This window comes from Chiloscyllium plagiosum, unplaced genomic scaffold, assembly GCF_037043375.1.
Source record: "Chiloscyllium plagiosum isolate Xiang-an unplaced genomic scaffold, Cpla_swu_hap1 HiC_scaffold_51, whole genome shotgun sequence".
In the NCBI taxonomy this organism is placed as follows: Eukaryota; Metazoa; Chordata; class Chondrichthyes; order Orectolobiformes; family Hemiscylliidae; genus Chiloscyllium; species Chiloscyllium plagiosum.
Genome location: NW_028270189.1, coordinates 9,990,666 through 10,062,754, shown reverse-complemented (window position 1 = coordinate 10,062,754; position 72,089 = coordinate 9,990,666). Strand labels below are relative to the sequence as shown.

At 43.8% G+C, this 72,089-nt stretch overlaps 1 long non-coding RNA gene across 2 annotated transcripts; it reads left to right on the top strand.

The window, feature by feature from the left end:
* Positions 1-33,632: 33,632 nt before the first annotated feature.
* Positions 33,633-54,805, top strand: LOC148134965 (uncharacterized). 2 transcript variants are annotated; one of them, XR_015755512.1, is made up of 5 exons: positions 33,633-33,819; positions 34,211-34,326; positions 34,529-34,568; positions 36,130-36,258; positions 54,091-54,805. It is a non-coding gene; the product is annotated as an uncharacterized LOC148134965 (long non-coding RNA). The 2 variants fall into 2 exon arrangements; XR_015755511.1 differs by lacking the exon at positions 54,091-54,805 and having other exon boundaries at positions 36,130-36,674.
* The last annotated feature ends 17,284 nt before the right edge of the window (positions 54,806-72,089 follow it).

Below are 72,089 nucleotides of genomic sequence, written 5' to 3'. Positions count from 1 at the left end.
TCTAATCAAAGGTTTTGGGGTGGTTTATATTTGGAATAACCGATAAACAAGTGTGAGTTACAGAATGGAATCGAATTGATGGATCAGGAGGTTTATTTATAAAAAGAACAGATACTCAACTGTGAGTTGCAAACTGGAATCTACTTGTGGGCTTTGAGGAGGGTTATATGTAGAATAACTGATACCCAGGAGTGACTTACAGGCTGGAATCTATTCCATTGGTTTGAGATGGTCTACATAAATTGCCACAGATACATGCAAGTGAGTTACATACTGGAATCCTATTGAGGAATTCAGGATGGTTTGTATATCGAACAACGGAAGGCCATGATTGTCACAGTTTGGAATCTAACTGAGGGTTTTGTGGTGATTTGTGCATAAAAAAAAACAGAGACCCGAGAGTGAGTTACAGACGGGAAGTAGTCAAAGTGGTCGGGCTGGTTTATACACAGAATACTAGAAACGCGAGAGTGTGTTATAGACTGGAATAGAATTGAGGGGAGTGGATTATTTATATACAGAACAACCGGATATGATAGGAGAGAAATCAAGGGAGAATGTACCCACCATAGACCAACTTAACAATGAGCTGAGCCAGACAGGATTCAACTCCTGTATGTGGAGGTTTCCATGTGTTCTGCAAGATGGGAGAGAAACAGGCAGACCCTCACACAGTGAGCACCAGGCAGGAAGGGACAGAAGGAGATTCGAATTTCCAAATGGCATCAGATCAGGACAGTGTTAGATTTAAACATTGACTCGGCAGAGATAACTTGGAAAGGGAATTGGAGAGAGGTTAAATCACAGGAAGTTAACCTGCTCGTTCCACCAACAAATGATGTGTTCCCTGTTATACCAGGAATCCGTGTGGGACAGTGAGGAAAAGGTATCAGATTATTGTTAGTCTGCACTGAGACATTTTAATTGATCTGTGATCAGTTTCCTTTTATAGTCATAGAGTCATAGAGATGTACAGCATGGAAACAGACCATTCAGTCCAACCCGTCCATGCCGACCATTACGTCTTGAAGTCATAAACTTCACTACTTCAGGTGACTCCCCATTTGCCTACTTTGAACACCGTTCCCCTCTGTTTTCCCCATTCACTGAAGATATTAATATCCTTTTTTTCTGGGGCGGAAGTGAGAACTGCAGATGCTGGAGATTGAATTCGAGGGATTCATGATGAAGGGCTTTTGCCCGAAACGTCGATTTTCCTGCTCCTCGGATACTGCCTGAGCTGCTGTGTTTTTCCAGCACCACAATCTCGACTCCTTTTATAATAGCACTATCCCCATGCTGGTTACAGTGTTGTCTATCTCGCACTGTCTTATTTATCTTCAATCCTGTATAACTACAATGACACCAACAAACACACAACGTTACATCCTACAGCTTTGTTTATTTGCAGATGCATTATTTTCTTTTATTTGTAGACAACACACAATTTGAACTCCCAGCACGTCAGAGTGGGATTTGATAAACACTTGATTTAGGGATGGGGTAGAACCACACAGGATTCAGACATGGAAATGGCTTTTGACACCCCCTCTCTCCCTTGCTGACAGAATTCCATAGCCAAATGTGTCAGGCAGACATGTTAGGTGTGTTCCCGGCAGCCAGTTTGTGTTAGCACAGCACTGACGTTGACTTTATAAGCCTGGAAAAGCAAGAGAGACTGACAATATCATTACAGTTTGAAAATATTGAACATTGGTCCCACACTAACATGTCAGATTCTCTGGGTTTTTAAAATTCATTTGTGGGACTTGGCCGTCTCTGGCTTGGCCAGCCTTGATAGCCCATCCATATTTGCTCTTGAGAAGGTGGTGCTGAGCTGCCTTCTTGAATCGCTGCAGCCCACTTGCTGTGAGTTCACCCATAGTGTCGATAGGGAGGGATTTCCAGGATTTTGACCCAACAATTGTAAAGGAATACCGGTATATTTCCAAGTGAGGGTGGTGAGTGTCTTGGAGGGCAACTTGAAGCTGGTGGTGTTCCTAAGTAGCTGCTGCCCTTGCCATAGAGTCATAGAGATGTACAGCACGAAAATAGACCCTTCGGTCCAACCTGTCCATGCTGACCATATATCCCAAAAATAACATAGAATACTTTGTGAGGAGCTAAAATGATCCGTCTGCGCCTGGTTTGGAACTAGATTATACCAGAACGGGATTGCATCAGCAACTGGGAAAAGTAAATCCATGCCACAGCAGGAGGGTGACAATGAGGGGACCTGAATTTCTCCAACACAGAGATTTGCATCCTGATGTAATATTAAGTGTTATACCGACTCCCGAGTTGAAATATCGTGCAGTTAAATTATACATTTTAAAACTTCTGATGTTTCATTGTTTTACATGATTACGCTGAGTCAAATGTTTCCAACTCCTGAATTGCATCTTAGACTGGAGGCTATCTTGAGGAAAGGAATGATGTGAAATGTCAGCAAGTATAGAACTGCAATGGATTGTGGTCAGTCAGTGCAGTGGATCTCATAAACCCAGTGTTCTCACATTCCTGCGTGTATCTGTGTTTGTGCAGTTGTATTGATAGCAGCGCATTTCCTCCTTCCTACTTTAGGGAGTAAAAGGGTTTTGAGCTGGTTAATCTCCTTTACACCGTGTGGGTTTCAGATTCTGTTAGCTCTGACTGTTGAATGTCCAGAATCCGCTGTTGGCTTGGGTAACTGTTGAGGAGCACGGATTGATTTTTCCAATTAGAGGAGTGATGAAGATTTGAGGAATATTTGTCTTCTTATGAAATCATGCAGCACAGAAACGGCACCTTTGTCAACTCCTCAATACTGACCAGATATATAAAATTAACCTTGTTCCATTTGCCAGCGTTTGGCCCATGTCCTTCTAAATCCTTCCTGTTTATATACCCATCCCTTTTAAACGTTTTAATCTTATCCACCATATCTCAGCTCGTTCCATCCATGTCTCGGTTCAAAGCTGTAATCTGCAGTGGGGTCTGCTGTTTGTGGATGGTGGGGGGGGAGGTGTCCCTATGAGGACAGACAAGTGCAACGGTCAGGTGTACATTCTCGGATTCCAAAGTAAAGGATCTATTTAGAATTAAAAATAAATACCAGTTCCTTCGGACATGGTAAACATTGGATTTGTTATTACATTCTTCATTCCGCTTTCTGTGTCCCACCTGCATGTAGTTTTTGATTTTTTCTGAATGAGTACAGAGCTACACACTGAGGATGACTTTCCTTTCTGACCGTGGTTATCAACTCGACTGCAAAATATACAACAAACCTGAGCATTCCTTAAACCCACAGGGACCATGACCCATTCTCACTGAGAGAGCACATCATTTTCTGTCAAATGACCCTCGAAGATTTCCAATAGCTTCCCCCCGAATGTTCAGGTTGGATAATATTTATTAAATTTCAGTTCTCCGCCATTCTGATTGGTATAGCTCCCCCACCCCATAATCTGTCTCTGATCCTGGGTGTTCCTGCTTTTCCTCTGATTCTGGAAAATTTGGCAGCTGTTGTAACCGCTTATTCTTCTGTTGTTTTCTGCTGGATAAACTGGAGGGTTTTTAAATCTCTCTTTCCTACAACACAGTTCATAGCTTCACCTGGCTAATCCCAAACTGTTCCTTTACCTTCCCCCACTTTGACAGTGATCCTGGATTTATTTTTCGGTAATGAAGATGGGCTGACCTCTCAGTGAGGTAGGTAGTAATCATAACTCAAGATTATCATGGAAACAGACAAGGATGAGGGGGAAATCAAAGTTCTAAACCGAGGGAATAAGATCAGGTGTGATTGGACAAAGAGCAGAAACTTTTAACTAAATCCATGTCAGAGCAGTGGGATGCATTGAAGGCGGAAACTGGGAAATTACAGGGTCACCATGTTCAATGAAAGATAAAACTTGATACTTGGAAATGCTGTGAACTCTGCATATCAGGGGATTTCCAGGATAAGTTCACTGGTCATGCAAAACTTGTTGGAAATTGGAATTCAATCCATGAATGAGAGCTGATGCACTTGGAGGGACACAAAACCCAAGGGTTACATTATGAATTGTAGAAACCTGGGAAACACTGAATCAGGGGGATCTTGGTGCACATGAAGACCTTAAAGTCGTAGGACAGGTCGATGAAATGGTTGAGAAGGTATTGGGATTTTTTGGCTTTTAAATGCAAGACATAGAGTTTAGGAGCAGCGACAATATGTATAAAATATTGGCTCGGCTACAGCTAGAATGTTGGAGTACTTTGATTGTCTTAAAGAAGGTGGAGACTTTCCAGGAAGACTCTAAGGTAGTAAAGTTTTGGGTATGAAGGGAGGTTGGATGGACTGGGATTGTTTTCCTTGGAGCAGGGAGATTGATAGGCGGCATCATTTAAACGTATATTGTTATAAGGAGCATAGACAGCACAGAAGCAATTATGTTTTCCCCTTTGTGATCAGTCAATGACCAGGGGCATAGATACAGAGAGGCAGGGGTTGAGTATTCCACCAATAGTATTGTGACAATGTGGAACTTACTTCCTGTAAGGGTAGGAGAAGCAGATCCCCGATAGCATAGAACTCTTTAAATGTGCACTTGTAATGCCCGGGTTATGGACTTAATGCTGGAAAACTGGATGAGAATTCTGAGGCATTTGTTTCATGGATTCTATCGGGCAAAGCGCATTTTTATTTTCTGTGCTGTAAGTCTCTATGTCTCTAAACCTTCTCCATCTCCCAGCTGGACCATTGTATTTTCAACCAGTACTTCCCCCAGAGCCATTGACTCCAACAATGATACTGACTGCCATTATCCCAAATTATGTTACTGTTCGGGATATCTTTCATTGTTGCAGCATCTCTGCCAGTTCAGCAACTTTCCCAGTGATGCAGCATTCCATGCTAGTCCCTTTGAAATTGCAGCAGCCCCTCCAACATTGAGTAAGCCATCCTCAGGCATTTCACACTGTTCAGCTATAGACACCATGTAATGTGTCTTGCCTCTCAAGGTATTCGACTGGCTCTGCTGATAGACAGGGTTCCTCTTCAATCATCTCTGTCATTTACCATTTTTTAATAAACCCTGATTTGATTTAATTTATTATTATATTGTCACGTTTACCTCTGTATTGTGGGAAAGAAACTTGTTTTGCTTGCAGTGCAGTGAATCTTCAGTGCAAAGACACAAATGCCACCGGGCGATTGAACAGAGTGAGGGATACAGAGGTACAGCTACAAGGAAGGTGCACAAGAAGCAAGATCAACATTAGGTTTAAAATTTGAGGTCCATTCAGAATTCAAATAGCAGTGGGGAAGAAGCTAGTCTTGAACATGTTGTTCTGTGTGTTTATGGTTTTGTATCTCCTGACTGACGGAAGAGGTTGGAGGAGAGTTTAACCGGGGTGGGAGGGTCTTTAATAGTGTTGGCTGACTTTCTGCGGCAACTAGAAATGTACATTCAGTCAATGGGTGGAAGGTTGGGCTTGTGTATGATTTGCCCTGTGTTCACAACTCACTGTAGTTTCTTACAGTCCTGGGCACAGCAGTAGCAGAGCACTTGGTACATTTCTGTTTGATCACGAGTTTCATTCCCTCTTATTTCCTTTCATCTACACTTATAGGACTACACAAACAAATGTAGGTGAGACTGAAACTAATGTTCACTTCTTTCAATGTAGGTACCTGTCCACAAGAAATCTTCTGTAACACTGAAGTTACAGTGTATGCCTGAACAGTTTATTTTGTTGAAGGTGCACTGGGGATCTGCCCGAGCATCTCCCTAACACCCAGTTTACCTCGACTTTCTGCCTTTGTATATGTCACCTACATCTTTACATTTTAAACGGAACGATGAACAGCATATTATTAATTTTCAAAAACTTGCAGGAATCCAATTGAAAGTAAATAATCCAGTATCAAATCACTGCAAATATCTTCTTGGATTTTATGTTTTGATAATTGAGGAGCATTAATGCAGCTTTGCTGGAGTTGGCAATTTTCTTTTACTGTCACCTCGACGTCCGTGTATCCACAATGTTGATTCAACCGACAGGATCTGCCCCTCATTCTCCATCATATTTACAGATGATTGGGGTAAGCACTTGACCAGATTTACAATGATCCCACCTCCCTCATCTTTAATTGTGCTTCGAGAGTAAGCATTTGTCACATTTTTACACCATGTATTATCACTGCCTCGGATCATTATCACTTTGCAGTTGAACTGCATCTGCTCTCAAACTGATCATTAAAAAAAACTTTCTCTACCTTTCTGCATCCCCTTTTTCTCTTTCATAACAATCGATTTATATATGCCCTTTTTTGATATTTAACAGCTGTGATGTCTTTTATTCCCCCTCATAAATTATTACTAGAATTCACTGTCGAGATTTACTTCGCTTTTCAGAAGTTAGGGAATGGCCTCAGGCACACACACACACACACGCACACAGACACACACACATACAGAGTCTCAGAGAGAGGGGCACACACACACAGATACACACGCATACAGACACACTCACACACACACATAGAGTCTCAGAGAGAGGGACACACACACACACACATAGGGAATACGAAATGAAAAAAAGAGTGGTTAAACTTTTAGTACTTCCCTATTGTGTGGAGCCATCCAATTCTCTCACCATATTATCCAGCTGTATTGATACTTCTTGGGGGAAGCATGGCTACGTGTGGTGTAAATTCATCCTGCTAAATGTTACATGTTTTGGTGGGTACCTTTATGACTAGTATCCTAGATTCCAACTGCTGTTCACCGGTTGCCTGTTTCTATTCAAGCTAGAAATTGGCAAGTTACACATTTAAAGTTTACATCACAATTCTTTTAATACTGGGTGATCGCATATCCCTGTCATAGCACGTATACAGATTGACTTTAAATTTATGCAGAAAAGAGTGTTCATTAACATGAAATCATTTTTCCATTATCCTTCTGACAGTGAATTTCGTGGCTATTATGATCCTCTCCCAGGGAAAGTGTGGCCTCGCTATCTACACAACACGCTATCTGGTGGCCATAGCAGCAGCAGATCTACTGGTCATTATCAGTGAGGTCAGACTGAAGCAAATACATTTTTATTATTTCCCGGTATGTTTCCTGGACATCATTCCTGTGTGCAGTGTTATCTATGTCCTGACCCATGCATCCATAGACTGTTCTGTCTGGTCCACTGTCGCATTTACCTTTGATCGGTTCGTCAGCTTTTGTTGCCACAAACTGAAAACTAAATATTGCGCTGTGTAAAACGCATCTGCAATTCTCTCAATAACCGGTATTCTGTTATGTTTAAAAAATGTTCCTTGGTACTTTAGATTTGAGGCCAGAAAGATAATCAGAAACATACCATTTTACTGCAGGAATAAGCGAAGCGACTTCACTGACTCTCGCTGGATTGGATTCCACTCATTTGCTGTGGCTCTAACCCCATTGGTGCCATTCTATTTCATTGTGTTCCTCAATGAACTTGCAGCGTGGGTTGGTACCTGGGACTTCGATGTTGTGGCTATTACGGAGACATGGCTAGAACAGGGACAGGATTGGCTGTTGCAGGTTCCAGGATTTAAATGTTTTAGTAGGGTCAGAGGTGGGGGTAAAAGAGGGGGAGGTGTGGCATTGCTTGTCAAAGATAGTATTACAGTGGTGGAAAGGACGATGGATGAGGACTTGCCATCTGAGGTAGTTTGGGCTGAGGTTCGGAATAGGAAAGGTGAGGTCACCCTGTTAGGAGTCTTTTACAGGCCTCCCAATAGTCCTAGAAACGTAGAAGAAAGGATAGGGAAGGTGATTCAGGAGATGAGTGACAGTAATAGGGTGGTGGTTATGGGGGACTTTAACTTTCCTGATATTGATTGGGAAAGCTATAGCTCAAGTTCGTAAGATGGGTCAGTGTTTGTTCAATGTGTGCAGGAGAGTTTCCTGACACAATATGTAGACAGACCAACAAGAGGCGAGGCCATACTGGATTTGGTTCTGGGTAACGAACCAGGCCAGGTGTTAGAATTAGAGGTAGGTGAGCACTTTGGGGATAGTGACCATAATTCGGTGATTTTTACTCTCGTGATGGAGAGGGATAAGTGTGCACTACAGGGCAAGAGTTATAGCTGGGGTCAGGGAAATTATGATGCGGTGAGGCATGACTTAGGATGTGTGGCCTGGAAAAGTAGGCTCCAAGGCAAGAGTGTAAATGATATGTGGAGCTTGTTCAAGGAGCAACTATTGAGTGTCCTTGATAATTATGTACCTGTCAGGCAGGGAGGAAAGGGTCGTGCGAGGGAGCCGTGGTTTAATAAGGAATTGGAATCCCTTGTTAAATGGAAGAGGGCGGCCTATCTCAAGATGAGACGTGAAGGATCAATTTGGGGCGATTGAGAGTTATAGGGTAGCCAGGAAGGACCTGAAGAGAGAGTTAAGAGCAGCAAGGAGGGGACATGACAGGTCCTTAGTCGGTAGGATTAGGGAAAACCCTAAGGCTTTCTATAGGTATGTTAGGAATAAAAGAATGACTAGGGTAGGAATAGGTCCAGTCAAGGATAGTAGTGGGAAGTTGCGTGTGGAGGCGGAAGAGATTGGGGAGACACTGAATGAATACTTTTCTTCAGTATTTACTCAGGAACAGGGCATTGTCGTCGATGTGAATACTGAGTCACAAATAAGTAGAATGGATGGCTTTGAGGTATGTAGAGAAGAGGTGTTGGAAATCCTGGAAAAGGTGAAAATAGTTAAGTCCCCTGGGCCTGATGGCATTTATCCTAGGATTCTCTGGGAAGCAAGGGAGGAGATTGCAGAGCCATTGGCCTTGATTTTTATGTCCTCTTTGTCTACAGGAGTAGTGCCAGAAGACTGGAGGATAGCAAATGTGGTTCCCTTGTTCAAAAAGGGGAGTAGGGATAACCCTAGTAACTATAGGCCGGTGAGTCTCACTTCTGTTGTGGGCAAAGTCTTAGAGAGAATTGTAAGGGATAGGATTTATGCACATCTGGATAGGAATAATGTGATCAAGGATAGTCAGCATGGTTTTGTGAAGGGCAGGTCGTGCCTCACAAACCTTATTGAATTCTTTGAAAAGGTGACGAAGGAGGTTGATGAGGGGAAAGCGGTAGATGTGGTATATATGGATTTTAGTAAGGCGTTTGATAAGGTTCCCCATGGTAGGCTACTGCAGAAAATACGGAGATATGGCATTGAGGGTGAGTTGGAGGTTTGGATTAGGAATTGGCTGGATGGAAGAAGACAGAGGGTAGTAGTTGATGGCAAAGTTTCTTCATGGAGTGCCGTCACTAGCGGTGGTCCGCAAGGATCTGTTTTGGGACCATTGCTGTTTGTCATTTTTATAAATGACCTGGAAGAGGGGTTAGAAGGTTGGGTGAGCAAGTTTGCAGATGATACGAAAGTCGGAGGAGTTGTTGACAGTGAGGAAGGATGTGGCAGGTTACAGCAGGATATAGAGAAGCTGCAGAGCTGGGCAGTAAGGTGGCAAATGGAATTCAATGTAGCTAAATGTGAGGTGATTCACTTTGGGAAGAATAACAAAAAGATGGGGTACTGGGCTAATGGTCGGATACTTGGTAGTGTGGATGAGCAGAGGGATCTTGGTGTCCATGTACACAGATCTCTGAAAGTTGCCACCCAGGTAAATAGTGCGGTGAGGAAGGCATATGGCGTACTGGCTTTTATTGGTAGAGGAATTGAGTTCCGGAGTCCTGAGGTCATGATGCAGTTGTATAAAACTCTGGTGCGGCCGCATCTGGAATATTGTGTGCAGTTTTGGTCGCCATACTATAGGAAGGATGTGGAGGCACTGGAACGGGTGCAGAGGAGGTTTACCAGGATGTTGCCTGGTATGGAAGGAAGATCGTATGAGGATAGACTGAGACACTTGGGGCTGTTTTCATTAGAGAAAAGAAGGTTTAGGGGTGACTTGATTGAGGTGTACAAGATGATTAGGGGGTTAGATAGGGTTGACAGTGTGAACCTTTTCCCGCGTATGGAGTCGGGTATTACAAGGGGGCATAGCTTTAAATTAAGGGGGGGTAGATATAGGACTGAAGTTAGGGGTAGGTTCTTCACTCAGCGAGTCGTAAGTTCATGGAATGCCCTGCCAGCAGCAGTGGTGGACTCTCCCTCTTTATGGGCATTTAAGCGGGCATTGGATAGGTATATGGAGGATAGTGGGTTAGTATAGGTTAGGTGGGCTTGGATCGGCGCAACATCGAGGGCCAAAGGGCCTGTACTGCGCTGTATTCTTCTATCTTTCTATCTATCTATCTAATGTCCTGACAATCACACGCATTTTATTTAAATCAAGTCAAGTCCGTAATGGACCGAGGGGTCAGAGTAAGGAAGGGAAGCAGGTTGACCCCGAAATGAAGAGTAGAATTAAGGTAGTCATTTTACTCTTCACCATATCTGGAAACTTTATCCTTCTCTGGCTGGTATATGTTTTATATATCCTTGATGTCCCAGATCATTTAAATGATTATGACTATGAAATCTTTGAACTTGTTGGGTACATGCTGCGCAATGTAAGTTGCTGCACGAACACCTTATTTATATGGCAGCTCTGCCCACGTTCAGAACTCAGTTCAATAGAGCGGTGAAATATCCAGTTTCCAGGCTTTTTGAACTAATCACTGCATAAATCTGACAAAAGCTCAAAGTCCCATGGGTAATGGGCAAGAAATGATCATGGAGGACCAAAGGGAACCCTTCTAGAGATGCAAATCTGTCAGAGAGGTCAGAGAAGATAGAATATTTAGCAGACATCAAGAGAACCTAAAGAAGATGGAGATAAGGACACAGGTTTCCCATTCAGGGAGCAGAGGTAATATTTCTGTACTGGAAGAGGGTCACTGGACATGAAACATTCACTCTGATTACTCTCCCATAGATGCTGCCAAACCTGCCGAGTCTTTGCAACAATTCCTGTTTTGCTTTGTTTAAAATTTTGCGGACCAGTGAGAATGAGCTAGAGACACTGCATAGACCAAAGGTCAGTGGAGCAAGGGAAAGAGTCATGATTTTTCCAAGATAACCAGGAGGGAAGTAGCAGGAACAGGGTCTCTGCTTCCTCCTGTATCAGAGGAAGTGATCCAGGGTGTCCACTCCAACTCTGCTGCTTCGGTTTTCAGCTTTTTCCATCCAAGAAAATAAACAACGTTTCTGTTTTCAAAATGAAAATCCTTGTCGATGCTGGACTGCTTCTTATGCTTCAATAAAATCATCCCAATTATTCATGTCATTCTGATTCTCCCACCAGTTGCTGGTACTGGGGGTCTTCTGTTCTCCAGCTGCCTAGTGAGAGTGCTCGGGTGATTGGGAGGTGGGGGAGATGAGGGGTGGAGTGGGGATAATCCAGACAGATCATATCCATAAACATGATGATTGCGAACATTAAGTATCTCAGTCCAAGGAACCTGTCTAAAGGATTGGGAGAAAATCTGGAGACAGTTCCAGGAACTGAGTCTACATTCAGCACAGGGGTCAATGTCATCGCCTGACAGCAGATCACACACTCCATACCTTCCCGGGTATTATCTCAGACAGTTCCCAATCTCAGTTTTAAATCCGAGCTTTTGGCTAACTTCGAACCAGATCTCAGCATCAAGTGTGTTTGTTTGTGTTTAATTACTGCATCAATTCACATGCTGTTTAAATCTTCCTACACCCTGTACTTACATCATTACTGGAAATTTCAGACTCAGACTTGACATGGTAACCATGATTTTATTGTCAGGAGGCTTCATGTCGCTGAAGTGCCTGCTATCCATTAGGTAACACCATGTGGTTTCCATCTGAACTGCGCTGTCTCCAGTAACATCAAATTGGTTTCAAATTGGTCTTGCCTAAAAATCTGTATTTTAAAGTTATCTTGCTATCAGATATGTCAATGATTTCACCCAGCCTGAAGCATCTATGAGTGTGCACGGCCTCTATCTCTGTAAGTACCTCCAACCCGGAAACGTTCCCTGTTTCAGGAATCCATCCCAATAAGCAGCATTGGTCTTTACAGTCACCTAGCAACTCATTCAGAGTGGAAGAGAGTCATCCTCAATGTGAGAGATCCCAGTGATGCTGTGTGTAGAATGTGTTACAGAGCGATTTTGTGATTGAGGATCCAAAGGGATATTCATATCTTCAATGAAAGGGAAAATCTGGCCGAGAGAGTTTCACAGCAGACTACCTGTGGGCTGCACGGTGGCACAGGTGGGCTGCACGGTGGCACAGTGGTTAGCACTGCTGCCTCACAGCGCCAGAGACCCGGGTTCAATTCCCGACTCAGGCGACTGACTGTGTGGAGTTTGCACATTCTCCCCGTGTCTGCGTGGGTTTCCTCCGGGTGCTCCGGTTTGCTCCCACACTCCAAAAATGTGCAGATTAGGTGAATTGGTCACGCTAAATATGCCTGTAGTGTTAGGTTCAGGGGTCAATGTAGGGGAATAGGTCTGGGTGGGTGCGCTTCAGCGGATCGGTGTGGACTTGTTGGGCCGAAGGGCCTGTTTCCACACTGTAAAGTAATCTAATCTAATCTACCTCCCTGTCCTTATCCGGTCTGCTGGAAATAGCTGACAATGTATCATGTGTCCTCCTCCTCATTGACTCCACTATCAGTTACATTTCTGATACCATAAATCCCTCTGGATAATGATATTAAATAACTTCTCACTATTTTCATCCGAGTCATTCTGTTCTTTATATTTCTGTTCCTCCTACAAACGTGAACCACATGTTGTCATTGTACCATCCTCCACCACTTCCTCTGACAGCTCATTAGCTTCACTCTGCAAGTCCCGGGGATGACAGGACTGTCCCATGAGAGGGTGGTTTATCTGGGCATGTATTCAGGACAATGAGAGGGGGATCTGATGGAACTGTATCCAATTCTAACGGTTGGACAGACTAGATACAGGGGGTGGGCTGCATCCCCTTGGCAGGTGTTCTCATAACAAGCATCACAGTTTCAGGGCATGGGCTCACCCATTTCTAACACAGAGGAAGAGAATTATCTTCACACAGAGTGATCAACCTGAGGAATTCTCTCCCACAGAAGGCTGTGGAGCACAGGTTACTGAGTATATTCAGGAAAGATATTGATAATGTATTTTTACTGGTTAATGCCATCATGGGGTTTGGAGAGAAATTGGGAATATAGCAATGAGACAGAGAGTCAGACATGACAACACTGAATGGGAGAGCAGGCTACAAGGGCAGAATGGCTTCTTCTGGTTTCTGTGTTTCTGTCAGTTTAATGTCCTTCTGAAAATCTCGCCCTGAAAAGTATCAGTGATTAAATCGAGGAAGCACATCAGTAGCTGTTTTCGTTCAAACGTTCCTGCATCTTGAAAATGTGATTTTCTTTGCAGAGACGATGAACAGTCAGTGTGAGGATCAAAGTGGGCCACAGGATTCCTGATGCTGTCTCAGTGAAACAGTCACAGGAAGGCTTCCTTATTGTCGATGGCTAATCACCTGCAATAAAGACCGACACTTCATGGAACTTCCGGATTGTTCACGGTCCCTGGATGTGAATGTTCTGTGTGATTTTCGGGCAATATAAATGTAGCAGAAATACACTGAATATCCTCATTTAAACAGAGGAGTGAGCAGTTATAAAGCACTTTCTGTTTTATATCTTAAGGGTATCCCAAAATGTTTTACAGGTAATCGAACTTTTCTGGAATTTATCTGGCATTGTAGGGAATGGAGGGAATTTTAGAAACAGGGCGACTTACAGACACTAATAAAGAGCCAGAGCCACAGGATGAGATTGTCCTGGAGATGTTTCAGAGCTCAATCTGTGACCCACACAAGACCGGGACACCAGTGGATGGAAGACAATCAGGTTTTGGTCATATGGAGAAAGTGTTTTATGGTCTCTGTGATTGTTATCGTTCTAGACTACCAAAAGGCCTTTGCTAAGGTGCCTCATGGGAGGCTGCTGAGTAAGGTGAAGGCCCATACTGTTCGAGGTGAGCCACTGGCATGGATTCAGGTTTGGCTGAAGGCAGAGAGGTGGGATAAAAGGTTCTTCTTCAGAATGGCAGTTAGTGAGAAGTGGTGTCCCGCAGGGTTCAGTGTTGGGGCTGCAGCTGTTCACTTTATATATTAATGATCTGGATGAAGGGACTGGGAGCATTCTGGCGAAGTTTGCCGATAAGACGAAGTTAGGTGGACAGGAGGTAATACTGAGGAGGTTTGAGGCTGCAGAAAGATTAAGACAGTTCAGGAGGGTAGTCCAGAAATGGCTAATGAAATTCAATGTGCAGAAATGCGAGGTCTAAGAATCTAAGAGCAGCAAGGAGGGAACATGAAAGGTCCTTAGTTGGTAGGATTAGGGAAAATCCTAAGGCTTTCTATAGGCATGTCAGGAATAAAAGAATGACTAGGGTAGGAATAGGTCCTGTCAAGGATAGTAGTGGGAAGTTGCGTGTGGAGGCTGAAGAGATTGGGGAGACACTGAATGAATACTTTTCGTCAGTATTCACTCAGGAACAGGACATTGTTGTCGATGTGAATACTGAGTCACAATTAAGTAGAATGGATGGCTTTGAGGTATGTAGAGAAGAGGTGTTGGAAATTCTGGAAAGGGAGAAAATAGATAAGTCCCCTGGGCCTGATGACATTTATCCTAGGATTCTCTGGGAAGCAAGGGAGGAGATTGCAGAGCCATTGGCCTTGATTTTTGTGTCCTCGTTGTCTACAGGAGTAGTGGCAGAAGATTGGAGGCTAGCAAATGTGGTTCCCTTGTTCAAGAAGGGGAGTAGAGATAACCCTAGTAACTATAGGCCGGTGAGTCTCACTTCTGTTGTGGGCAAAATCTTAGAGAGAATTGTAAGGGATCGGATTTATGAACATCTGGATAGGAATAATGTGATCAAGGATAGTCAGCATGGTTTTGTGAAGGGCAGGTCGTGCCTCACAAACCTTATTGAATTCTTTGAGAAGGTGACTAAGGAGGTGGACGAGGGGAAAGTGGTAGATGTGGTGTATATGGATGTTAGTAAGGCGTTTGATAAAGTTCCCCATGGTAGACTACTGCAAAAAATACGGAGATATGGCATTGATGGTGAGTTGGAGGTTTGGATTAGGAGTTTCTGGCTGGAAGAAGACAGAGCGTAATAGTTGATGGCAAAGGTTCATCTTGGAGTGCCGTTAGTAGCGGTGTTCCGCAAGGATCTGTTTTGGGACCAGTGCTGTTTGTCATTTTTATAAATGACCTGGAGGAGGGGTTAGAAGGTTGGGTGAGCAAGTTTGCGGATGATACGAAAGTCGGAGGAGTTGTAGACAGTGAGGAAGGATGTGGCAGGTTACAGCGGGATATAGATAAGCTGCAGAACTGGGCAGAAAGGTGACAAATGGAGTTCAATGTAACTAAGTGTGAGGTGATTCACTTTGGTAAGAGTAACAAAAAGATGGGGTACTGGGCTAATTGTCGGATACTTGGTAGTGTGGATGAGCAGAGGGATCTTGGTGTCCATGTACACAGATCTTTGAGAGTTGCCACCCTGGTAAATAGTGCGGTGAAGAAGGCATATGTCGTACTGGCTTTTATTGGGAGAGCAATTGAGTTCCGGAGTACTGAGGTCATGTTGCAGTTGTATAAGACTCTGGTGCGGCCGCATCTGGAGTATTGTGTGCAGTTTTTGTCGCCATACTATAGGAAGGATGTGGAGGCACTGGAACGGGTGCAGAGGAGGTTTACCAGGATGTTGCCTGGTATGGTAGGAAGATCGTATGAAGAAAGGCTGAGGCACTTGGGGTTGTTTTCATTGGAGAAAAGAAGGTGTCGGGGTGACTTGATAGAGGTGTACAAGATGATTAGGGGTTTAGATAAGTTCGACAGTGAGAATCTTTTTCCACGTATGGAGTCAGCTATTACAAGGGGGCATAGGTTTAAATTAAGCGGGGGTAGGTATAGGACAGATGTTAGGGGTAGGTTCTTTACTCAGCGAGTCGTGAGTTCATGGAATGCCCTGCTCGTAGCAGTGGTGGACTCTCCCTCATTATGGGCATTTAAGCAGGCATTGGATAGGCATATGGAGGATAGTGGGCTAGTGTAGGTTAGGTGGGCTTGGATCGGCGCAACATCGAGGGCCGAAGGGCCTGTACTGCGCTGTATTCTTCTATGTTCTATGTTTTGCACTTTGGAAAACAAAATACAGGCATAGACTATTTTTAAACCGAGAGAAAAGTTCTGAAACTAAAGTACAAAGGGATCTGGGAGTGCTTTTCCAGGATTCTCTGAAGGTTGACTTGTAGATTGAATCTGTGGTTAAGGAAACAAATGCAATGTTGTCATTTATCTCAAGGGGGTTGGAATGTAAAAGCAGCGATGTGCTTTTGAGACTTTATAAAGCTTGGTTAAGCCCCATTTAGAATATTGTGTCCAATTTTGAGCCCCACACCTCAGGAACGACATACTGACACTGGAGTATGTCCAGCGGAGATTCACACGGATGATCCCTGGAATGGTAGGCCTAACATACGAATGGCTGAGGATCCTGGGATTGTATTCATTAGAATTTAGAAGGTTGAGGGGAGATCTGATAGAAACTTACAAGATAATGCATGCCTTAGAAAGGGTAGATGCTGGGAAGTTGTTTCTGTTAGGCGGGGAGACTGGGACCCGTGGGCACAGCTTTAAAATTAGAGGGAGTCAATTTGGAATGGAAATGAGAAGACATGGAAAGGATCTCGCGGGGAATTAAGGCCTACAGAGAGAGTGTGGGTAAGTGGAATTGAAACGCCCATCAGCCATGATTAAATGGCGGAATGGACTCAATGGGCTGAATGGCCTTGCTTCCACTCCGAAGTCTTATTTTATGGTCTTATGGTCCTTGTCCTGGAAGGGTTTCATGGGCGAGATGTAAAGGGAGTTTTGCTCCTCATCTAACTCCATACTATACCTGTCCTGGGATTGGTTGATGGGGACAGTGTAGAGGAAGCTATACTCTGTACCTTATCCCATGCAGACCCTTTTGTTCTGTGGGAGTTTGATGGGGACAGTATCGGATGATTTAAACAAAACCTAACCTCACGCTGAACATGGCCTGAGTTTCCAAAGGGTTCCAGTCTATTATTAGGTTACTAGACAATGAGCCTCCAGAAGCAAATAAAATATTTTCTCCCGATCTAACCCAGCTGTTTTTGTCACTACCTCTCAAACTTATATCATTTTAGATTTTCTAAATTCTAGTGACACCATCCTGGGCTTGTGTCATTTCCCTGGACATTGAACCCGTGCTGTCCAGCTGTAGTTCTGTGAATCTTCGCTGCATTCACTTGCACATGGACTCCCAAGTCCCCACTCGTTCTTGCCTTTCCCTGTTTATAAAGTCACTGTCAGTGCTGTGCTAACATGAAATGGCTGATTTGAATAAACCTAAAATGTCTAACTGACTGACATTTCTGAAAACATTTGTTCTGCTTTGCAGATTAAAACACACCTTACACTTTGTACATTACCATCTCTCGGCCTCCTGCAGATGAAATAAAGCGAGATGTGAACCGATGTATTTTGGATGTTAGAGGAGGGACAATCTAAACTAAATGGTACAATGTTAATCTGGGTGCAGGAACAGAGAAGGCTTCAGTTTGAGTTTGGAATTCAGTCAACACAGGAGAGGGGCAAATGAATGAAAAGCCTTTTCCATTCATACATTCCGGCATTGTAGACATGTTAATTTACAAATTAAACTGCAAAAGCAGGATATGGAGAACTATGTTACAAAGTTTCAATTGCTTAAGATGTGGATTCAAGAATCTGTTTAAAGTCAATGCCCTGAGATAATTAAAAATGTCTGCAGTCTGTCTGACTTTCCAAACTTCAACCATTAAAAACGATAGGAATACACAAAAGGTAACATGACAGGACTGCTACTGAATTGTAGGTATGTGGCCTTGTTCAGAATCTGTCAGTTTTGGCGTAAAATTAAGCGCACCTTATCCAGAAAACAGGCATTTTCCAAGTGTCCCACTGACGCACTTTGTGTATTTGAATCTTCATTGACTGCCAGGGCCATTCGTTAACATGTCTCCCTCTGTGCTGTCAGGAACAAACAAACACAAGAAAAAGGAGCTGGAGTCAGGAATTCGGCCCATCGGGTCTGCTCCGATATTTAATACAGTCATGGCTGAACTCATCTATGAAGTGCTTTGAGAGGTTAGGAATTGCACACATTAACTCCAGCCTCCCAGAATGTCTTGGTCCACTAAGATTCACCTCCCATTGCAATAGATCCATACAAATGCCATCTTCCTCCCCTTCACTCATCCCTGGAACGTCTGGATAACAAGGACACCGACGTCAGACTCCGAGATATTGACTTTAGCTCTGCCTTGATCACCATACTGCCAACAAGACTCATCGACACAGTCTGAGCCCTTGGACTCTTTCCTCACCTCTGCAACTGGATCCTCAACTTTCTGACCTGCAGATCAGAATCAATAAGGATAGTTGAGAACACCTCCTCTATGATAATCCGCAATACTGGTGCACTGCAAGGCTGTGTACTCAGCCCCCTTCTATATTTCTTACCCTCTCATGACTGTATGGCCAAATTAAGCTTCAACTCCATTCACAGATTAGCTAATGACACCACCATAGTGGGTAGGATCTCAAGCAACGGTGAGACAGAGTACAGGAAAGAGGCATGGTGTAAAGACAACAATCTCCCACAACGTCAGCAAGACAAAGGAACTGGTCATTGACTTCAGGAAGTGGACTGAAGGACATACCTTCAGTCTCTGTCATTGGTGCTGAGGTGGAGGTGATTGAGAGCTTCAAGTTCTGAGGAATTAATATTACCAGCAATCAGTCTATCCATGTCAACTTGACAGCCAAGAAAGCTCATCAATGCCCCTACTTCCTCAGAAGGTGAAGGAAATTTAGCATTTCAGCAATGATTCTGACCAATTTTTATATTGCACTGTAGAAAGTATCCTATGCAGATGGTATGGTACCTGCTCTGCCCGTACTGCAAGAAATTACAGAGCGGCATGAACCCAACCCAGTCCATAATCCAAAATCACATTTCCTTTCTTCTGACTCGGTTTCGACTTCCCACTGCTTTAGGAAAGCAGCAATCATAATCAAAGGCCCCTCCCACTCCTGCAATACTCTCTTCCACCCTCTTCCATTGGACAGAAGGTACAAAAGTTTGTGAGCATGTACCAATAGGTTCAGGAGCCGTTTCTTCCCTGCTGTTATCAGACGTATGACTGGGCCTGTCACATATTAGAGTTCATCCTTCTTTACACATGTTCTATGGCCACAACACTATATGAACCCGATGTCCTTATATAAGGCATGATTTGTACTGGATATCACGCACAACAATACTTTTCACTGTGTCTCGGTATATGTCAGAATCAATTATCAAGTAAAATCAAAGCTCCTCACCAATAGGTTTGGGTCTGGTCTAGTCTATAACACCTTAAACCCATGTCTCCTGTAGCCTGGGTAAAATACTTCGACTATCCATTATATCCATGCCTGTCAGAAGTTGGTAAGGAGCTATTAGATCACCCTCAGTCTCGACATTAAAGTGAAAACAATGATTTATTAAATTGTCCCCCATCATTCAGGATGGGATGTGGCAGGACTGCAGAGCTTATGCCTGATCCATGGGTGCAGGAGTCACTTAGCCTTGTCTATCTGTTGCTGTTCATGGTTTCTGGCATACAATAATTTCTGCTTTGTGCCTTCACCAGTTGACAACTTATTTTTAGATTTACCCAGTGAATGCACTCCTGCACTCTTCATTTAACAAGGTTTGATAACTGGCTCCATGTCATAACCTTCCCATTCATCTGTTTCCCCAGCCCCTCCATTTCTTCGTTGTCACATCTTTTGAATGTACTTCTTTTAGAGCTTTGCTAAATGTATGCACTGCATATTTTGGGCTCTCATTGAATTAAAAGAGGCAGAAGAACTGGTTAATACTTACAGACAGTCCCTAACACACTTATTAAAAGGCAGAGCTCATAGGAACAGCTGAAACAAAAATAAACTAGGTTTCTTCAGGATTAAACTGCTTTTTTACTGTAGAGAACAGAGAGCGCTCTTGAGCAGCTGAAGACTTCTCTGTATCTTGTTCAGGGTCCCAAGCTGTTTAGCTGCCTGATAACCAATCACATCACTGTTGGCAGGCAGGCAGCCTTTGTCATTGGTGAACTAGTGGCCAATTATCAATTTGCATTTTGTTTCAAACCAAAGTTCCATCTGTGAATAACTCCGTTCATCTCCAACCAGACTTCAATCAATGGGTCACTCTCAGGTGAATTGCTGTCAAACCGTGCAGCAATCTTCCAATAATCGGCTGTTTGTAAGGTCACTGTTTTCACATTTTTGTCCAAATTAAACTGAAGACTTTTGAAAAAAAATTCTTTGATTTGCAGTCGCCCTGAGAAAACTAAAAAGCCATTTCAAAAACGCATTTACTTGCAAAATACATGATGCACAAAATTAAAAAAATGCAATCTATTTATTCTTTCTCCTTTCTGACAATGCTATGCAATCATAGCATTCTTTAAATCTTTCACAATTACCAATATCTCCTCTTGGGACAATCCACCTGAATTCCCATTAAGTTATCCAGTAATGTGTATGACGTTTTCATAAAATGGTGACAACAAAAGATTCGATCGGAACAGTCTTGCATTGTTTATTTGAACCTTTTTAAAGAAGGCCAGTAGATTACAATCTGTGTAATTTAGTATTTCATTGTTCTTTGTTGGATAGACTTCAAAGTGCTGAAGAGCCAACAGTCATCCCAAAGCCCCCTTTCCTATGGGAGAGTACTTTTCCAATGCCTGGTATTGTTTCTAATAGCAGCATCCTCCAGTTTTCACAATTCCTAACTCATCATCCTGGAACAAGACAGCACTTCGCCCCAATTCACCAGCGTCAGCGGCCATTTGGATAAGACTGGAAAACTGAGGGAGGCCAAAAGTGGTTCATTGATTCAAACTGCTTTCACCTTTCAAATGTAACCTCGCACTCTGCTCACTAAGCCACTTTTTCTTATTTCCATCACAAATTTGTTAAAGGCACAGCCATCCAACTAAAATCATGGACAACTTTCGAGTAAAATCAAATAATCCTTAAAAATCTATTAATTTCTCATTTAGTTTTAGGAACAAGGAATTCTCTTAGTGTATTCACTTTTGCTCTCTCCATCAATATCTGTCTGTGTTTTTGTGTGTGTATGCCTGTGAGATTGTATTTGTATGTGTGTCTCTCTATGTGCTGCTGTATGTTTTTCTGCACATCTCTGTGCATGTGTCTCTGAGTATCTATATGTATTGGCATCTGTCACACACACACAGACACACATACACACACAAACACGCATCAACGTGACCATAAGCATTGTGTCACTTTAAACATAAGAGAAATAGACAGAGATACAGATTAAGGCGAGTTGAAGCCCCATTTCAATACATAAAATTCCCAAAACAACAGGGAACCCGCTGCACAGAGATACAGACACAAAGATACATAAAAATGGAGACACTCACGAATACACACAATGAGACACACACATAATCAAAAAGACACAGATAGTCAAACAGAGATAGATGGGTAGACACAGATGGAAACGCAGAGACAGAAACACACACGATAATGCGCACACACATTCAGAGAGACACGTGCAAAAAGACAGACAGAATCGGTGTGCAGTGAGTGAGAGTGCCATGAGCATTACCATCTGTAACACAGTCTGTGCCCAATCAGCTCATTCCTAGCTTTTACAGATGGAATGTCCATGAGAAAGTGCAACAGTCGCGGGATGTCCCTCAGCCCATTGTCAGGGAAGAGGGGAATCTATTTACAATCTCATGGTCATTTGTACAATAAATAGACTGGTAAAACAGATCCGTGTAATCACTGCGTGTCCGTCTGTGAAATGGATTGATGATGATGGAGAGTAGTTGTGTTCTCCATAATTAGGTGGAATAAATTTTCAGTGCAGCTTGCTCAGCACCACAGCCACAAACAACCCCTGTCTCCACCACTGACACTCAGTGGCAGCAGTGTGTACCATAGACAAGATGTACTGGAGAAATTCCCCAAGGTTCCTTCCAGAGCAGCTTCCAGACCCACGGCACTATCATGTGGAATGCTGAACACAGCAGATACACGGGAACACCACCAGTTGACAATTTCACATCAAGCCACTCCCCACCCTGGCTGGGAAATACATCTCAGTCCCACAAGTGCCATTGGTTGGAAATCCTGGAACTCCCTCCCTTACATCATTGTGGGTTTATCTGCAGTAAATGAATGGCAGCAGTTCAAGGCAATACCTCACCGTCACCTTCACCAGAGCAATTATATCGGAGCAATCCGTGGTGACCCAGCAGCAATGAACCAAACACATTAATGAATCACAAATTAAAGCTCAGTATTTGGGACCCGTATGCTCCAGTGTTGAGCTTCTGAATAAATTGGGTCTATATTCTAGAAAATTGAAAGGCGATTACATTTGAATGTATCAGATTGTGATGAGGCGTGAGAGAGGAGATGCTGAGAAATTAATCCTGTGGGTCTGGGAATCTAAAATGCAAGAACACAGTCTCAGAAGTTGCTGGAAAAGCTCAGCAGGTCAGGCAGCATCTGTGCAGAGAAATCAGCGTTAATGTTACAGCATCCGCTGTTCATTCGGACCCCCTCTCAGGGTAAGGGGCAGATTATTTGGAACTGAGCTGAGGACAAAGCGCTTCACTCTAAGGCCTCTGAGTCTATAATATTCTCTCTCGTTGAGGACTGTGGATGCCCCCTCACTGAGTACATTTCAGATTGGAATAGACAGATTGCCGGTGTCTCAGGGAGTCACAGGATTTGGGGTGTGGATAGGAAACCGGATTTGAAATCTCAAACCAGCTCTGATTGGATTGACTGCGAGAACAGACTGAACAGTTTAAACAGGCTGTATAGTCTCCTCCTGCTAAATTTTCCTGAGCTCTTAGATGTTTACTGAACCAACTCCCAATCCCATTAGATTTGGTTCCATGAAACCGTTTATCATTAAACCTCTGCAGCATCCACCCTAATGCAAACTATCTCATTCTTTCTTTAGCGTTACCCCCATTCCAATTGCTCAGAAATCATTACTTTTCTAACTTCCTTCCGCTCTGCTGAATCCCCTCACCCTCATAACACACGGGTTAAACTTTCCCTTCTCCCTACAGATGCTGTCTGACCTTATCAGATTTCTCAGCATGGCCTGTGTTTATATCAGAGGGAATGACATCTCCCTGTTCCTGTTTCTGTGAGAGGATACATTCCCCAATCCGACTCCTTGATGTTCCGTTTGTTTACAGAGAAAAGAGGGATCGCTCTGTCCAAATTCATAACATGCACAGAAGGGCATCAATATATTGTGATGGTATTAACAATAAAACATCTTAAACCAAATGAAATCCATGAAGAAATGGAATGTTGCAATGGGGTCTGTAAGGGACAGGAATTCAATCCGCCCTCCCCCTGTTGTTATTGGGCATGATGCTCCTGACCCACTAATACACAGTTTCTGATTGAATGCACAAGCAACCACTCTCCATCCATTTCATTCAGAATAAGATCAATAACAGGACGGATTAAAACAAACTACAAACTGTGGTGAATGCTGCATGTAGGGAGTCATGTTACTGTAGAGTTTTTAACAGCACTGAGATCAGGCTGTTCGGCCCATCATTCACATACCAGTCTAACCGTCTGGACTCCCTCTCGAAACCTCTCCAATTACCCAGATCCCTATCTGATTGAAGACTGTCGGTGTGGGGTTTGCACATTCTCCCCGTGTCTGTGTGGGTTTCCACCGGGTGCTCCGGTTTCCTCCCACATTCCAATGATGTGCAGGTTAGGGTGGGTTGGCCATGCTAAATTGTCCATAGTGTCCATGGTTGTGTAGATTAGGTGGATTCGCCATGGGAAATGCGGGGTTACAGGGAGAGGGTAGCGGGGGTGAGTCCTGGTGGGATGCATGATGGGCCGAATGGCCGGTTTCCACACTGTAGGGATTCTATGATTCCATGCTCCTTCCCATCTGCCTCTATGGATGAGGGAGACTATCACCTGACCAAATATCCCCTTCGGTGGCTCAACGTTTGCTTTGTTTCCAACAAAGAACTGCAGATGCTGCAGATCTGAGAGACAGCACAGAAATTGCTGGTGATTGTTCTGCAGAACTGAAGGCTTCTGATTCTGGTGCTGTCAGACCTGCTGGGCTTCCCCAGCAATTTCTTGTTTGGATTTCAGCCCCAATCCAGTTGGTAATGATCACGGCCTTTTTAAGTGTGTTTGGGAATGGGGAGGGAGCTGCTAGCAGGGTGATGGTGGGGATAGTGGTGAGCATAGCTGCCTTCCAAGCAGTTGACCCGGGTTCGATTCTGCTTCTGGTGATGGTCTGCATTCAGTGAGAAGGAGCGCCGTGGGTTGGAAAGAGCTTGTCGTTGTGCTTCGGGTTGGCTGCTCAGTCAAATCTACAATCGGGAACTCAATCCACACAGAGTAATATAAGCTCAGAAACAAATCATTCAGTCCAACGCATCCATGCCAATCTGATATCCGATGTCAATCTCATCCTATTTGTCAGAATTTGGCCCATGTTCCTCTGAACCCTTTTTAATTCATACACCCACCCAGATGCCTTTTAAATGTTGTAATTGTACCAGCCTCCACTACGTCCTCTGGCAGCTCATGCACACAGTGCCCTCTGCGTGAAAAATGTTCCCCTTCGGTCCCTTTTAGTTTCCCCACTCAACTTTAACATATGCCATCTGCTTCTGGACTCCCCCACCACATGGAAATCACCTTGCCTTTTCACCCTATTGAGTTCCTTCATGATTTTGTGAACCTCTGTGAGGTTAACACTCAGCCACTGATGCTCCAGGGATAATAGCCTCAACCTATACAGTCTTACCCTTCAGCACAAACGCTCCAACCTTGGCAACAGCCTTGTAAATGTTTTCTGAACCCTCTCAAGATTCACGACACCCTTCTTATAGGAGGGAGTTCAGAATTACACACTATATCCCAAAAGTGGTCAACCAATACCTCAACATGACCTCCCAACACCTTTCCACAATTAACTGAGCAATAAAGACAAAAATGACAAACGCCTTCTTCAGTATCCTATCGAAATGTTAGTCCACCTTCAACGATCTATGAAGCTGCACTCCAGGTCTATTTGTTTAGCAACATCCCTAGTACCTTGTCATTCAGTGTATATATCCTGCTCTCTTTTGCCTTTCCAAAATGCAGCACCTCACATTTATCGAAATTAATCTCCATCGGCCACTCCTCAGCCCATTGGCCCATCTGATCAAGATCCCGTTGTCCTCTGCGGTAACCATCTTCACTGTCCTCCACACCTCCAATTTTACTGTCATCTGCAAACTTACTATCCATTCGTCCTATGGTCACATTCAAATCATTGATATAAATGACAAAACAACAATGGACCCAGCACCGATCCTTGTGGCACATCGCTGGTCACAGGCCTCCAGTCTGAAAAGCAACCCTCCCCCACCACCCTCTGTCTTCTACCTTCGAGTCAGTTCTCTACCCAAATGGTAATTCTACTGCCCCAACATACAAATTTGAAATTATGACACCAGTCGCAAAAGTACAACAAGAATCTATTCCTGATTACAAAAGTTTGGCACTGGTGCTGTTTACCCTTGGAATATACCTGGAGCAGAGCAAGAATAGATAATTCTGTCAGCGGACGACTAAATGGGAGAATTGTTGCAGGGAAATACTGAATGGAAGAACTAGTGCACAGTGGAGCTAAATTAGAGAATCAGCTAGGACATCAGTAAATGGAAGAATTAGTACAGGGGGATGAATAAGTGGGAGATTTGGTGGGAAAAAACAAATGCGAGATGAGGTGCACAGTGCCATTACATTGGAAAACTGGTGTGAGTTTCAATATATAAGAAAAGTGGAGCACAGCATGTCTAAATTGGGGAATAGGGGCCAGGGAATCAATCAAAAGAAGAAATATTGCAAGCATCGGTAAATTGGAGATTCAGTTCAGTGCATCACTAAATGAAAACAATTCAGCAGGTCACCCGTACGTGGAAGAAATGTTTCAGGGAACAATTAAATGGAAGGAATTGAGGCAGGGCAACAATAATTGGAGAATTCATGCAGGTGCCCTTAAACTGGGCAGGATAATACTCAATGGGAGAGTTGGTTCAGTTTCAGGATTTGAGCAGGATTGGTAAATGGGAGAAATGGTGCAGAGCAGCGGAGCCATAAACAGTCATACAATCACAGAGATGTACAACATGGAAACAGACAATTCAGTCCAACTTGTCTATGACTCAATTTTAGAATTCTGGCAGTGCTCCACGAAATTGGAGAAATATTTCAAGGAACTACTAAATGGAAGAATTGGACAAGGGCTAATCGAAATAAGAGAATTTGGAACAGGGCATCGGATAATGGCAAATTGGTGCAGTTAGCAACAAATGGGACAATTTCAGTTCAGCAGTAAATGGGAGAATTGGTGCAGTGTAGATTAAATGGGAGAATTGGGGCAGGAGAATACTTGATGTGGGAATGAGAGTCGGGCACCCCTAAATTGGGCGAGGGCAATATGAGGATTGGTGTAAGGCAAAACTGAATGGAGAACTTGTTCAGGACGTCAGTAATTGGGGGAAATGGTGCTATGTAACGATGAATTGGAGAATTGGTGCGGGCCATCAGTAAATGAGAGACCTGGAGTACTGTGGAGCTAAATTAAAGAATTGGTGCATGGCAACAGTAAATGGGAGAATTAGAGTAGCGCACCCTTAATTGGTAGAATCGGGCTCGGGCATCAGTAAATGGAAGAATTAGTACAGGGATATGAGTAAATGGGTGATTTGGTGTAAACAATAAATGGGAGATCTGGTGCACAGTGCAGTTACATTAGAAAATTGGTGGGAGTGCCAATATATTGGCAAATTGGAGCAGAGCATGTCTAAATTGGGGAATAGGGGGCAGGGAATCAATAAAAAGAAGAAATGTTGCAAGCATTGATAAATTGGAGATTCAGTTCAGTGCATCACTAAATGAAAACAATTCAGCAGAGCACCCGTACGTGGAAGATGTGTGTCAGGGAACAATTAAATGGAAGGAACTGATGCAGGGAAACAATAATTGGAGAATTCATGTCGGTGCCATTAAATTCTAAGTGGGAGGACTGAGGCAGGATAACCTCAATGGGAGAGTTAGTGAAATTCCCGAATTAGTGCAGGATTGGTAAATGGGAGAATTGGTGCAGGGAAGCGGAGCACTAATTACAGCCTTAGAGATGTACAGGACGGAAACAGACCCTTTCGTCCAACTTGTCCACGCCTAAATTTAAGAATTCTGGCAGTTCTCCACTAAACTGGAGAATCATTGGAAGAAGCTACGAAATGCAAAAATTGTAAAAGGGCTTATTAAAATGTGAGAATTTTAGGGCAGCAGGGCATCAGATAATGGGTGCATTAGTGCCGTTCAGCACTAAATGGGTGAGTTATGCTGTGTTGCACTAAATGGGAGAATTGGGGCAGGACATTACCTTTTGGGAGATTTAGAATAGGGCTCCCTGAAATTTGACGAGGGCATCAGTCAATCTGAGGACTGGTGTAAGGCACAACTGAGTGGAGAACTCATTCAGGACATCAGTAATTGGGGGGAAATGGTGTTAAGCAACACTGAATTGGAGAATTGGTGTGGGGTATCAGTAAATGAGAGACCTGGTGCACAGTGGAGCTATATTGGTGCATGACAACAGAGAATTGGTGCATGACAACAGTGAATGGGAGAATTAGAGTAGCGCACCCTTAAATGGTAGAATCAGCATATTGAAGAATTAGTACAGGCATATGAATAAATGGGAGATTTGGTGAAATTTGGCGAAGGCATCAGTCAATATGAGAATTGGTGAAAGGCAAAACTGAGTGGAGAACTTGTTCAGGACGTCAGTAATTGGGGGAAATGGTGCTAAGCAACACTGAATTGGAGAATTGGTGCGGGCCATCAGTAAATGAGAGACCTGGTGCACAGTGGAGCTAAATTAGAGAATTAGTGCGTGACAACAGTAAATGGGAGAATTGGAGTAGCGCACCCTTAAATGGTAGAATCTGGCTCGGGCATCAGTAAATGGAAGAATTAGTACAGGGTATGAGTAAATGGGAGATTTGGTGGGAATCAATAAATGGGAGATTCGGTGCACAGTGCCATTAATTAGAAAATTGGTGGGAGTGCCAATATATTGGAAAATTGGAGCAGAGCATGTCTAAATTGGGGAATACGGGCCAGGGATTCAATAAAAAGAAGAAATGTCGCAAGTATTAGTAAATTGGAGACTCAATTCAGTGCATTACTGAATGAAAACCAAATCTGCAGGGCATGCGTACGTTGAAGATGTGTGTCAGGGAACATCTAAATGGAAGGAATTGGTGCATGGCAACAATAATTGGAGAATTCATTAAATTCTAAGTGGGAGGACTGGGGCAGGATAACCTCAATGGGTGAGTTGGTGCAGTTCCCGGATTTGTACGGGATTGGTAAATGGGAGAATTGGTACAGGGAAGCAGAGCCCTAAATAGAGCCGCAGAGATATACAGTTGCTTTAGCTCCCACAACAGTGACTGCACCGCACAAGGACTACAGTTGCCATGAAGCACATTCAGAAATTCTGAATGTGTGAAAATACATTTATAAATACAAATCAAGCCTTTGCAATGAATAAAAGATCCCAAAACAGGGCAGGAAATTGATATCTGTCGATCTCATCTCACCGGAGAGAAATCAGGGGGTAAAAACTGTGTTTTTGATGTGATTGATACCTGAACAATTAAACACCAGTTCAGTTAAAGAGGTAATTCACATCCAATGAAGTAAACTATTACTGACCAAATAAACATAGTCCAGTTCTGGATGCAATAACAGCAGAATACGATCACATTACCCCATTGGAATGTGTGTGTCACCATAGTTTTACCAGACCACAGGGGCTGCTCTCTTCATTACAGAGAGAAGCAACTCATGATGATTTGACCAGAGGGCCCAGACCTCAGGCAAAGGAAGAATTTGAGAAGAAGAGTCCTTCATGGTAACCTCAAACTGGTAATGGGAATTGAACCCACACTGTTTGCATCACACCCCTCTGTAAACCAACAATACAGCCAACTTAGCTAAACTGATTCCCCCTAACTGGAGTGTCACATGCGGGGATGAATAATTGAATCCCTTGCTACATACAGTGCAGGTTAACAGCCTCTTCCCACAATGTGTTTGTTGATGTTTCGTCAAATCATTGCTACTCATAAAGCTCTTCTCACAGTCAGAGCATTTACATGTTCTCTCATTGATGTGAACAAAGCCATAGCTGCTGAGGTTGGAGAACCGAGTGAACCGCTTCCCACACAAGGAGCAGGTAAAAGGTGTGAATGTGCTGGTGCTCACTGAATACAGATGACTAAATGAATCCCTTCCTACATTCAGTGCAGGCGTACAGTCTCTCTCTCTCTCTCTCTCTCTCTCTCTCTCTCTCTCTCTCTCTCTCTCTCTCTCTCTCTCACTCTCTCTCTCTCTCTCCCTCTCTCCAGTATGGCCACGCTCATGTATTTGAAGCTTTGCTGATTTAATAAATCCCTTCTCACACACAGAGCAGATGATTGGTCTCTCTCCAGTGTCAACTCAACGGTTGACATTAGGCTGAACTGGGAAGTTTATTCCTTCCCAAACAGAGCAGACAACACTTCTCTCCCGATGATGAAGACGTTTGTCTGACATTAGGCTGGATCCCCAAGTTAATACCTTCCCACACATGGAACAGCTGAATACCTTCTCCCCCATGGGAACAGGTTGATGTTAAATTATGGCTGAAACATTTGTTGCTGGAAAAGCGCAGCAGGTCAGGCAGCATCAAAGGAACAGGAGAATCGACGTTTCGGTCATAAGCCCTTCTTCAGGAATGAGGAGGGTGTGCCAAGCAGGCTAAGATAAAAGGTAGGGAGGAGGGACTTGGGGGAGGGACGTTGGGAATGCGATAGGTGGAAGGAGGTTAAGGTGAGGGTGTTCGGCTGGAGAGGTGGTGGGGTGGAGAGGTTGGGAAGAAGATTGCAGGTCAAGAAGGCGGTGCTGAGTCTGAGGGTTGGGACTGAGTAAGGCCGGGGGAGGGGAAATGAAGAAGCTGGAGAAATCTGCATTCATCCCTTGTGGTTGGAGGGTTCCTAGGCGGAAGATGAGGCGTTCTTCCTCCAGGCGTGGTGTTGCTGATTGAGGACGTGGCTGAAGAGCTTCAGGGCAGAGGAGATGATCTGGGGGGTGCAGTTAGAGAGGGACTTACTGAGATCCTTGTAGAGGGAGGAGGAGAGCTTCTTCAAGGAAGGCATCCTTGCAAGAGGATTTGCAGTAGGTTAAAATCAACGAGCAGAAAGTGAGGACTGCAGATGCCGGAGTTCAGAGCTGAAAAATGTGTTGCTGGAAAAGCGCAGCAGGTCAGGCAGCATCAAAGGAACAGGAGAATCGACGTTTCGGTCATAAGACCTTCTTCAGGAAGGAGGATGGTGTGCCAAGCAGGCTAAGATAAAAGGGAGGGAGGAGGGACTTGGGGGAGGGGCGTTGGGAATGCAATAGGTGGAAGGAGGTTAAGGTGTGAAATTATGACCATTGAATTTAAGACCTTTACACATCTTACAGGTTTTTTGCCCCCCACAGTCGGGGAAAGGTCTCTTGTCAGTGTGAACCCACTGGTGTTACATGAAGCTGGATGACAGAATAAATCCCTTCCCACACATAGAACAGGTGAACTGTCTCTCCCCAGAATGTCTGTGTTGATGAGTCTCCAGCTGGTCTGGGGATTTGCAATCCTTCTCACAATCCAGATATTTCCATGGTGCTGATCTCCTCACATATCTCCAAGTTGGATAATCTGTTGAATCCTTTCCCATAAACACAGCATATTTATGGCTTCTCTGTCTGTGGACTTTTAAAGAATGTTAACTGGATAATGATAAATAATTTCTGCAGTCTGTTCAGTGGAACACACACTGTTGTGTGTGTGTGTGTGTCTCTGTGTGCATCTCTGTCAGTGTGTCTGTGTGTGCGTCTGTGTGTTTGTGTCTGTGTTGGCACTTTACCACTCACAATGTTTTTTTTGAAATCTTTGCTTCCAGACATACCAGATAAACACGTTCACTTTATGTCCAAATGAATTAAGTGACTGTGTTGGATCTTTATGTCATGTTTGATTTGACTCACTTATCTTCAATTCTTTCAGTCTATGTCTCTGTGAAATGATTTTCAAATATTATCGTGGTGCATACAGGGTAAAATCTCAGAACAAACAAATCCAATTTCAGAAAGACATCCTCCCTCTACTCTATACCTCCTCCCAAACAAATGATCCAATCATATCAAAAGATGCAAAAAGCCCCATCAAAAGCAAAAAGGAACCTTCCTGAATAAATCAGGTTGTTGTTCCAACATACATGAGACAATGTGTGTCCTGAGGTGCACACCTGTTGTGGGATGTACCTTGCCAACTGGTGGACAGCACTGTCCCCTGTCCAGAAGAATGTTACACACGAGATGATCCCCTTTGCTGCTACTGTACAGCAATGGGGAAGAAAGGCAATGATGAAGGTTGTTGGCAATTAAGAGTGCTGTTTTGTCCCACATGTTGACATGGTTCTTGTGTCGCTGAAGCAGCATTCAACCAGGCAAGTGGAGAGGAGTCTGTATCACACCTGACTTACGTCTTGTAAGGTGGGCAGTCAGGAGGTGAGTTGAGCGCTGCAAGACTTTTTGCATCTGCCCTGATCTTGTGTCAACTGTAGTTATATGGTTAGTCCTGTTCAGTTTCTGGCCAATATTACACCCCCGGAATGCTGCTCATGGAGGATTCAACAATGATATTGTTGTGGATTGTCAACAAGGGATACTCGGATATTCTCTTGTTGAAGATAGGCTTTGCCAGGCACGGATGTGATACGGCTGGTACAGATTTTAGATCCTGGCCAGGTCTTGCTACATATGGATATGCGGTTTTTTAGCTACGTTGAGGTTCAGGTTGAAAGATTGTTCTCAATTAGAACAAACCTACCATCTCAGCGAGCAAACTTACAACCTGAACATATGGATATGCGCTACATCAGTATCTGAGCAGTTGAAAATGATGCTGAATATTGTCCAATTGTCAACCAACAACCCTGCTTCTGAAGGGAAATTTATTGACAAAGCAGCTGAAGTTGGTTGACCCTGAGGCTCCACCCTGAGGAACTCCCCTCGAACTAACAAGGCCTGGCTTCTCAAGGCCCACCTACTTCACAAGTGGGACAGGACACGTCTGAACAGGTTGGTTAAAAATGTCACCTGCAGAAAAATCCAGGGATTCAAGTAGGCTGCTTTTGTTTCAAAGATCACCTGAGGGTGAAGCTGTTATAAAGCTATCACCCAGGACACTGCACCACCCGGGCAATGGGTTCTGAAGGAGATGCACTCAGGACTGGAATGGTGCACTCTGTTTCTCTGTCCACATCTCCTGCCAGACCTGCTGACTTCCTCCAGCACTTTCTGATTTGATTTGGATGTGAGCATAAGAGGTACAGTTAGTAAGATTGCAGATGACACCAAAATTGGAGGTGTAGTGGACAGAGAAGAAAGTTACCTCAGATTACAACAGGATCTTGACCAGATGGGCCAATGGGCTGAGAAATAGCAGATGGAGTTTAATTCAGAAAAATGCAAAGTTCTGGATTTTGGGAAAACAAATCTTAGATGGACTTATACACTTAATGGTAAGGTCCAAGGGAGTGTTGATGAACAAAGAGACCTTGGAGTGCAGGTTCATAGCTCCTTGAAAGTGGAGTCGCAGGTCAATAGGATAGTGAAGAAGGCGTTTGGTATGCTTTCCTTTATTGGTCAGAGTATTGAGTACAGGAGTTGGGAGGTCATGTTGCAGCTGAAGATGACATCAGTTAGGCGACTGTTGGAATATTGTGTGCAATTCTGGTCTCTTCCTTTTGGAAAGATGTTGCGAAACTTGAACGGGTTCAGAAAAGATTTACAAAGATGTTGCCAGGATTGGAGGATTTGAGCTATATGGAGAAGCTGAACAGGCTGGGGCTGTTTTCCCTGGAGTGACGGAGGTTGAGGGGCGACCTTACAGAGGTTTTCCAAAATCATTAGGGGCATGGAAAGGATAAATAGACAAAGTTTTTTTTTCCCTAGGGTGGGGCAGTCCAGAACTAGAAGGCAGAGGTTTAGGGTGAGAGGGCAAATATATAAAAGAGACCTAAGGGGCAATTCTTTCACGCACAGAGTGGTACATGTATGGAATGAGCTGCCAGAGGAAGTGGTGGAGGCTGGTACAATTGCAACATTTAAAAGACATTTGGATGGGTATATGAATAGGAAGGGTTTGGAGGGATATGGGCCGGTTGCTGGCAGGTGGGACTAGATTGGGTTGGGATATCTGGTCGGTATGAATGGGCTGGACCGAAGGCTCTGTTTCCATGCTGTACATCTCTGACTCTCGTCTCAGATTTTCAGCATCTGCATGAATCTCCCTTAGGCCCCGCCCAGTGACGTCACGCATCCCTCTGCGCATGCGTCCACATTTCCGGCCAAGATGGCGGCTGTTCACCTCGGAACTGTAAAACACTTAGCCACAAGTTATTTTTCAAGGTGCTCGCTTCTCGCTGGAAGGGTTTATTCTCGGTCTGAATCCCTCTCTCCAGCTCCTGCAGCCTTACCGTCTGGAAAAGCGCGTCTCGCCATTTCACACGGAGACAAACACAGCACTGCGGCTGCACCGCCGTCCCTGTAGTGAGTATAGAGAGTATGCATCCCCGCGGAGAATGCTGGGTAGCTACTCCGCCATTGAGGAGATTCACACAGAAGATTGAATCTGTTCATTAATAATTTTCTGTTTCCTGAATTCCAATCTTCTGCTATCCAAATAATCTTTGGAAGAACAAAATTGGCGGTTAGAAAAACATCTTAAAATTGGATGCATCTCTCAAATCATCTCTACAACATAATCTTGTCATTAAAATACTAGATCTCTCAAATCATTTTGTAAATTCCCGTCCTGAACTGATGGTGGTCGATTTTGGAAACACCTTTAACAGGTGGATGTTTAATACTCAAGCCAAGAGATACATTTGTTTATTCTGAATGTCTCTCAACATGTTTCTTTTGTCATCTCATTTTGCAGAGTAGTGGAAGGAATGAAAACTGAAGCGTTTCTCTGATGCAAGTTCTGTGCTAACTTCTCAGCTCCAAGCTCCGGCTAGAGAGTTTACATTGAAGTACAACGACATTGATTCAGAGGTGAATGTTTTTGAGCTTTCATCTATAATTCAGTAGTTAACATGCTTTGCTGTGGTTCATTGGTTAGGCTCTGGTGTGATCTCTTCACTGTGGATCTGAATCCCTGTCCTCCATGACAATCTCTTTGCCAATGTCCAACCTGCGCTACCTTTAATAATGAGTATTTTAACTCTCTGTGACAGTTTATTGTTATTTCTTCTAGTTATGGTCAAATGAGAGCTTCGTCACTGCAGGTCCCTGAGGTATGTGCTGTTAATTTATTCCACTCGTGTGTGTGGCCTCCCTCACAAACATCACTCAGACCCTGCTATGCTCTATTTTTGCTTTCATTCTTCCTGCTCCCTCTTACACACACTATTCCCTTCCCTGCTCGTACACACCCATGCTTACCCCGCTATCACCTTCCCCCTCCCGTCGCCTTCTCTCCCCGTCACACTTCTCCCCCCGTCACCCTTCTCCCCCCGTCACCCTTCTACCGCCCGTCACCCTTCTCCCCCCGTCACACTTCTCCCCCCGTCACCCTTCTCCCCCCCGTCACCCTCCTCCCCCACCCCCGTCACCCTCCTCCCCCACCCCCGTCACCCTCCTCCCCCACCCCCGTCACCCTCCTCCCCCACCCCCGTCACCCTCCTCCCCCACCCCCGTCACCCTCCTCCCCATTGCCTTCCCACCCTCCCCCATTGCCTTCCCAACCCCCATTGCCTTCCCACACCCCATTGCCTTCCCACACCCCAATGCCTTCCCACACCCCATCGCCTTCCCACCCCCCATTGCCTTCTATCCCATTGCCTTCTAACCCATTGCCTTCTACCCCATTGCCTACCCACCCACATCGCTTTCCCACCCCCCAATCGCCTTCTCCCCCATTGCCCTTCCCACCCCCATCGCCCTTCCCACCCCCATCGCCCTTCCCAACTCCATCGCCCTTCTCACCTCCATCGCCCTTCCCACCCCATCGCCTTCTCCCCCATCGCCTTCCCACCCCATCGCCTTCCCACCCCATCGCCTTCCCAACCCATCGCCTTCCCAACCCATCGCCTTCCCACTCCCAACATGGCACGGAGTCCATGTCACCCTCTGGGACAGGTGGAGAGGGAGGGAGTGGGGAATGGGGAGGGGGGGAGAAGAGAGAGAGAGCGTGAGGGACAGGTTGGGGTGAAGGGGGGATGGTGGTGAGAATAAAACCCAGTGAGAGAACAAGACAAAGAGAATGAAAGACCGAAAGCAGAATAAACAAATACCTGGTGGGAGGGAGACAGAAGGACAGAGAGAGAGAGAACTGACAGGGAGAGAGAGAAAAACGACAGGCGGAGGGAGAGAGAAAAAGACCAGGGAGAGCGAGAGAGAAATTGGGAAAGGCTGAACGATTAAATATTGCAGTAAATTAAACGATTAAACAGTGAGGAGGCAGAGAGTTGTAGGAAGGGAATCTCCAGGGGAACGTGAACAGGATGGAGATGGGAAGGATGGAGAGAGATGGGGATTGAAGGAAAGATGTAGGAAAGGGAGAGAGGGAACACGGGAATGAAGATGAATGCTGCAGTGAGTGACAGAGGCAGTATCATCTGTGGGATCAGACTGTGCAGCAACTCCCTCTCTTCCCCTTTCAGCCCCTTTGTCTCCCCCACCCCCTCCAGCCCAGAGCTCGCCCCTTATGGTAAAAATCACAGAGATAGCCTGAACCCCACAATTCTTTTCCATGTGTGTGTGTGTGTGTGTCTGTGTCTGTGTCTGTGTGTCTGTGTGTAAATGAACAACAAGGAGACAGGACGGTTTCTGATTATTCTCTCTCTCTGGTTCCAGCTCTTGTCTGATGATTCCTCACGGCAGAATGCTTGGATTCTGTCTGTCTCTTCATCGTCCGAGTTTCAACTCCCAAATCAAATCTCCTCCTCGGGGGGAGAGACTGTTGTAGTGTAGGGCACTCTGCAGGTAATTTGAGACACAGTAAGATCCCACAAGTAGTATTACTCTGATATTAGAACAAGTCTTTGGATCGAGTTTCTCATTTAAGGTTTTAATTCCTTCCTTGGGAAGTCCTGTCTGTCAGACACTCACTGGGGATTGATGTGTTTGTGTCAAATCCCAGGCCCCGGTTATTTTTACCCCAGGTTCAAATCTGTTTTAAAAATGACAGGGCCGCAATCTGACAGGAGCCAGTTAACCAGAGGCCCCTAAAACTCAGTGTCCCCAGAAGGTTAAACCTCGGGGTAAATAAACACTCAACTCACGTGGGCCCCCACGGGGAGTAGCCTGTCGACCAGGCCCTCAGGACCGTGTCCCCTCTGGAGAAAGCTTTTGCTCAAAGGCCTCCTGAACCCAAAGTTTCACTCTTTGAATCTTCAAGCGGGCAGCAAGATCCCTTGGAAGGAAAGAAACAACATTAGTTGAAAGGCAAAGGAGAGGGGGCAAAGGCGTGGGGGAAGGGATTAAAGGGGGAAAGGAGAGGGAGGGAAGGAGAATTGGAGGCGGAGATGGAATGCAAGGAGTACGGAATGGCGGGGGGAAGGATTGGAGGGGAAGGAGAGTTGGGGAAAGGACAGGGGGAAGGAAGGTGGGATGGAGAGGGGATAAGAGGGGGAAGGACGGAGTGGAGGGGGAAGGAGACGGGGAAGGAGGGGCGAATGGAGAGTGGAAGGGGAGGGAAGGAGATAGGGAAGGAGAACAGGGATGGAATGAGAAAAGGAGAGCAGGGATGGAAGGAGTGAAGGAAAGAGGAGAAGGGGGCAGAGTAGGGGGGAAGCAATTGGTAGGATCGGAGAAGGGAGAATGTAAGGGGAATGGAGGGGAGAGGCAGAGAGAGAGAAAGAGAGTGTGGGAGTGGAGGAAAGGGGAAAGGAGAAGATGAGTGGGTGGGAAGGACTGGTGGGAGGGGGAAGGGTGAAGTAGAGGGTGGGAAGGAGAGGGGGAAAGGAGAGGATGGAAAAGGAGGGGGGAAGGAGAAAAGGGTGGCAAGGAGAGGAGGAATTGTGGGGACGGAGGGAGTGGGTAGGAGAGAAAGGGGAAGGAGAGGAGGGGGAAGGAGAGGAGGAGGAGAGTGTGCGAAGGATGGGAAGGAAGGAGGGAGAAGTGGAGAGGGGAGGATAGGAGGGGGGACAGAGAGAGGGCGAGGGGGAGGGGAGGAGGAAGAGTAGGGGAGTGGAAGAAGGGGAGTGTGTGTGAAGGAGGTGAGGGGTTGGAGAGGAGTGCAAAGAGGGGAGGAAGAACGGGGAGGAAGGAGAGGAGGGTGAAAGAGATGGGGAAGGAGAGGAGGGTGAAAATGGTGGGGAAGGAGAGGAGGGTGAAGGAGGTGGGGAAGGAGGGGGGTGAAGGAGAGGAGGGTGAAGGATTTGGTGAAGGAGAGGAGGGAAAGGAGAGGGGAGGAAGGAGGGGGTGAAGGAGAGGAGGGGCAAGGAGAGGGGGGGGCAAAGGACAGGGGAGAAGGAAAGGTGGGGGAAGGAACGGTGAAGGAGAAATGGGGTGAAGGAGAAGTGGGGCGAGGAGAAGGGCAGGAGGGGGTTGGAATGGGGAGGAGATGGGGGAACAAGAGGGGAAGAAGGAGAGGAGGGGAAAGAAGAGGGGACGGGAAGGAGAGGGGGCAGAGGGAGGAGGGAGTTTGGAAAGAGTGAGGAGTAGGGGGAGGAGAGGTGGAGAGAAAGGGGAAGGGGGAATGGGGGTGAGGTGGAGAGGGGAGGAAGGAGGGGGTAGGGGTGTGGTGGAGAGAGGACTGGAAGGAGATGGGCAGGAGAGGGGGAAGTTTAGAGGGGAGGAGATTGGTTGGAAGGAAGTGTGTAAAGGAGGGGGAAGGAAAGGGAGTGAAGGAGGGCGGGGGACATCTCTGCCTCTGTCCCCAATCATTCCCCACCTGTCCCCAATCAGTCCCCACCTGTCCACAATCATTCCCCACCTGTCCCCAATCATTCCCCACCTGTCCCCAATCAGTCCCCACCTGTCCCCAATCAGTTCCCACCTGTTCCCAATCAGTTCCCACCTGTCCCCCGCCAGTCCCCGACCGTCCCCACTTATACCCATCGGTCCCCAGTCAGTCCCTGCCCAGCCCCGTCCCCCCCCATCTGTCCCGATCAAATCCTGAGAGTTCTCCCTGAATATAACTGGAGTAAACCGAACCCTGAGATAACAACCAGGACCAGGCGAATGGGGAGGATTCTGCAGTGAGTATCTCCCTCGACCCTGTACCAATGTCAAAACAGTCCCATGGTCACCCCACCACCCCGCCCCGATTAGCGTTATAATCCAGGACCAGAGCTTGGAATGAATGGGACCATTTGTTTTGGGGTCAGGAACTTGCTTTCCCACCAAGACCACCTTCCCCTTCCCCCCTCTCTGCCTTCCACAAGGACCGTTCCCTTCGACACTCCATGGGTTTGTTCCACTCTCACCCTCCAAACCCCCAGGTACGTTCTCCTGCCAGCGGAAAAGATGCAAAACCTGCTGTTACACCCCCATCCCCCTCACCTCTAGGGCCCCCAAACCCTCCTTCCAGGGGAGACAGAGGTTCACCTGCCTCTCCTCCAACCGTGTTTCCAGTATCAGGTGCTCCCGATGTGGGCTTCTCTACATCAGGGAGACCAACGGAAACTTAGGGAACGGTTCTCCGAGCATCACAGCCGGGCCCCAGGGACTGACCAGATCTCCCAGTCACCGCCCAGTTCAATTCCTCCCAAGCACTCCCTTTCCAACATGACCATCCTTGACCTCCTGCATTGCCACAATGAACCACACCACAAATTGGAGAAACATCTCATCCTCCGCTTGGGCAACCTACAGCCTGGAGGACTCAACACTGAGTTCTCCAATTTCAAATAACCTCCCTCGCCATCCCCTGACTCCCTTCCACTGATCTCTCTCACCAATTGGATTCATTCCTCCCATTGACCAACCAAGTGGGACCCTCTGCCTGTACTCACCCCTTCGCTCTCGTTTCCCCCCACCCTGGCTTGTTCCACTCCTTCGTCCTCCCTCACCCTCCCTTCCCCTCCCACCCCATCCTCCCTCCCCAAACCCTCACACCCAATCGCCCTCCCACCCCATCCTCCCTCCCCATCCGTTACCCCTCCCCTTTGCCCTCCCACCCCATCCTCTCTCCCACTTTGTCCTCCTTCGTCCTCCCTCCCCACTTTGTCCTCTCTTCCTCCCCCTTAGTCTTCCCTCCCCCTCACTCTCCCTCCCTCCCCACTGCCTCCTTCTCCCCTTCCTCCCTCTCCTTCTGTCGATCCCTCTCTCCGTTGTTCCACCTCCCTTTCCATTCCGTTTTATCACCCATCCGTCTTTTTTCTGGCCCGCCTCCCTTCTGTCGACTAGGCCTCAGACCTCAGAACCTGTCCCCCTCTGGAGCTTAGCCAAGGTTTTCCTCGGCCTGAACATTTTGGATCTTCATGTTGCAGCTTTCCCAACAAAAGTTCATCCGGATAAAAGAGAGAACAGATTACTTGAAAGGGAGAGCGAAAGCATTTTGAAGGCAAGTTACACAGCAAGATCCCATATTTAAAAGCACCTCTGTCCATTGCCAATGTATTAATGTATCTAACACAGTCAGCAGTTAGGAAGAAACATGGTGTGAGAGCAGATCTTACCAGGGATTGGAGGAGGGTAGTGAGGGAAAGGCATCAGTTTATTACACTCTGCAGTGACCTGGGATCAATCGCCTTTTACTGAAAACAGTTCCCAACTTGTACGTGCCTGTCGCTCCCTCCAGTCTGAAACCCTCATTCCCCTCTCTCCTGTCTCTGAGCCATTGGTGTCTTCATTCCCAGGATATAGACAACACGGGGCTAGATACAGAGTAAATCTCCCTCCATACTGTCTGCATCAAATACTCCCAGGACATGTGCAGCTCAGATACAAGTATAAATCCCTCTGCACTGTTCCTATCAAACACACACAGGATAGGGACAGCATGGGGTCAGGTACAAAGTTAGGCAGCATTGTAGACAGTGCAGATGGTACCTTAACATTACAAAGGGTTATTGATAGACTGGGTGAATGGGCAAAGCTGTGTTAGATGGAGTTTAGTGCAAGCAAGTGTGTGGGTATCAGGTTGGAGTACAGAGAGGGAGCACAAAGGAGGTTTACAAGAATGATCCTGAACCTCAGGGGTTATGTTCTGAGGGACACTCGACAAATGAGACCGTTTTCCTCCAGAATTGAGAAAGTTAAGGGGTTATCTGATCAAAGCTTTCAAGGATAAAACAGGATAAGAAAAGTTAGATCAAGATCAACGATTCCCCTGGTAAGAGATTCTAGACTGAGAGGGAGCAGAGTCAGAGAATGAGGGCCCAGAGCGTTCAGGAGAGATGGTGGGAAGCACTTTGACACACAAATGCTGGGAGAGGTTTGGGACTCTCTTCCACAAACAGCAGTGGATGCTGGATCAATCGTTCAGGTTAAATCGGAGAGAGATACATTTTTGTTCAGTGAAGATATTGAGGGATATGGGCCAAAGAAAGGAATGTGGAGTTAGGCCACAGATCAGTCATGATGCCATTAAATGATGGAACAGGCTCGAGGGGCTGAATGGCCTCCTCCTATTCCTATGTTCCAAAATAACGATCTCCCTGCACTGTCCCTATCAACCCCTCCCAGGGCATGGACAGGATGGGGTTAGATAAAAAGTAAAGCTCCCTTTACTATATCCCCATCAACCCTTCCCAAGGCAGGGTCAGAACAGGATTAGATACAGAGTAAAGCTCCCTCTACACTGTCCCCATCAACACATCCCAGGATTGTTTAACGGAGCTTTGATATTTGAAAATGGTTCTTTTATTCTGTCATTCATTGTCCCTCAGTAACTCTGTGTGTGTGCATGCGTGCATATGTGAGAGACTGAGAGAGACAGAGACAGAGACCAGGGCCCTGCATTACTGGGTCAGGTACTATTGCGGAGAAAATATACAGAACCACCAGGGGACGCAGAGAGTTCTTCAAGAAATAGGTCTTTTATTTGTAAACAAAAAACCGTGACACTGAGAAAGCAGATTCTCGAATGCCGCGAAACCTCAGGGTCTGTGGATTTTTATATCATTTTTATCATGTTTCTGTGAGCTTATCAGCATGTCCAACTATATTAATCAACTTACCTGACTCCAGCTGCACAATAAACCAGTGATGTTAGTTCCCATTACCTCTTTAGTTGTACATTCTAATGTCATGATTAGATATATATTGCTAACTCTGCTGCAGTGATCTTTCATTGCAGACTAACCTGTCCTGATAGATATTTAGCTATTCCATCTATTACAATTGTCTCCTGTCTCAAGCTGACTCTACTAACTATTAATTAGATATTTTAATGTTATGTCCCAAATATTTACGGTCCCAATCCTGTCATAATAACACTTAACAGAGAAACTTGCTTTATTACTTGTGTTATCTCATCTGGCCATAGTGACCTTACTCTGCTAATTGGTGTAAGAATGTTCCACTATGGTTATCCCATCCTGCCCCTGCCTTCCACAGACCACAGATTCCCAGTGGTCTTCATGCTTTAACCCTTCCCATGCTTTCATGGTCTTTATTTTCCATCGACCTCACTCCAACAACAATACCATTTGTTAGTTAAACAGGATGGAAGACAGCACCAACTATAAGGAAGTGTTTTACGGTTTCTGTTTTTGCTAAAACGCTTGGGCGGTGTGCTGGATCAGTCAGGAGATTGTCTGTGTGGAGTTTGCACATTCACCCCGTGTCTGCGTGAGTTTCCTCCCACAGCCCAAAGATGTGCAGGTGAGGTGAATTGGCCGTGCTAACTTGCCCAGAGTTGTTCAGGGATGTGTAAATTACGTGCATTAGGCAGCGGAAAAATGAAGAGTAATGGGGTAGGAGAATGGGTCTGGGTGGGTTGCTCTTTGGAGGTTCCGTGTGGACTTGTTGGGCCGAAGGGCCTGTTTCCACACTGGATTGATTCTATGATTTTTTAAAGGAAATAATAGATTATCCGGTCACAACCACAGATAGTATTGGAATTTCTTGCGTTTAAAGTTGCTATCTAATGGCAGGTCTGTCTCTGCTATTGTGAAAGACAGCACTTGAAAGGATTTGCTCCGTGTACAAACCAGTGTGCTAATGTTGCCCACTTATCTCTGAGTTGGATACCAGAATGTTGCACATTCTCCGCGTTTCTGAATGGGTTTCCTCTGGGTGCTCCGGTTTCCTCCCACAGTCCAATAATGTGTAGGTCAGGTGGATTGGCCATGCTCAATTGTCCACAGTGTTAGGTGCATTAGTCAGAGGGAAATTGGCCTCGGTGGGTTACTCTTCGGAGCGTCGGAGTGGACTGGTTGGGTCAAATGCCCTGTTTCCACACTGTAGGGAATCTAATCTATTTATGACATAACATAATACATAGTAATCTGAGTTTGACCATGTTCTGAATTTATTGTTACAATATTTAGAGACTGTCACCTATACGTCCATCTCTCGTCAACCGGTCTGTTGAATTTCACTCATGTTTTGTGAGATATACCAACTGGGAAGTTGCTCAGTGACATCTTAATTAGGTTACTCCGAAGTCCAAGCCCTCAAACAATAAAGTTTTCCTTTGACATTGAATTTAAAGGTGTTTCTCTGCAAATGGCCAGACTCAAAATGATCTCAGCAGATTCAGCCCTCACTTCACAGCAAAGTATCAGCTACCTTTAAATGGGAATATACATCATCTTAAAAGCTAAGGAAATAATTGTGACTTTCAATAATTACTTCCAGTAACTAACATAATCCAATAAATAATGCATACCTTTTCATAATTTTTACTGGAACTGTGAAGCTAAGACTATTATAAAGTTGTTTAAAACTTAGGGAACTGCAACTACATTAACATTGCAATGACTAATATTATGGACTAGGCTAGACCACTCACAACATTCTTAAGCAGGCAGCCCAGAGCATAACTTCGCAATTTACTTCGTTAAGTGTACAGTGAAAATTACCTGGAGTAAGATAGCTAGGTTGATGACTAGATTTTAAACAGACAAAAACATTATTCACAAAATTACACAAAGAACAAAGAAACCCTACAGAACACAACCTATCCAGCTACACTTAATTATGCTGTTCCGAGTACAACAGTTCCAATGTTAAAAATCAGTATCAGTATGTGAGAAACAAAGCTCCCTCACTTCAATAATTTCAGTCTGAGACAAGATCTGAAGCAATCAGTATGTTTACTATACGCTTACAAGCGTGGTGCCTGAAGTAAGGCACCCAGAGTTTAGCAAGTACGTATCTTATATAGGATTCACTACTCCAACCCGGTGCCCATTACTATTGTTTATCTCTTGCCTTATCCGGCCTTATGCATAACAAAGTACAAGTTTTACTTGGCCTTTTCACCACATCCTGCTGTGGCCCATTGTTAGGTATATCCTTCTTCACTATTATGTACTTCCTCCGTCTGTGCCATTTCCTCCCTTTCCCCAACCATATTGATCGTTATGACCTTTTAATTGGGGTTTGCTTTTGTTTTTGCAGAAATGGGAAACAGATGCTGATAACTACTGTTTGTAAAAGCATATCTGGCTTAGCCTACACCCTCACAGCACCTTATCTATTTGTCTGTAACATCTACCATTGTTTGCAGGCACGTTTCATTCTTGAATGCACATTTAGCTAATACAAAAACAATTATATATTTCCTTCACATAGTTTTCATTCTTGTTGACTCAGCTCTTGGTTGAAACAATTATACACTGGTGTGAGTTCATTTACCTTGCATAATTGATCATGATTGCAGAAGTAACACTATTTTTCCAGTATCCCACAATTTTCCCCTTTTTCTTTAATTACCATTTGTTATCTTCTGCATTTTTCTTTTAAGCATCGCCCCCAAAATTCGCAAGCATCATTCCGGAGATTTCACCCATCTTGGTCTCACTCATCCCCTCATTATTTAGTCGATAAAGTTCCTCTGCCGGATTCCCTTTTAGGGGCATCTGTTTCATTAAGGCTGTTTCAATCAGTCTTTGGGTGAGCCCTCGTATACAGGGTGTGATACAACAGCCAATGGCCACCAATACCCCGACTACTACTATCAGGGAAGTAAGGATGGAAACCACCACCCTCTTCCATTTTCCAAACCATGATTCAAGCCATCCCGTGAGAGATGTGTCTGCTCCTGAACTCTCAGCCAGTTCCTCTGCTAAGGTAGTCAATCCCCTTAAGGCCCGAGTGATTGAACCATCAGGCACAGTGTTATTAGGAATAAAGGTACAACAACTTCCTCCTAACATCATACACACACACCCTTTTTCTGCTAAAATTGTACCAAGGACCATTCTGTTTTCCCATGCCATCCTACTTGTCACATCAAGCTGTTCTGATCTTCCGTTAACCGCATCTCTTGTATAATTTATAAATCGCTGTTGATTATAGAAAGTGGAATTTATCCAATCTACATTTTCATTAATTGTTACCCACCAAAAGAGAGCTGACTCAAAGCCTGCTGCAATCTGGTTACGAGCTTTGAATTCATCAGGTACTCCCTTAGGGACTCCGACCGAATCAAGATAAATCTTGTCATCGAAAGAAGTGTCTAACAGTGGTCTCTTACTCCTTTCCTTTTTCCCTACTATCTTTTCCTTCTCAAATGCCAGGGGAAATGGAATTGCCAATTGTACAATTGCACATATCCCTCTCCAATCCGGAGGGAGGGTGGGTCTCAGTATTTTGCCTCCACAGTACCACCACAGATCCGCTCGGGGAACCTTTAGTGCTGAGTAGTTCCCTCCCTTCTCCGTTTCGGTAACATTCTTAATCTCTGTCCATAATTTCATCTCCCCCAAATCTCTAGACCGACTTGTACCTTGTCTACGCACACATGACGTGTGATTTCCGACTGCAGCTGAAAACGTAGGGGGGGTGGTGGGGGGGGGGGCTTTTGAATCCTCTTTCTCCAAGGAAGGGAACATCAGAGATAGGGAGGTTTCATGCCCTTCCTGTCTTGCTTCCACCCGAGCGGAAAGGGAACCATCTGGGCCACTGGCCTACCGGAGGCACATACATAGCAATTTCTCTTATTCAGACTTTTTACAGCATACTTTACGCATTCAACCCAGGCATTTGCAACCCCATACCCAGTTTCTATTTCAATGGTCTGTTTTAAGGCCTTTACCTCTGTAATTTTTACTACTTTAGGGTCATCGGGAGGGGTGAAAGGTTGTACCTTATTATCCAATAGTTCTACCCGTTTTCCCTGTCCTACGCTATTTCGAAAACAACAGCCTGAGAAATCATTCCCGTTTGTTTTCATTTCTATCCCAAATGTTTCATTTAATTGTATCTCATAGATGCCCCCACCCCCCCTCCCCCAACCCAGAATTGCTTCGTGCCATGTGGTTTTCTTTATTGTTAGGTATATTGGGTTACAATTTTTATCGGGACAATCGCGAGCTGGTCGGAAGGGGGCCCGGTGTACTGTGACGAGACCATTATACCAAGTACCATCCCCGAGGCCATCCCCATAGAACTTAAGATGTATCTCAGAGCTGCGGTACTGTCTCTGATTATCTACATCCCCACAATTTACTAAGCTGCATGAATCAGCGTCTATTACTTGTGGATTATCAGACTCAGGAACCATTAATAATACATATGAAAATGGTATTTGACAAAATCCCAATACTAAGAGGGCTAGCATCATAACTCTTAGCATTCCCAGTATTCTAAACATCATGCTGAAGCACAAAAAGACATAATATACAATCTTACAGAAATAATCCCACGCTCGCGTCGCCACTGTATAATCAGTTACTCAAAGTCTCTTTAGTCTGAGTTTCAGCGGGTGTTACCTTGATTCGGCTGTACAGACTTCTTCCTCAACTGGAGGGTCCACTGGCCCTTTGATCCGAGTGTAATGAGTCCAGACTTTCTCCGCCATTCTTATTGCCGTCTCGGTAGTCAAAAGAGCCTGGTACGGCCCTTCCCAGTCCTGCTGCAATTTAGTTTCTGTCCATGATTTTACTAACATCCTATCACCCGGCTGGATGGGATGAACGGTGAATTCAAGGGGTGGAGTCTGTGCCAATAAACCTTGTTCCCTGAGGAAAGACGGAGAGGAAGACAATCCCAGTATATACTTCTTTAAAAACAAATCTTTAGTTTCGGGAATTGGCAATTCTCCATTCGTTCCCAGATAAGGTAATCCAAATAAGATTTCATAGGGGGATAGTCCTAAATCTTTCCTCCGCGAAGGGACAAGCCCAAAAGGCAGCCTTAAAATCTATCACACTAAACCATTTGTGGCCATGAGGGATCTTACTTAATCTCTAATCAGTCCCTCAATTACTGGTTGCAGTCCTCGTGTACCTTCTATGGAAATGGGATATTGTCGCTCACAGACAATGTCCCCTTTCCTTTTAAAATTTATTAGAAGGGGAGGGATCTGTAGTTTTCCATGATTCCCTTCCCTAGCCCATAAAATAGGGTCTATCTCTCTCTCCACATCCTCTGTCAACATTGTCATTTGTACAACTAATTCTTTTTCCTGAATTCCAATCTCCAGTCCTAAGAGGATAATTAAGTCTCTCCCTCGTAAGTTACTTCTTATATCAGGGATATACAACAATTCCACTGTGACCCTATCCTTAGGACCTTCTATCATCATAGGTTCAAATACTGGAACAGTAAATCCTTCCCCTTTTACCCCTGAAACAGTAATTGGCGGTGTCGATATTTCTACTTTCTTTAGTTTAAAATTCAGCGATGACCGTGCTGCCCCCGTATCTACTAGGAAGACAACCTCTTCCCTATCGGGTCCCACCCTCAGGTTTATCAAGGGTTCCTGGTGGGCCCCCCCGCCGAGGGCAGGAACCCCCGACACCCCTATTATTCATCAAAATTCATTAGCGAAATTGCCCTTTCTTCCCTTTTTAGATCAGGACACTCCCGCTTAAAATGCCCTATCTTCCCACAATAATAGCATCCTGCCTGTGGAGACCTCCATCTCTGCCCCTGTCGCTCAAACCCTCTATCAAATGCTCCCCCTTGTCCTCTCCCTCTCCCTCTTCCTCTCTGTCCTACATGCTGCCACCTGCCACTCCGGTTGCTTACTATTGGTTCCATTCTTTTCTTAACTACCTCATCAACTGTAGCTACCATCATTTTCACCTTCTGTTTTTGTCTCTCATCCTCTCTCTTTACAAACACTTTCTGTGCCTCTCTTAACAATTCATCTAATGGTTTTTCACTCCTCCCTTCTATCTTCTGTATCTTTCTCTGTATGTCTGGCCATGCATTTGTCACAAAATGTACTTTCAAACGACCCTGTGCCACTGGGTCCTCAGGGTTCATTCCAGAATATTTCCGCATTGAGTCTCTTAATCTCTGCAAGAAAGCTGAAGGCGTCTCATCTTTCTCCTGTCTAACTTCAAAGGTTTTAGTCAAATTCTGTGACTTCGGAACTGCCTCTCTTATTCCTTTTACAACCAGGTCTTTCAATTCCCTCATTTCTTCCCTATGCTCCGGGTTTTGGTTTTCCCACTGGGGGTCTCTGAGGGAAAACTTCACCTCTCCCTGTCCAGCATCCCCATCTCCAATCGGGTGTTCCCTGTCCCATATTTTAATGGCGGCTCCTCGTATAAGTCCCCTTTCTTCCCCAGTAAATAGTATATTCAAAATAGGCATTAACTCCGCCCAGGTATACAGGCTTAGCCCCAAAAATTGATCAATTTGTTCAGACAACCCCACCGGACCCTCAACCAGGACTTTCATTCCCTTTTTAAATGCTCTGATCTCCCCACTGGTGAGGTGGGCACTTACAAACCCAATCTCTTTGTCCCCTATTTGTACCTCCCGAAGGGGATAAGTCATTACGTTCTTCCACTTTTTTTTTTTTAAAGAAATATTGCAATATTTCTAGCTCCCTATAACTTCAAATACCAATTCATCAATTCATGCTGGACTAACTTTAAAGCCTGTACCTAACTTGTAAATATATTTATAGATTTACGTTCATTTATTCAGTATTTAATATTTAAAATGTAAAATGCATACAGTTCCCAATTTTGAAATCCACTGTAATCACCCAGTTTTAGTCCCTTAATTTAAATCCAAAATTAGTTTTCTTAAGTAGTCCTGACCAATCGTTGCTCAATTACAATACTATAGGTCGTAAAATAATCAGAGCTGCCTTAAAAGAATTTGTCTATTCAAGTTTAAAAAAAAAATACTTCCAATGCATGAACAATGGCTGAATCCCACGTCACAGATATTAACCATAGAATTTTGTTTTTACTACAATCTAATGTTGAACTGAAACTTCAACTGTCCTCCATAAATCGCTTTTATGTAAAGATAAAAGAGATTAGTTAGAAACTCACATTAAGGCAGTCATGACCTGTAAAAAGAACAGGAGTTATCATTCTTTTTTTTTCATAATCTCTATAGAATCCTTAACCTTAAAAGAAATCATGTTAAGTTTCCATAATAAAAGTCAGATTCAAAACAGTCCTGGAACTCAAGCTCCAGGGAATAAAATGCAAACATTCAATCACCAACAAACAAATGTTCATTCAAACCAAATCACAAAGGGTTAAACTTTCTACCAGCTGTACAGCTCTTTTCATTCTCTCTCTCACACACATTGACATATAAATTCAATTATTTACAAACCCAGTCTTCATCCAACCTGTACTTTGGCCAGAAGACGGCGGGACGAAGAATGGATTCCTTAGTCCATATAAAGAAACAATATTTAATCATCTGTCTCCCTTGTACAAGTATTATTTTGCCAATTCCACAACATCCTGCCCAAAGGACTTTCTGGAGGTATGTTGTAAGGGACCCCGCCTCCATTTCTATTGCCATTTTCTTCTTTTGTTTTCCTGGAGGCTTTTTCCTTACCCTCGGCACAACCCATATTGAGTTCCTTCGTTAGTCTTTTATTAACTACTAAAACTCAATCCCGGCCACCAAGGCAGTACTTAAAGGTCAGTTTTCTTACCATGGTCTGTGCACAGAGTTGCCTGGTCCCTTTTCGCTGTATTTTCTATCGACCTCCTATCACTGTCTGATTCAGATGTCACCCTTGTGGGATCCGTACCAGTGGCCCAAGGGAGCGGACCAAACCGGGACACGAGACCGCTCCTCAATGGGGAACGGGACGCGTCTTCCCAGTGTCCAAGGCCAGCCACTCCCCCCGGCGATGGAAGAAAATCCCGGACAGCCCCCAATTGTAAGAAACAAAGCTCACACACTTCAATAATTGCAGTCCGAGACAAAATCTGAATCAGTAGTATCCTTTATTTTTACACTTGCAAGTGGGTGCGATGTCCAGTGCCAAGCAAGGCAGAGGACAAATCACACCAAATTCAACAAACTCTTGATATTTATATAATTTGGTTCTTACATTTTTTTTCTTATTTCATTGTTTTTTCCCCCTGTTTACATCCTCCATTTCCCTTAGACTGGTCCCACCACTCCTGCTTATCTCTTATCTTATCTGGCATTGTCTGTGACAAAATGCTTAAATCTGATCTCACAAGGCCGTTTGACCTTATCCCACTGCAGGTCATTGTTAGGCATATTCTTTCTTCATCAATATCTACTCTTTCCATCTGGGCTTCTGCCGAGACCACTCTGATCTCTATGACCTCTTTAATTAGGGTTTGTTCCTGTGTCTCTGTAAAAGTGTGAAACCTACTGTTTGGACAGGCTTTTTAGCTTGACCGCATCCCCTCACAGCATCTTATCTATTTGCCCATAATATCTACCATTGTTTTGCAATCACGTTTCATGCTGACATATAATATTAGCTAATACAAAAACAATTATGTATTTCCTCCACGTAGTTTCCATTCTTGTTGACTCAGCTCTTGGCTGAAACAATTACACACTGATGTGAGTTCATTTACTCTGTATCAGAAATTATAATTGCAGAAATAACATTAATTTACCTATATCCCACACTATCAAAAACATTACAGAAAAGCATTTAGACTGAGATGTGCAGTTAGCTAGTTTTAGGAATTAACTTCAAGGTATGATGTTGACTGCCCATTAATTATAAAGTCCTGACAGGAAGAGTAGCTGTATAATTTTACACACTGTAACGAACTTTATAACACAAGTCATATTGCTAATCTTATAGCAAGTAAGTTAAAACTAACTGTCTTTTGTATTTCTTTGTACATATATAATTAGGACAGTGAACAATATGAGGAGTAATTGACGTTGATAAAATAAAATATAATGAATAGCAGAATTCAAAACGTTCCAACTGATAAGGCATCCTGAGAGGCCAGAGGGAGTGCAGGAATAACTTTGGAATCTGAATTAATAAGATGCGTGGAAAGATCCCAAAGCCTGGAGATTATAGTACCTGTTAAACAACATGAGATGAAAGGAATTTGGGAATGTCCATTAGAATGTCCATCTGCGATTATGTGTTTGAATTGGGTCACTGGATGAGGAGGAGAGGGTTGTAACCACATTGCACGTGGCCATTGTGATGCAGAAAGTCCATAAAAATGCTGATTTTTATTGTACATGTTACAGTGTGTCATGGATCTCCCTTCCGAGATTCGGGGGATGATCCCTTTGTTAACTGATTGCTGCATGAGTAAGCATCTTCTACATGCCTGAGCTCAGCCTGCCTCCTGAGTCCTCATTCCCCGTCGGGTGAAAACACTTCTACAGCTATGATGACATTTCAATTCAATAAATACATTTATTGAGTGTGAAATGATTAAATTCAGAGCGATATAATTTTCATGATAAAATTACTTTACATTTGCCTTTTTTTGGTGTACAAGAAAACAATTTTATTATATCAATTTGTTCTTTAGTTCAACCAACAATACGTTTTAAATTATTGTGAAGATCACAATGGGGGAAACGGAAACTAGTCTTCAGCTCAAATGTCACATGATGTGATTGTTTCTTTTCTTCAAACCATGTGCCCTCCAAAATTATTTTTATTTTCATTTCATTATAAGAAAACAATTGCTTGGAAATGTTGACAATTTTCCTTTTCCTTCCATGTTAGTTGTCAGTGAATAATAAGCACACAATTATGAGAATTCCTTTCCGTACCAAATGTCATTAACACTATACTTTGTTCACAATAATAGTCACTTTCATGGCCTAATTCTGAAATAAATATCGAAACATTTATTGTGATAAAAATTACATTAATAAAATTGACATGACGCTTCAAGAAAACTATTGGAAGCATATAACTCTTGCATTGTCTGCATTTTTGAACGAAATCATTTTTTTTCAGTTGTTGCTGAATGATTTTTTTCACATTATACAGCTAAGTTTTATGCTTTAATTTTCAGTTTCTTAATTGTAATGAATATCTAATCAAAACCAGAGCAAAGTGCTTTCAAAGTATTACGTCTATTTATCTGTCAGGATTATAAAGGCATTTATCAAATACAATAATTACACAAAGGTTTTACTTAGACTTTGTAAAAATGCAGTGATTTTTAAAATTTCTTTCATTATTTCTTATTGTCAATGCTACGATATTAATACCTATTTGTTCAGGCCAATCCAAAAATAAAACGACCAATAATATCCCTTGCAAAATTCTTTGTAAATATATGATTTTTGCTCATTTGAAAGATAACAATTATCTTACCCTTTCAAATTCAGAGATCTCCAAATATCTTTCCCTGCAATATTACTCTTCATTTCTAGATATTACTCAGTCTAATATCAAGTTGAGATATCTCATTATTCTCAAATTCATGAATATGATTTTTAAAATCCCTTTGTTGCTAATAGATCTTATTCAAAATAATTTTGCAATCCAGTAAGGGATACAAATGTGGAATTATGCTTCCGTACTGCAAGGACATTGCAAAGTACAATCTCTCAATCATTGTGAATATTGTATTTATTTTAAACATGGAAAAAATTTAAATTGATTTGTTTATAACTTACTTCGATGCTGACAATTACTGTATATCCAATCACAATATCAGTAGATTATATGGACGTATCATTGTTTAGTCCAATAATCACAGTATCTGCTATATACTTTCTTCTGGACACTAATTCCATTCAATCAATATTCCTCGGAAAATATTTGAGAATGTTGCAGTCATAAAGCTGGAATATACAAAGTCATGATAGTCACTAAGTTTCTCTTGTTCTGTAGATCTTAGTTAAAACAACACATAGAATTTTATGTTCCAGTGATATAAATATGAGAAAAGATCAATTACTTCTTTAGTAAAATAAACAAATGCCACTTGATATTATTTATCATTTTTTAAATTACTGGTCAGTTTATGAATTGTGTGAGATTTGATTTTAGCTTTCCAGTCATCTATTTATATTGAATGTGACATTGAAATGGTGTGAAAATATCAGGTTGTGTTCATTTGAAAATTGGTTTTGCAAACTCTCACTTATCCCATTGATTGCATGATGGTTTAAGAAAGTTTCACTCAGCAATCCTAATAAATATAAAAAACTGTCTGATTTTAAATAATTTCATTCACACCCAATTATCAATCTGTTCCTAATTCATGTAAATATCTCAATTTTATCGAAACCAGTGTTCATGCTAAACAGTACACATAGAGCTACACAAAGACTTTCATCACCATCTGATTATTGTTCAGTAGAATAACCAGAGTATGATCCTTTTTGCTCCTGAAACCAATGACAAGCGTTTGTTTACTATTCCACGCAACAAGAGCAATTGATATCTTCTATTTGAGTTCAGTAGTTAAAGATGATTTATGTTGCTTAAAACAATGCTTCTACTTTATCACAGATATTGACTGTAATACAATCATGTAAACAACAAACGTTTTGTCATTCTAAAAATCTTTAAGTGTACTTATTTTAAATTTGTGTGCAAGAGATATTTCAAATTACAACCATTTCTGTTGCATAATTCAGCAAACCTAAATTTTGAATTTGTGGAAGTATCCATTTTTGCAAAATGGAAGTAGTCTTCAGTTTATATAACACATAAAATGACTGTTTTATTTTCAAATCATGCTCTCTGCAAAATGATTATTGGTTTCATTTCATTGTAAGGAAAGAACTGATTTGAACATGTTTTTTTTTTGTCTTTTCTATTCCAACATTATTCATCATTGTACAATAATGACACAATTATTAGAATTTCTTTATATACCAAATGTCATTGCATCATTTGTTCACTTTCATGCTCACTTTCATTATCTATCAATTTTCTTCCAAATTTAAATGCCAGAACTCTGATCATAATATTAATCATCTAAATTAAAATAACATGACTCTATCACGAAACCATTTGATGGAAATTCATATTTCTTGTGTTATCTGTATTCTTTAGTAAAGAAAGAAAACATTGTTCTATAATCACTGAATGGCTCACATTTTCTTCAATTCATAAAGCTAGTTACTATATTTTATTCCAAATTTACCAATTTTAATAAATATCCAATCAACATTACAGCAAAGTGTTTTTGAAATGTTGAATCATGTTAATTGCTCATAAGACCATAAGACATAGGAGCGGAAGTAAGGCCATTCAGCCCATTGAGTCCAGTCCGCCATTCAATCATGGCTGATGGGCATTTCAACTCCACTTCCCCGCATTCTCCCCGTAGCCCTTAATTCCTTGTGACATCAAGAATTTATCAATTTCTGCCTTGAAGACATTTAGCATTCCAGCCAATATTACAACATTAATTATCAAGTCACTGTCATGACAATAATTGAGCAATTATTTAAGAAAGTCTTTTGAACAAGTAAAATGAGATTCACATTTTAATTTAACCAATTGTTTCTGAGTACCAACACTGCAATATGAAACTTTTTTTTCAGGTCAAGTATCCAACAATGGATCCAAGGACTTCCCATCCAACATTAATTGTAAATGTCTAATCGTTGCTTACCTGAATGATCACCATAATCACAGTCTTTAAATTCACAGACCAGCAATTACTTTTCACTGCAATAATTCCTGTTTGTTTGCACATATTCCTCAGTCACATAGCAAAACGAGATTACTCATTATTTCTAAATTCATTGATCGAATTTTATAATCCAGTTGTTGCTCATATGTAACAATTATTCGATCCAGTACGTGCCGTACATGTGGAATTTCGGCTCTTTATATGAATAACTAAATATATTGTAGTGTACAATCTCTCAATCATTGTTAATATTAATTCTTATTTTACCCGCGGAAACATAGTTGAATTCATTTCAATGCACTTCACTTCGATGCGAACACTGATTGTATTTTTAATTACAATAAGATTTAAGTATTTTTCATGCAACAAAATCATGTAAAATTCCTGAGTTTTGTTAAGTCAAATGAAAAAGAATTAACATATCTGTATTGTTTCATTAAACAATGACAATGCATTTTAAATTTTTCAAAGTTGAGCATTTTTGCAAAGAAGTGATGTTGTCTTCAGCTGAATAATCGCATTGAATGACTAATTCACAGAATCTGCTGTTTATTCTCTTCGAGTTCCCAAGAAACCAAATTAACTAATTCTGCTGGTTCTAAATTCCTGGAAAGTATTTGAGAGTGTTGCAGTCTTAAAGATGAAGCAGTCTATGTGAACGTACTGTTTTTTTTTATTGTAAAGAGCGTAATTCAAACATTTTAGACACATAAATCGCTATTCTGTAGTGTTACTAAGATGGAAAGCAAGTCTATATCTTCATCAGTAAAATAAACAAATGCCACTTCCAGTTATTCATTAGTTAGCTATTTCCCCAATTTGGTGTTAAACAATGCAATTCACCTGAATATTGTTGTGTCCTTTGACTATCATAATTTTCTAATTATTGTTCATTCATGATTTGTCAGGGAGTTTTTTTTTTTGTTTTCCATTCACCTATTCATATTGAATGTAAGATTAAGACGCTTTGGCAATATCAGAGATTATTGATTTGGAATTTGACTTTGCACGTCTCTCACTTATCTCACTTGTTGCATGGGGGCTGGGGGTTGAGAACAGATGATCAGTGGTTAGCAGTCCTGTCTTACAGCGTTATGCATTGGGATTCAATTCTATCCTCGGTCACATGTCTGTGTGGAGTTTGCAATGTTCTGGTTTTCTCCCACAAACCAAAGATGAGCAGGTTAGGTAAATTGGCTATGTTCTGTTCAGGGATGTGTAGGTTAGGTGCATTAGTCAGGGGTAAATGTCCAGTAATTTGAGAGCAGAATGGTTCTAAGTGGATTATTCTTTGAAAGGTCATCATAGACTTGTTGGGCCAATGGCCTGCTTCTACACAGTCGGGATTCCGTAAACTTAGAATTGTGTTTCGTTAAACAAAACTGACATTTTTTAAAAAATGTTACCTTTAAAACTTATCTTTAACTGTCAATTGTCAATCTTGTAAACTATCTCAATGTTATTGAAATCAATGTTCAAACAAAACACTGCACAGAAAGCCACACAAAGATCTTCATGACCATCTAATTACTGTTCAGTGGAATAATCACAGTAAATATCTTATTGTTGCTGTGGTTCTGTTCGCCGAGCTGGAAATTTTTGTTGCAAACGTTTCGTTCCCTGTCTAGGTGACATCCTCAGTGATTGGGAGCCTCCTGTGAAGCGCTTCTGTGGTGTTTCCTCTTGCATGACATTCTTATATCTTGAATATTCATGAAAAATGTGCAACATGTCCTTGGATGTAGAGTGTGTTTCATATTGTCTGTAGGAACTTGCAGAAGGATGTTAGTGAATTGTCTTTGAATCAAGTTCTGTGCTAAACTTAAGCCAACCGAATGAGAAGCCCTGTGATAGCGATAATGTAACATTTTCTGTAAACAACACAGCGAACCACGGAAACCCAGTTTTCAATCAAGTCTATTTTGCACAACATTTTTCTCTGTCCCATTAAATCAGTGAGTATTAAAAGGACTCAGTCCCGGTCCTGGTCATTGTGACCAAATGTTCAAGGCAATAAATGGCAATGATAATGATGCTTGACATTGGCAGGTCTATTCCTACTCACTAGAGTCACATTGTATTACAGATCACGTGAGCAGAGGATAGGATGATCCTTCTGGCACCCTGAGACAGTGCGACAATTAATCCCACATTGTTTGTCTCACTCCATACCATACACCATTTCGCCAGCGGACTGAGATAACCGGCTTCCATTTAATGCAAAGCTAAAACAAACAGCTCAGCACATTAACAATCTATAATAGTTCATGGAGAACCAGCTGCTACACCTTTCAACACCACTAGCTCTTCTTACACTTAACATGTTCAGTTGCAGGTATTATGCTATTTCTTTCTGATGAACGTTAACTAATTCGCGAGTGTGTCACATTTGCCTTCTCATCCAGGCACTCTAGAATCCTTGTCCCTGTTAAATTCGCTCCTTGTGTGTCTGCACGTGGCCTGTAAAAATGCTGGAATCATCTTCTGAAATGTTTTTTTTCTTCCTGAAAAATCATCTCCAATTTCAATAACTGGCAGAATAAAAATTACCTGCTGTCAACGTCTTTGTCGCTCCTTGCTGGTTTTGAAGCTCTAACATCATACACTCACCTGAACGAGGGAAGTTCCCTCCTAGTTACCCTTAGCAACCTCACACCCGCTGGAAAACCTCCATTAGGACACAACTCAGTTATTCCTGATTTGTGTTGCGTGATTCTTCATCTATTCCCCCATCCCTTTAAACCCCTTCTTTTATTTTCTCGTGGCTTTATCTCCCAGGAAATCTCATTTCCGTCATCTCTAACAATTTTATATCGAGGGAACTCTGACCATATCCTTCCTAACCATATTCCACCCTCCAAACCACGTGTACTTCATCATGTCTTTATATAACATTAAATTTCGTCCTGAGGAATGATGCTGGGTCCAATTCAACTCATGAAAACTTACCAGTATGCTATGCAATCTGATTACCTGTACAATAAAGATGAGGGCGATTTCATTTCCAGCTGAATCTGTTGGCTGCAGCAACATTGGCTCAAATCGCAATCACATAGGTGATTGTTGTTCTTATTTTTATTTCTTCTGAACGTGTGCTGAAGTAACACAGTGAGGAATCAATTAATATTGTCAGACATACATAAGCGGTGTGTTAAATATGAGATTATGAGAATAGTGCAGTTTTGATGAACATTCCAGAGATTGTTCAAATCTCAGGCACATGAGATTGACAGAGAGCGATGTTGAGCGACATAGATTGTCTTGGCAAATGCCAGTGTTATGAAGTTGTGAGTGTAATGTACTTTTAATGGCGCTGAAATGTCTGGCTAGCACAAGGAGTCCAGAACAAGGTAACAACATAACATTTGGTCGAAACAACTAAGAGCTGTGTTACATGGATACAAAAAAAATACGAATTTGGCCAATCAGTTTAAATTATGCCCCAATCAAGTTACAATTTGGTATTTTTACAATGTTAAAACCAATGAAACGATCCAACGTTTTGTGGGACAAATATCGGACATTTTTAACAGTTACCCAGGGCGGCAAAGAACAGCAAAGAGAGCAGTTGAAAGACCAACAGTTGTAGGGTGTTAGTAAAATCTTCAAGAGGTGCCCATCTGGAAAAATAGATTGCATAGAAGAAATGCATCAACACCGACCTGGAGAAATAAATCTACAGAGGAAGATACAAAGAAAAGATTCGCCAACTGACTGGTTTTGAATTGTAATTTTTTTGCAAATGTTAATGAAATCTGGTTTGGGGAAGGTATTGTAGAGGAGAAGGTTAAATACCAGTTTAGAGAAAGGCGTTGAAAGTAACTGTAAGTTGATTATTCTGTTTCAAATATCAAAATATAATGTTATTTTTATCTTTAAATAATGATTTTTTAGACAATTCTTTGCCTATTGAATTTTAACAGAAGACAGCACGGACGAATCCTTTCTGTTTTGATGGTTTTCATCAGCAGAGGGGGTTTACCCCGTCACGCAACGCCAGTTTCTGTTGTTGCTTTGTAGTTTCGCTCATTTGTGCATTTTGCCTCATTAACGATTTTGAAGTTGTCCCCTCTACACAAAAGGTCCGTGCTTTTGCGCCATTGCACAAAATGTGCAGTGTGTCAAAGCGACAGGGCTCCATACAATAACAATCGACGCTGTTTCAATCTATCTATCCTGATATTGACCCATCGAAACAACACTGCGTACTCTCCTCCAGTCTGGAAAACAATCCCTTCACAGAAAATGTTATATCCCTTTCTCAAGGGGCTTTTCATTCCATGGCATTCAATTCCTCACAGAATCGGTTTCAACAGATTTTGTCACTTAGTCATTCCTTTGTTTGTGCTCAAATCCTCTGAGCAGAGCGTCACAGTTGGAGCATGATGAGCCCATAACCCAGAGGGCTGACCATACTCTGTGAACTATAGTCTCCTTTTCATCTTTTGACTAACAGCAGGTAGATGTATCTATGCTCTGCAAAATTTTCACGCCTGTTTTAAGAAGCGAGATAAACAGTTCCTGGTTCCTGCTTTTGTTGTCACACAGACCAAGATTGTAAATGTTGCGAACATGCACTGGTCAAGACTGTCTGCTCTGAGGAGTGTTAAGAGGATGGTCTGAAACGGTATCTTCTGTTCCCTGTCACTCTGTGATGATTTGAGCTGTGAAATTTATTCTCTGAGCTTGTGGTAACGTGATAAAGTTTATACATATCAGGTGCAGTGTGGCTGAGCGACAGGATATGCTGCAGTAACATTCCATGCTGATTCAGACAGCAGAGGCCTTGCTGTAACTTTGAGGAGAACACAGACACCGTTCCCGATGACTGGGAGAGATACTCTCTTTCCCTGTAGTTCTGCTTCAGAATGTTTCATCTATTTCAGATGGCGTTATTTGCACAAGGTTCCCAAAAGAAAATGGGTTCCTGTGCATCGCGAACTCCCTTTTGTACAGCTTTCCACAATTTGCATAACTCCTACTCCTTCTTGCCGCCTTCCCCGATCCCCAAACCTGTTTTTGATATGGAGCTGAAGAGCACGTTCACAATTCTCTCCCACGACACTGATTGCCATGCCACACGCCAAACGAAAAGCTGAAGACTGTGGGAAACTGCTGTGGTCAGCGCTAACAGAGCGGCCCAGGGGGAGCCTATTGGGCTCATAACCCGGAAATTAATGGATTGAAAACATCCTCTGCTCGTTGACAATTCCAGGTGTCAGTGTGTGTACTGTCCCCGTTCGTGTTCCTCGATAACATAGCTCCATTCTACGTATTGCATGTTGTTTCACTTTCCGCTTCCTTTCACTCAATGTATCTGAAATGAATGTTTCGTTATGATACACCCGCCAAATTTACACCGGTGAGGAAACACACTTGTGAAGGTCTGGACGCTCTTTTCCTGTTGTCTGTCGGTCCGCTCTGATCTGATTCGCAAAATCATTTGCCAGAGCTGTGAATAAACTGGTGAAGGTGAGATATATCAGTTGTAGAGTGCTCTATGCGCATGACGCCCTGCAGTTATTCCCTATGCTGGTTCGCACAGCAGTGTCCTTCCCGTGAAATGAAAAGTCGTGAGTGACAATTGGATCAACTTGTTGGAGACAGCATTATGACACTGACACAATACCATATTATGAGGACATAGATCGCCAATTATGAATAACCACAGAGATATACAAGCTACAGAGAGTCGCCCAGGACTCGATGGGCTGACCAGCTTCAGTCGGCGTATGAGTGACGCCACACGTTAAGGTTGTCCATCTTCCTGTCTCTGGGACAGAGTAGCTGATGGTGAAACAGTGTTTCATCTTAACCTTCCCTTCTGCGTTAGACTGTCTGCAGCCCCGCAGCTCAGGGCTGTGGGGATGAAACTGAGGGTTTCATTCGCATTTTCTTCATTTGGGACAGTTGGGGCTCAGGTGTTAACTGCTGCCCGATTGCAGCATAGAAAATGATGTCACTGTTACAAAAACCTTCCTGCAGGATTGCTGTGTGAAGATGGAGTCTGAACAGCAAACAGGCTGCACAAAAATGCCCTCACATGAATTTACCTGATGGTAGAGAATCCGGAGAACATTCTGTCTTTCCCAACAGACAACTCTCAGATAAATGATATTTTCAGGAAGTTTCCAAACAAACTTGCAGATTTCCAGCACTTGATGGAACTGGCTGTGCCGATTAGAGCGAGCTTGAGGCACATCCACGCTTGCCTCCCCTCACACTGCCTGCCATTGGAGGGAAATAGCTGAAAACTCTGCCGATGGAGTCCAAGCGGAAGGGATAAACAGCATTGTCCCGTGAACAAGGAGACGGAATAAGAAGGCGATATTCTTGAAACTCTTTGGAGCTTAGAAATCCGAGAGCAAAGTGAAATGTAGTTAGATCTGAGCGACTTTGAGCTGGTTTGGTGTTGGAAACGTAAGAATGTCACGTGTTTAGGGGCATGATCGTCGCTTCGTAGCTTGAGTTAATACTGACATGTGAGAATTTCTTACTTCATGTCGCCATCGAGCCTTGGTTGTTTGATTTCACTTTGCCCGGTCGTCCTATCAACTGTTTGATAAAAATAAGGTGTAAATCATGAAGTTGCACCCCTTGAAATAACGTCGAGTTCTGGGGTAATAAGTGTCATTGTAGTGGGCATGGCACAGTACCACATGCGGTAAAAGTGAAACAAGTGTTTCAGGATGCTCACCCACACAATCTCACTCTGAATAATTACACCATCTGGATGTTTGCACAGTTCTGGGTTTGAACCTTTCGGAAGTGGGGACGGGAAAGGATTGGAAACAGCGCTGAACAAGTTGATGGGAATGGTCTGGTATCTGAGGAATATCAACAATAAAGGTTATTTGGAAAATTGGGACAGTTTTCCTTGGAGAGTAGAAGGTCAAAAGCTGGCCTTGTTAAACCTTTCCAAGACATGAGTGGGATAGACAGAGGAAATAAGGAAGGGAGAATGCTCCCCACGCCTGAAAGGGTCGAGAATGATTCGGCAGATATTTAAAGTCATTAGTAAACGTAGAAAAATGTACATGAGGAGAACCGTTCTCACATAGGGAGTGGTTAGGATCTGTAAACCACTGCCTGACATTGACAAAGACGCAGTTTCAATCGAGTTATTTAAAAACATTTTTATGTTTATGTTGAAAGTAAACGTGTGGAGAGTTACAGGGAGAAGGCAAGAGAATGATACCAAAAAAGAAACACATTTATCTCTGTGGAGAGCCAGCACAGCTAAGATGGTTTGTGACACATTTGTGATTCTGAGTGGAATCACAGTTAGACCAACAAAATGTAGGGAGTTAAACAACGGTGATATTGGCAAAGCCGGGACACATCTGCACGACATAATATTATCCAGAACGTACAGGTCACAGGGAGGATTGCGCTGCCTGATAATCCTGCAGGGTGTCCTGCAGATCAAACACAGCACCCTTCATTCCTCAGACAAGGTCAGGGCTCTGTAGCGTGGCCAAGCAGCCTCAGCCGCAGGATTCAGGTTCCAATTTGGCAGGTGGTGGAGGTTTGAATCCCACTGCTGCAATTTCCGTCGCATCAGTTGCAGCGTGTTAAGGTGCCGTGGTCAAAGGACAACTGCGGGTCTGTCTCTTTTGGAGAGTAAACTGCAGTGTGGGAGAGTGCAGAATTTCTCCAAGAGGTCAGTGTCCGTGCTGTCATGACGTGTTCGCCTTCCACACGGTAAATCGCGGGCTCAAGCAGCTCTCTTGCTGCTGTTTCGTTCCAGGCAAGTTGAGTTTTCACTGGAACTGAAGAGAGACTGTTGTTTCATTGCTGTTGTGAAACAAAGTCCTGCAGTGACTCTTCTCGCCGTTATTTGGTGTTCTGGCGCAAGGGAAAATGTTTCCAATGAATTGCGATGTCATATGTTCTTAAATTTCTCTCTTTTCCTTCTTTTCTGTCCTGGGGATGGCGGAAGGGATAACTAATCTAATCGAGAGTGTGATTGATGAAATTGACTTTCTATGGCCTATTCTTATTGTGTTCGTTCTTTCTCTCTTTTCAGCACTTTCTGGTAAGTGGTGGTTCACTAAGGCTCCAGTATGTTTGAAAGAATAATTTGGAATTGCCCTGTTGTTAGTTGTGAGATTACTTTACAACTCATGCCCTCACATTTAGCATTCATGCATCTCTGTGTCTGAAAATGCATTAGGTATGCCAGTTTTGTTTGTGTTCCGTGTTAACTACTTTCTGTTTTGCAATTCGCTCAATACATTTCGAGATAACACGGTTTATGAGATACCTTCCAGCAGCAAAAATCCTCAACTGAGGATCCGGGACTATCTCACGAAGTATGGTCAGTCGGGACAAAAGTAAGGAAGTCTTTCAGTTCTGCAGTGTTTAACTATGCTACCTTTCCGTTGAACAGTCGAATAGACTAAACTATTGCGCCACAGCCAATGATGGCTAGCCCCGCTAATAGTAATCCTTGAAAGCGGGTGCAAGCAACACAACGTTGCTTGATGGACGAGAACGGAGATTTCCTGTTTGCTTTCCCATCAGCTTTGAGTTTACTCGCGCAAATCGACTCTCAGGGTGAAAAATAATGCAATTCCATTTTAAGTACTGGGCGAAACGTTGTTAAGTGTTTCTCCAACCTGCTTCTGAACATACGCCATTCCGTTTAAGAGTGTAGTTCCCGCGTTCTAATCCTGCCACAAAAAGCAGTGACGCATTTTCATTCCTTGCGCAGATGGTCCTTTTCAAAGCCAAGGAGAAAGCTGATGTGCTGGTGTCACGGTGCACCATGGATTCATAATGTAGCCTCTCTGTCAAATATACCCCAAAGTAGTCTCTGAAAGGTCTCATTTTGAAGCTGTCTGCCGTTATTCAACGTGCGAGAGTTAGCACCAGAAGTCCTGAATCATGCTTTCGCACGTTAGCGGCTCATTCCGTCAGCAAAGCAATGAATGAATTTACAGTTTCAGAGGAACCTCTGGACTTGTGCTGTCATAGCGTCACTCATATTAAGGTGTGCCCCGAAATCTAAGTCATGTTGGAACTGAGACTGCGGAAATAACAGACAGGTTACCGAATGGCATTGCATCTATTTGGTTTTCTTTAAATCACAGAAAGCAGGAAAGTGTAAACGGGGAGTGAGTGGCAAAGGGGAGGGGGGAAGCCGGATAACAAAGTGAGGCAGTTGCACCTCTGGTGAAACTCTTTCATTGTGATTCACTCAACAATTAGAGACATGAAGGTGACTCAGGCGGGAGAGCTTTTTACATCGAGAATAAAGAGCACTCACGTACATTTATCACCTCTTTGACATCTTCTGGAGTGGGGAGTGGGGTAATCACCTTTTGACTTCTGTTGCTATGTTCAGAAACTGCCTTTTAGATTGACGTGAACAGACACTGCATCTATAATAAGCACCATGGAATTTCGTAAAATTTACTGAGTCGCTTCCCATCGATTCCCACACAGGGTTCCAACTCAGCTGGCAGCCATGTCGCTCATGTCCTGGTGAAGACATCTCTGCAGCAAGTTGCACGGTTAATGTAACAGACAAGGAAAGTGCCAAATCATACTGGCACCGAGGTATGAGCATGCTGACATTGTGATCTATCTTCTCGGATTAGACTGCTACCGCGGCTTTTCAGGTAGAAAACGTTCTTTGGGACACTTATTCTGCAAAATAGTCCCAGTGACTGAAACTATGCTGCACGGTATGATGTGGAACTCGGCATACTCACTTATGTGCATTTTCCCTGAAGTCCAGTGTGTTTCATGTTCCGTGTTAATGTGAAAGTTGTTCTGTTTCGACCAATGGGTGAAATCATTTCCTAAAGCAAGAATCGACATTCCAGTAATGTCATGGCTATTTTATCAAATCAAAACATGCATTCTCACACTCGCATATACATTTGTAGCTGAAAAGAGTCTCAGAAGATAGATTCAGCTTTCCATTGATTTTTGTGTGGATTGATGGGCTACCTTTATCTGTTGCGAAATTGATCTTGTAGTCGGGCATATCCGAGCTGCGATGCGAGCAGGACAGGGATCACGGAATGCTTTCCCTGTGAGTTTACTTCTATTATTTTGCAGGAGCACAATTGAAAATGTATGAATATAGATGGCACGCTTTCGGGTGTTACCGTGGCCGAGCGGTCTAAGGCGCTGGAACCAGGTTCCAGTCTCTAAGGGAGCATCGCTTCCAATCCCACCACTGCCATTTCTGTGGGCCAACAACAAAGCTACAGCATGTTTAACTGCCGTGTTCAAAGCAAACAAAAAAAACCCAGAACTGGTGGGTTTGCTACTTGAAGAATTAACTGCGGTGTGGGAGAGTGCAGACTCTCTCAAAGGGATCAGTGTTCATGTTGTCATGATCGTGCTCGCCGCCCACCCGATAAATCGTAGTCTCAAGCATCTCTACTGCTGCTGTTTTGTTCCAGACAAGTTGAGTTTTCACTGGAACCGAAGAGAGACCGTTATTTCATCGCTGTAGTGAAACAAAGTTCTATAGTGACTCTACTAGCCATTATTTTCTGTTTTGGTCAATGGAAAAATGATTCCAATGAATTTCGATGTCATATGTTCTTACATTTCTACCATTTCCTTCATTTCTGTCCTGGAGACAGCGGAAGGGAAAGGTAATCTAAGCAAGAATGTGGTTGGTGAAATTCACTTTTCATGGCCCATTCTTTTTGTATTCTTTCTTTCTCTCTTTTCAGCACTTTCTGAGAAGTGGCGGTGCACTAAGGCTCCAGGATGTTTGCAAGGGCAGTCTGGAATTCCCCTGCTGTCAGTTGTAAGATTAGTATATGGCTCAAGCGCCTGGTTGTGCCCGCCAGAAACTACACTCGTCTTTCCTGACCCTCTCTGCTCCTGCATATCAACTACCCCTTCATCCTCCACCCATTCTCTGGTGGGTGCTGTTGCCAAGCCGTTTTGTCTGTCAATTTCACTGCCCAGCTTTCACCTCCCTCCCCCCCCCCCTCCCCCGGTTTCAGCATCAACATATCCTCCACTCATGGACTCACATCTGGAGCTCAACTCCCCACTAACCATCACCGGCAGATACTTTTTCAGACCACAGGGTGTTGCAGCAGACGTGCAACTCAGCGCAGAGCAGGCTGCACTGGCCTGCAAATACCCTTTATAATTAAGAATACACAGCACCCCAAAGATCTCACAACCATGATAGGGCGTGTCGCACAACCAACAATACATTTCACACCGTTTGGGCAAGACACAGACCCCTTCGTAGAGCTTGCACTGATTGGGAATGGCGAGTTGTGTGTGCACTGTGATCCTGCATTCCTACAAACTACTTTTACAAAACAAGGCACAGACGCTGCCTCTTCCTCCGAGAGCCAACTCTTATTAGGTGATCTCCCATAATCACTGTAGGCACAGCAATAGAACTATGCAGGCCAGCTATTGTCCTCCCAAACACATACAGTTACTCTCAGACAGGGAACAATCCTGCCATCAATACAACAATACCCGATTCACCGGCAGCAGTATTGGGAATCAAACTAGTTATGGAATCACCTTTTCAACAAGGATTCCTCCTGCCCACAACCAGTCCATGCAACACTCCCTTCTTACCTATCCCGAAGCATGGAAGACCACAAAAATGGTGTTTTGTGCAAGATCTTAGGGCTGTCAATGCCATTGTTGTTCCCTGCTTGCCAGTAGTCCCGGACACAAATGCTATCCTGACCAGTATCCCCGCCTCCTCCAGCTGATATTCTTGTAATCGACCTTTGCTCAGCCTCATTCTCCTTTAAGTTGCCCCCTGAACCTTTATGTTTTGACATATGGCGGCTGCCAAAATACATAGACCGGTTTTTCCTAAGGGTATTCGGAGAGTCCCACAGTTTATGCTGCTGCGTTATTCCTCACCCTGTCCACCCTTCACCTACCATGCTCAGCACCTTCCTCCAATATGCGGATGGCTTGCTATTGGCTTCCACCTCCGCTACTGCATGCAAGTAGTTTACGGTGGCCTTGCTCTGCAGTCTTGCACAGGATTGGCATAGGGTGTTTATCAAGAAAATGCAGTTGTCTCAGCAAAATGTCTAATATCTGGAGTGCGATCTTTGCCATGGCCTCAGAGCACTGTCCACGGAGCAATTGGCTGTCATCGCCCAGATTCCCCGACCTGTCACAAACAGACAGCTGCAAGTGTTTCTGGGGCTGGTAAACTAATGCAGGCCCTGGATTCCTGTCCATTGTGCTATTGATGCACCTCTGTGGGAGGCAGCTTCCCCTAAACAGCCAGCCAAAGTGAAGTGGACAACCGACATGCAACGGGCATTCACTAAACTGAAGCAACAACTGATCCTCACTCCTGCTCTGGGAGTCCCAGATTACTCACAGGGCTTCTATCTTTATGTAACCAAGTCAGAAGTGTTCGCGTCTGGCATTTTAACACAGCTTCATGGGGATCTCCGTCGCCCAGTTGCGTTTTATAATGCTTAGTTACCATCTGTTATGAGCAGAATGCCGGCATGTTTGTGCACGGTGGAAGCAGCCACAATAACAGCGGATAAGGCCACCTCCATTGTGCTAGATCACCCGTGTACTGTTTTGGTCCCAGTGTCACTCTCCCTGCTGCTTAATTCAGCAACAATCCAACATTTTACTGCAACTCAGAGAACTGGTCATGAAGTTGAATTGTGATCTAGGCATACCTTTCCCTCCACCGCGCCCTAACTTTGAACCCCGCCACTCTAATTCCGCTCACCTAACATAATTCTGCAGACAACCACAACTTCTTGGACCTGGTTCAGCATTCCTGACAAAGGGATCTTGCCAGAAACGTTCATTTTCGTGCTTCTCGGAAGCTGTCTTAACTGCTGTGTTTTTCAGCACCTTTCTCATCTTGACTCTAATCTCCAACATCTGCAGTCCTCACTTTCGCCTGGTTCAGCAGGTGTCCTGACCAGTCTGAGAAAACCTGGACCAGATTCTTTTCACCAGTGGCTCTTCCTTCCGGCCATCAGACAAATACACAATAGCAGGCCAAGCCATTTGCACCCCCATCACCAGTCTCGAATCAGCTGCATTACCAGATGGGATGTCCACACAGGCGGCAGAGTTCTTTGCTCTCACCAGAGCCTGCCTCCTGGCACAGGGCAGGACAGCCAATATCTACACACACACCAGATGTGCCTTTGGAGTCGTTCAGAACTTTGGCACAATGTGGAAACAGAGGATGTTCATCAGCTTTGCAGGGAGACCACGCCAACATGCTGCACTCGTTGCCAACATCCAACAAGCAGGCTTGCTCCCCGCCGCTGTCGCATTATAAAATGTGACGTCAATAACCCTGCCACCGATCCCGTCAACCAAGCAAATGAATCAGCTGATGCAACCACACGGGAATCTGCACTACTCCTTGCCACTTATGTCCTGCTGACCCCCACGGTGGTGAAACCTCCAGATTCCTCTGACTCTCTCGATGCAGTCCCAACAGCACAGCAAACCGCCACGCCAGAAGAGAGGGCCGCATGGACCCGCATTGGTGCCATACAATCACCATTCTTACAGGTTCTTACCCACCGCTGCATCATTTAACTGAAAGCAAACCTGCACTTATTGGCCCTGGTGGTACACGTAATCGAACACACAGGCAAGATGCTGTCCGCCATTCCTGGTATGCAGCGGGAATCGCTGCAGCTGCCTTAGCTCTGCTGTCACAGTGCCTCATCTGTCGACCGAAAAATGCAGGGAAGCCGATGGCCAAACGTGACTACATTCCAGTTCCTGATGGTCCATTCACCCACCTTCTAATTGACGTTGCCCTCACGCCTCAGAAGCAGGAATAAAAATTTGACCTAGTTATTGTCGACATGTTTTCAAAATGGGTAGACTCATTCCCCATCAAAAAAAAATGACGCCAGAGCAGTGATAAAGTGTATCCTGCAGGACGTTATTACAAGAGTTTTATATCCCAGGGCGCTTAGAAACATACGGGGGATGGGGCCCATATCACCGCGAAGCTCATTACTGCTGACTGTGACACCCTCGGGATACCCAGGAGATACCACATTCTGTACAACCCCCTAGTCATCAGGAATATTGGAGAGAATGAACAGCACCCTCAAAACCACCTTCCCCCAAATCACTCGGGACACAGGACTGGCTTGGCCAGACGGCCGGCCATTGGTGCTTCACACAGTAAGTGGACAGGGAAACCGAGCGCCGGAAATTACACCATTTGAAGTGCTAATGGAACGACCCATGCCCACAGCCAACGTACCCCCAAAACTAGCAATGACACAGCGCTGCTTTTAACACAGGAAATTATCTTTGATTACGTTCAAGCCATTAGTAGAAGGATCGCTTTAAACCAAGATTTGCAACCTGCGATGTATTTGGGTGCTTCTTATCTTCCTGCTGGTGGAAACGGAATAAAGATTCGTGCACCTTCAATCTTTTACTGTGTATCAAACCTGCACACACACAACATGGGTGCTGGGGAAAAAATAAGCACTACCGCAGTTAGACGATATTGTGGGGATACAACAAAAGAAAAGCAAACAAAAATAAGCTGCCATGTCCACTCTACGATAGGAACGACCTCACCAGTTTAAACTGGGCACTGTGTAAGGAGGCAGTCCCTGCCGAAAGATTCTCTCTCCCCGAGATGGAAAGGACCACTCTAGATCTGTCTCACGACGGTGCCAGCTGTCACGCTCCAAGGGAGATCAGAATGCGACCCAGTGAAAGAGGGTTCCGCCTCCACAGAAGGACAACCAAGCAGATCAGGATACAGCTCCAGTCACCACAGAGGGAACCAGCTGCTCGCTACAACCATCGGGATAATCACTCTTGGTCTGACCTGCACATCACCACTGTTCGGTAACAGGGCACACAGAACAGAGCACTTAATCCACCGTGAGCCGTGGGTGAGCATTTTCATTGACATGACCCACATTTGTGCCCAAAGGTAAACCAGACCAGCTACTGGGTCTGTGCCCGTATCCCTGGACATTCCCACAGCGGCAGTCCCCAGGGCGCAGTCCATTTTAAGAGGAATGTGTAACATTGGTCCGAAACCCTAAAATTGCTCCTCTGTCTTACAGAGCAACGTGAGATATAACTTCACTCCGAGCTGGGTATTTGTCCACGTTAAAGACTCTCAAAACCTCCAGTATTGTCTCAGTCCCTAGATGAAACTGATCAAGAACCTCTCAGTGCATCTTCCTGCATTGTATACAGATGTCTTCCCACAAAAGGACTGTTAGCCAGCTGAATGTGTAAAGTGATTCATCCAGTTATTCTATTTACAACTATACACAACTGTACTGTCACACTGGAGGGAACACATTCACGCATTTTAACTGGAAAACGCTGTTTTCAGCCTTTGCGCCTATAAACTGTTTAGCTTTGATACCCAATGGCACATTGTTACAGTGAGAAAGTGTTTTCTATCTGAAAAAAAAAACTGTCACTTGATTATACCTCCTGCGTGGACTCCAATCCGGTCACATCTGACACGAGGGTTGCTTTTCTCTCTGCTGTTCATCACATCCAGGAGAGAACTGTGGCAGAAATGATTGCTGTCTTCATCGACCGAAGAAGTTCATGCCGATTGCTCACCTTGTATTCAGAACTACCCACAAGAGAACTTTTCAACAGGAACAGAGTTTTGTATTCTGTGCAGGGGATCATTGCACAAGCACGGTATCACTCTTCTATCAGGCCATGCACAGTCATTCTTCCTCGAACATTCACAGTATCCGACTCTAACCAGACCAAAACCAGATGGTGCTGGAAAAACTCAGCATCTAAAAAAAGAAATCCGAGTTAACATTTCGATTCCAGTGGCCATTCCTCTGAACTGACGATAGCTTGGAAAATGTTGGTCTATCTGCAGAAGAAATAGTGGGGGTTGGGGGAGGGAAATGTGTAAGCGATAGGTAGGGATAGAGTTCAAATAGAGAGAAGAACAGTTGGACAAAGGAATGGATGATGATCTGGCTGGCAAGGTGAATACCTGTTAATGAAGACTGTTAGTGGCGAACCATATCTAGAGGACTGTTACTGTAACAATGTGCCATTGGGTATCAAAGCTAAACAGAATAGGCGCAAAGGCTGAAAACAGCGTTTTCCAGTTAATATGTTATGGAAGGCCATGTGACAACAAGGCATGGCGTTTGGGATAGGGGGATAGGACAAGGGAGAGTTCAGGCTCTAAAAACATAAATTGATATGAGGCCTGGAGGGCTGCAGACTCCCCAAATAGAAACTGAGGTGGCGTGCTTCCAGCACGCGGTGAGGTTCGCTGTAACTCTTCTTGAAGACAGAACTTAGATGTTCTGCAGTGTGGTGACCTAGTCCAAACTTCGTTTCCCAAACTTCGTTTCCCACATTGCTAGCAGTGATTGCAGTAGAGTGGATTGCGTAAAGTGCAGTTCATGTGTTGCTTCACCTGGAAGGCGTGTTGGGCCATTGGAAACAGAGGAGAGAAGACGTCAATGGATAGGTGAGGAGAGACAACAAGCAAAACGAGATATTATTACAGAAATCATAAGGACAAGAAACCTAACAAAAAGGCACTTCACCTGAATGCTCGTCGCATTTGTAACATGGTTGAAGAGCTAATGGCACAAATCAACACGAATGAAAATGATTTAATAGGCATTAGAGAGATACGTCAAAAGGATGGCCACGACTGCAAATTCATATCCAGGAGTACGAGATTACTTGGAAGGTCAGACAGCAGTGTAAAGAAGATGGTGTCTCTCTGTTATACAAGGCCGACATCAGGGCAGTGTGGAGAGACGCTATAAGTTCGATGGAGATGAGTTTGAATTAATTTGCTTGGAAAGTAGAAATTCTCTGAAGAAAAAGTCACTGATAGGTGCAGTCTCTAGGGCAGTAAATAATAACATCGCATTGGTGAAGGCAATAAACAAAGAAATCAGCAATGCCTGTAAACATGGGTCGGCTATTATCATTAGGGATTTTAGTCTACATGTAGCTTGGTCGAAGCAGCTCAGTCACAGTACCTTTGAGGAGGAGTTCTTTGAGTGTACCCGTGATAGTTTCCTTGAACAGTATGCATTGGAACCGACGAGAGATTAAGCAATCCTCGATCTGGTCCTGTGTAATGGAACAGAAATAATTAATCATCGCATAGTTAGGGATCCTCTTGGAACGAGTGACCACAGTATGGCAGAACTTAGAATTCAGATGGGGAGTGTGAAGATAAAATCCAATACCAGGGTCCTGTGCATGTGCAGGTGCACAACAATAGAACGAGAAAGCACCTGGCTAAAGTAGACTGGCCTGGCCGTGATGGAATGCATCTCAGGGTATTAAAGGAGATGGCAGGAGGAAAAGCAAGTGCACTAGTGGCAATTTTCAAATTCACTAAGCTGCCTGGCAGTCCCAGCAGGTTGGAAAACAGCTAGTGTGACACCACTGTTTAAAAATGCTGATGGATAAAACATGGGAATTTTTGATCAGTTAGCTTAAGTTCTGCAGTGGGGAAGATGCTTGCGTGTATTATCAAGGAAGAAATAGCAGGGCATCGCGATAGAAATTGGTCAGATATAACGTAGGTTCATGAAGGTTCAAACAGAGATGTTATGTTGCAGCTGTACAAGATGCTGGTGACGCTATCCTTGGTGTACTGTGTGCACTTTTGGTCCTCTTACTTGAGAACGAACATACTGGCACTGGTGGAGGAAGGGGTGCACAGGAGTTTCACTGGGTTCATTCTGGAGTTGAGGGGGTTAGCCTATAAAGAGAGACTGCATACATTAGGATTATTTTCTTTGGAATTTAGAAAAATGAAGGGCAATCTTACTGAAACATAAAACATTGAACAGAATAGATTAGAGAGAATTATAAAGGATGCTTCCACTTGTGGGTGAAATTCGGACAGGAGGGCATAGCCACAGGATTAGAGGGAGCAGA